General features: G+C 51.1%; 1 long non-coding RNA gene across 1 annotated transcript; it reads left to right on the top strand.

The window, feature by feature from the left end:
* Nucleotides 1-5,374: 5,374 nt before the first annotated feature.
* Nucleotides 5,375-45,522, top strand: LOC130593127 (uncharacterized). Its single transcript, XR_008970750.1, has 3 exons — nucleotides 5,375-5,462; nucleotides 44,543-44,784; nucleotides 44,967-45,522. It is a non-coding gene; the product is annotated as an uncharacterized LOC130593127 (long non-coding RNA).
* Nucleotides 45,523-70,737: the final 25,215 nt, after the last annotated feature.

Genomic DNA, 70,737 nt, shown 5'->3' on the forward strand with positions numbered 1-70,737 from the left:
ACCTGAAATGTAAAGCATGTGGGCTGGCACCCACTGGGAAGGTTGGGCCTGGCAAGCCAGAGAAACGGTTGTGGACCATCACCCCTTGTTCACAGTCCAAAGTAGTGGAGTCTCTTGCAGGAGAACCTGTTGGTTTCAGCGCATCATCTCCTCTGCACCCCACTGCTGTCCTCCTGCAGCAAGGCTCGGCTGTGGCACGGCAGCGCTGCAGTGGGGCACCAGGAGCCCCAGGCAGGGGGTGAGGGGTGTGGGGCTGCCCCGTGAGCAGCTCTTCCTCTGAGCACTGCCAAAGCCAGAGCTGCTGCCCCACAGCACTGGCCCTTCCTTCTGCTGCAGCTGCAGCAGTGCCTCAGTTCTGCAGCGTGTCCTTGCCTATGGCTCCCTGTGCTTCTGCTCCCACATCTTCCCTGCATTCCTCCCCTCTCCCTGCTCTTGCCTGCCGCTGCCCGTCCCATCTCCCAGCATTGCTTCCACAGCGTCCCTGCCTCTTTCTGCTTTGTTTTCCTAGAGCAGAGGCTTCCTACCCATCCTGCTGCTGGGTGGCAGGGTGACTTCTATGCCTGCCAGACAGCCCTATTGTTATTTAAAGATGCTGACTCTGGGAGCCTCATCCCCATCAGGCAGAGCTGAGAGTGTCTGATTTAACAAGGCAGGGAAACAAGCCAGTCAGAGTTATCTTGATCTGAAGCATATTCTAGGAGTGATTAGCTGCCTAAACTTACACTGTAATTATCTGTGCTGAGTGGCTTCTGCAGTCATTGCCCATTTTTCTGAGTGTTTTTATTTAAGTTGATAATGGAAAATGAATAAAGCTTTGGTTCCACTCTGGTTTTGACACTTGTGCCAGAAAATATCTGAAGATGAACATTTTTGTGTTCACAATGGTTAGATTAATATTTAATTTGCTGGCATCCAACAAGCTGATTAGTTTTCCTCTGATATGGCTCAACTTTTTAATTACAGGAACTGGCTCCTCCTGGTTTGTGCCTGTGGTAAGAAGCTCAGGGACCATCCTGACATCAGTGTGACTGTGATTTTGCCAGGCTCACACACTGCAAGGCTGTCATCACCTGAAGCCTCTGCTCCTGGAAACAGGTACACACTGGGACCTGCTCTGTATCTGCTGAGGGGGGAGATCTGTCCTTGACTGAATTTAAACTAAAGGGAATGAGGGTGGAAGCAAGATACAGCCATGTCAGGTCTCAAGGAATGCATGATAAGTGCCTGCTGCTGCAAGCCAGGTGTAGGAGGGAGCCCACCACACTGTAGTTTGTCTTACACCGGGTATGGGCAGAGCTAACCCAGACACAGGAGATCCCCCCCTTGACCATGATCCTCTGCTGAGTGTGGGGAATGCTGCAGGGGTTCTGGCTGTGATAGGCCTTTGAATGACCCCCAGCACCACCATGAAGGAGGTCTGAGAGGAAGCTCAGTGTGGTGTGGGGGGCTGGCTAGCTTGGGGCTTTTTTTTTTTTTGCCACAGCCATTAGGAGATGCTTGTGAAAACCCATAGCAGACAGGGCATGGATGATGGGATTATTTGCCTGCAGTCCTCAGAGATCCTGCTCACAGTCCTTCTAGAGCAGTGGTTGTGTCTGATCGTTGCACTGAGCTGGCAGGTGAGGCTCTGCTGCAGGGGTGTCTCTGAAGCCTCTTGAAACCCATGAATACTGTGGGGCTCCACAGTGTTCTGGGCAAACAGCCACATTCGATTCTGGGATCATACTGCCCATCCTCTTGCAGCTTGAATGATCTCACTGGCACCTCGTGATTCCAGTGCACGTTCGGTGTGCTCTGGGGATCCCTCCTGGGAGGGACCGTCCTGCATCTGCAGCACAGTACAAAAAGTCTGCCTGAGCTCTGCTGGGCACTCATGGGTGGGCAGGGGCTCTGCCTGCTCTCAGGGAGGCAGAGGCAGCAGGCAGACTTGCATCCTTGCTCCCAGGACCATGCTCCCGGTGCTCCCTTCATGAATGGACTGCTGCCTGGGCTCAGTTGTCTGAGTGATTAAGCCTTCCCTATTTACTTGGAGAGTAGCTATGGCTTAGGATCAAATCCAGCCTTCAGAATTAACCCATCTGTAATGTCCATTAAGTCTGAATTCCCCTGGCCAGCCATGCAAGGTAACATCTCATCTTAGTGCCGTATTCATCTTACACTGTCAGTTTTACCCAACTCCTAAGCACTCAGTAACAGCAAGACTGTCAGGGTGTTAGTTATTCATTAGTTTTCACTCATTTGAAGAATATATCGTTGTCATAATATGGCACATTGCACTGGGAACAAACTCCCTGTGCAGACAGGGATTAGGGCCATTTTTCAGATGCTGCTGACTATTAATCTGTATATTGTTTGAAGGGAAAAGGTCTTGTTAAAACTCGATTTTGAACGCTACTTTGACAGAACATAGTGGGCAGTTTTGGCATATTCTCTGAGAGCTATGGGTGCTGGTGACAGGGATGCAGCACACCAACCCCTATGGCAGTATGTGCCCAGCGCCACACACACAGTGCTTGTTCCTGCATCCAAAGCTAACCAGGTGAACCTCAGCTGCTGGCTGCTCAGCCTCCATCCCTCATTGTTGTTCTTCAGAGCTGTCTGCCAAAACTCCATCACTGGGAAGTTCAGGTGTCTTGTTCTGGTGCAGAACAACCCTGGCTGCATGAGAAGAGCACCGGGACAGTGCCATAATGAACAGAGCACTGGGAGCAGCCGGCTCATGGGCAGCTGAGCTGCTCTGCTCAGGAGAGGCATGGCTGGTGGCAGGGATAAGTCTGATAAAACTGAGAAGGAAAAGTTGATCTTATACAGAAAATGTGAAGACAGCCACAAGTCTGCAGGCTGGTGTGGAGGGAACCTGTCTTTGGTGAGGAGGGGAGACCCTTTCATGCCGACTACACAGCTCCTGTTGTGTTCCCACCACTGAGGAGAAATAAAAAAGGAGAATTAATCTCTCAGGGGCAGCAGCCTCCACTGCAGCTCTTGGCTGCCGAGGCACAGGTCTGGCCTACAACATTTGTTGCAGCTGTTTAGTGACCCACGCTCTTCGCAGATTCATTTTATGAACTGGAAAAGCAGTTTGTGTGCTCCTGGGCCCTGAAGTACTGGCATTTGTTAAATGCACATGCTTTGAAAGCCCTGGAGTTGAACTACTGGATATGTAAAGACAAAAGCAAATAAAGCTGGCCATGATATGTCTGTTTCATCTAGATAATATTCTGATAGGGCCTGATTCATTACCTTCATGTCTTAAGGCCAGGCAAGCCACATGGGGTCTCACCTTCATTCTGGGCAGAAGGAGAGCTTGAGAAAGAAGAACCAGAAATCCCATTTGCCTGTGGAGGTCCCAGGGTGCTTCCCGTCCCAGCTTGCCCGCTCACACCGTGTCTAGTTCTTCAGGCTGCTGGCTCTTCACATGCCCCTTGTCTTGTTGCCAGTGGCTCCGGGGTGGCTGTGGCAGCGCTGGGGTCCAGCCTCACCCCTGTGCTCTGCTCTCCTGTGCAGAGCCTCACCTTCCTGCTTTGAAAAATGTCACAGTAAAAAAGCCCAGGCTGTTATCAGTGACAAGGACAACGTGAGTATTGCCTGTGGACCAGGGATAAATAAGGCAAGAGAAGCACAAGGCAGGCAGAGGGTGGTTAAACCTGAAGGTATTTCTAAATGAAAAAATGATCTTCACAGTGAAATTGCAAAAAGATGCATCTCAGTGTATTAATTCTGGCCAAATTAGCAGTGCCTGAAGACCTGCTATCATTATCTGCTAGCTTCAGAGAGACTGCTGGGTGAGCAGATCAACAGGGCTTTGGTCTCACTGCTTGGCGTGGCATGGTCTTGGGGACCATGGGTGGGGAGGTGGCACTCACTGTGTTTGTGCACCTGGTCTTGAGTGGTGGTTCACAGCCTGAGCTCCTCCGAGCTCCCTGTGTCCGGTGCTGAGCAGCAGCACAGGCTGAGCTCCTGGAGCAGGCAGGAGCAGTATTCCCCAGCAAAACACCAGCAAATCATCTTTCAGGAATTTGGTTCCTTTCTGATGACATGGGATCACAGTTTGTGTAACTCAGGTGGATTGATGCGGTATCTCTCACGTGCACCTCTTCCTGGCAGAGCGGTCGGTCAGTCGAAGCAGGCATGGGCCGGGGCGTTTTGTCACTATTCTAAATTTTCTCTCTCTGACAAAATTGAGGGCCTTGAAAAGACTGGAGCCATTGTAAAGGAGAGAGCATCAGAGAATAGGTCACACAGTATATTAAGGAATGAAAATTGATTCATTCTTTCCTCTGTTGAATAAGCAGCTGTACTTTGGTCCCTGTGATCCATGAAATAAGCTGTCAGGGAAATAGGAAATGTGCCACATTTGAACTTCACTCATTGATTCTGTCCTGAGCTGAGGTGCAATATTAACACACGTTCTGGTGGGTGCAGGATGTGCTGCGGGAGAGCGGCTGGGCCCGGTGTGCTCGTCACTTGCCTGGGTTATTTGTGCCTGCATTAATCAGTGCTGTACAAGGCTGTGACTCAGTTGCTTAGGTCAGAGCCAGCCACCAGGAGGAATTTCTCGAAGGTGCCATTTGTTAGTTTTAAATGAAATCAGAGGCTCCGGAGGAGGCTCGGGAGGAGCGGCTCTGGCACGGTTCAGTGGCCCTTTTGTCTGGAGAAACAGCGTTGACAATTCAGAGGTTCTGAAAGCAGCGTAATTCAGAGGTTCTGAAAGCAGCGTCAGAAGGGGTAGCAGAGGTTTCTAGTACATGGGGTTACCGACTGGAGCACATTAGGCCAGCAATGCCTGCAAGTCTAATGTGCTGCTTAGCTGCAAAATTTAATGCAGGACATTCGATTATTGCACAAAATCGACCCAGTTTCACCTCCTGTAACAGAACACACCTTCCTTTACACACCTTTTCCCAAGTAAAAGGTTAGCTTTGTGGTGGTGTCCATAAGTGGCACCCAGAGGACTGCCTGCAACTCTTGTTTGCTATGGCAAGCCTGTGTTATCCATACTGAAGTGTCTGTTGCTTCTTTTGTGAGTTCTTAAAAGTTTTAACTAAAACATCACTTTTGCTGCCTTTGCTTTATTTGCCTCAAAATTGTGATTCATAAAGATAGATTTTTATAATTAAGGTAGAAATGAGAAATAACCCCCTATATATAATTTAAAATGTTGAAATTATAGACACTATCTAACTTCTGCTTTAAATCACGGGAACAAACCGTTCCCCATTACCAGCCCTAATTAAATCCATTTTTCTGTGAGTCTTTGGCAAATTCCATTTTAGTAAAGCTGTATTAAGCTCTCTTTTATTTCTTCTTGCTTTGCAGAATTCTCTATTTGAGATGAATAATACATTGAATATGGTATGTGGGCTCTGTAGACTTGGAAAATACAACATGAGCAAATACATTGCTCTGGCAAGGTGGTGTAACAGCGCTACTGAGGATTTAGAAGCACCTCCTCTACCACAGAGGTAGGAGCACTACCACCATTCTGGCTTGAGGAGTTTGTATGTGGTGCAAGAATTGGCAAATGCTGTGCAGCAAAGAGGCTGTGGATGGGTAGAGAAGGCTTGAAGAAGGGGCAGAGGGAAGCAAGCAGCGTGCTGTTCCCCTCCATACGCATTTGAGTGTTGCATGCTGGAGGTCTGCCTGCTGTGCCCTGTGGTGTTGTCCTTGACCTTTTCTGAGGAATGAGCGGTTGCAGAGGGGTAGAGAGGATGAAACTTTCCAAGGATTGCTCTGCTTTCCTTCAGTATGTGCAGGCATGGAGATGTGCTTTCTGCCAGGCTGTGCTGACTTGCCTGTAGCATCTGTCTGAGTATTTGTGTCATTCCTGCCCAGCAGGGGCCATGCTCCTGCTGAACTCAGACCTGTTTCCGCACGTAGATCAAAATATGGCCTTGGTCACAGGTCCTGTGCACAGACCGCTTTGTTAGGGTGATGCTCGGTGCTCAGAACGCACCTGAATCAGCCTCTTACCTTGCAGTCCTTGTGTGTGAAGATTAACTTACTCCCAGTAACCTGCAGCAGTCCCGGAGCAGCAGGTCCCAGAGCAGCAGCTTACTCCTATCCTCAAGCGGCTCCATCAGTCGTTTACTGTAACGATTGACTTCAGCCTTCAATTTCCTCTGGGGAGCATATTGGAAAGAGAGAGGCTGAGCTGTGAACATTAATAACAATGAGTAATAACAGTACGAGTTCCACAAGCTTTTACAATCAAATGAATCAAAAATCAGGAGAGTTTCATTAATAAATACTTGCTGGGGTTAGTTGACAAGGGAGCTATTGCCAGAGGTGCGTGTATCAATTAAAGGCACTTGTGTGATCCATTCTCAGACCTTTTGCTTACTTGGTAGGTCTCATACTGTCCTTCGTCATCTGCTGCGGAGGGGGCAGGGGTCAGAAGGAGCAGATGGCTTGGGCTGTGTTGCTTGATCGGTGTCTGCATTGGGTTTATGTGGCAAGGTTTTGGTAGTGGGGGTGTGTGAGGGTGGCTTCAGTGAGAAGATGCCAGAAGCTGCGCCTGTGTTGGACAGAACCAGTTCCAGCCAGCTCTGATACGGACCTGCCCTTTACAAAGCTGAGCCCATAGGGGATGGTGGTAGTACCTCTGTGATAGCTTATTTAAGAAAGGGTAAAAACTGTGCAACAGCAGACAGGAGGGAGGAGTGAGAAAATGTGAGAGAAACGCTGCAGACACCAAGCTCAGTGAGGAAGGAGGGGAGGAGGTGCTCCAGGGGCTGCAGAAGATTCCTCCGCAGCCCATGGTGAGGCAGGCTCTGTCCCTGCAGCCCATGGAAGTCCATGGTGGAGCAGATACCCACCTGCAGTCTGGGGAGGATCCCACATGAGAACAGGGGGATGTGCCTGTGACTCCATGGAGAGCCCACACTGGAGCAGGCTTCTCATAGGACTGGGGACCCATGGAGAGGGGCCCACACTGGGATGGGTGTTTTGGCAAGACCACGCTGGAGCAGTCTGCTCCCGAGGGACCCCATGCTGGAAGAAGTGCTGCCCTATTGCAGAAGCTTGTGCAGGACTGTCTCCCATGTGAGGGGCTCCATGCAGGAGCAGGGGGTGAGTGTGAGAAAGAAGGAGCCACAGGGACAACGTGTGGTGAACTGACCGCAACCCCCATTCCCCATCCCCCTGCACCGCTCAGGGGGAGAAGGTGGAGAGGTGATGGTGAAGTGAGCCCAGGAAGGGAAGGCTGGGGAAGGTGTTTTCAGACTTTTTGTTATTTCTCATTATCCTCTGCTGGTTTGACTGCAATAGATTCAGGTAATTTCCCCAGGCCAGATCTGTTTGCCTGTGATGGTAACTGCTGAGCCATGTCCCTGTGCTCATTCCCCTGGCCCTGTCCTTATCTCCATCCAGAATCCTTTTGTTGTATTTTCTCCACCTGTACCTGTTGGGAAGGGGGAGTAATGGAGTAGCTGGGTGGGCACCTGGTGGCCAGCCAAGGCCACCCCACCATGATGTCATGCTGCTGGAAGGCACGTGTCCTTCAGAGCAGGGAGGTGGGTGCTGCTTCCTCTTGACAGAGATCTCTGCTGGGTGCAACAGCTCCATGTGCCAGCTCTGCCTCATTGCCTTCGTCTGCCTGTGGGACCAGAGGAGCTTGTTACACTGCAGAGGCCGTGGTGCAGCCTGGGGTGACTTGCACTCCCCGAAAACACAGGTGGAGTCTTGACAGATGCAGTCCCCGTGTGTTGATAATGCAATGAGAGATCACTGGGGAAGGCCAGAGCTGTTACTGCAAGAACGCAGTCATGAAGCAGCCCTGGAATGTGTATTATCAGTTAAAAGTGACCAATGCAGATATGAATTATTAAATCTATTAGCATGGGGCTGCCATAATGAACTGTCAAATTCTTCATAAAGCCAATTCCTATTCAAATGACCTAAGATTAAAAGCAGGGTAGATTCTAAAATGATGGGAACTGAGAGGAGTGAGAGAATGCAGTATTGATCATCCACACCAGTCATGTCTGTCTCGATTTAGAAATATGAAAAACAGATTAATGAATTAATGATTCAGTCTCAAAAAAAGGCCCAGCAGGAGCAGGTCTATTTAAATCATGTGAGTGTAAAGGCCTCGACACCATCGGGAGCAGAAGGAGGATGGGAATGAGCAAGGGGCTGTGTGCCAGTGGTACAAAACCCCAGCACGGGCAGAACAGGGAAGGATGGGCCAGATTTTAACTCTGTGACTCTGTGATGGGCATTGAAGGTCTGGGTTCTCGGGCACACAGCAGAGGTAGGTAGCACAGAGGTAGGAGGAAGCAGCGGTATCCATTGGGTTGAGGCTCTTGTTTTCCAGCTCAGACATTGACTCACCACAGATGCGGTGGGTTAACCCTGGCTGCTGGCAGGCACCCACCAAGCTGCTCTTGCTCCACCCTCTCAGGAAGAGTGGGGGAAAGTGAGGTGAAAAAGCTCCCATGTGAAGGTGAGGACAGGGGGATCACCCACACTTGCCATCACAGGCAAAAGAGATTCATTTACAGCGTTACAGAGTAAACTAGAACAGGATAGTGACAAACCAAACACCTTGCCCCTGCCCTCCCTTCCTCCCAGGCTCACTTCACTCCCAGCTCCTCTCCTTCCTCCCTCTGAGTGGTGCAGGAGGACAGGGAATGGGGGTTGTGCTCAGTTCTTTATGCTTTGTTCTGCTGTTCCTTCACCCTCATGCCCTTCCCTGCTCCAGCATGGGGTCCCTCCCATTCGAGACAGTCCTTTGGGAACACAGTGCTCCAGCCTGGGTCCTCTATGGCCACGGTTCCTGCTCCAGTGTGGGCTCTCCATGGGGTCACAGCTTCAGGCACATCCACCTGCTCCAGCTTTTCCTTGCTCCAGCCTGAAGCCACATCCAGGAAGTCAGAAAGTGCATTGCGGGAGACTAAAATATGAAACCAAGGTGCCACGCAGCAACTCACACCCTGAGTTTGCCTTTTGAGATGGAGGCTGGTGACAGGAACTGGTAAAAGATGTAGAAACAAGGTTAAAGAAAGCTTTGATGGAGCTTTTGTTTCCAGAAATAACCGTTACCAGCATTTGTTAGCATTCAGTATAAATTGGCATGTCTGTCAATCAGCTCTCATTTATGGTTTCATAACGGTCTCAATGAGATCACGTAACTTGTGAAGGCAGGATTTACCCAGCAGGATTCTTGTCTCCATGTGGCCGGTTGCTCGCTGCTCTCGTTGGGACTGGTGCAGTCCTGCAGCTGCGCCTCGGCGCTTCCATCGCGACTGCTGCAGCACCTCCCGGCTCGTGCCATGGCAAGGCAGAACTGAGTTAATTGTGTCAGCAAAATGGGGTTTAAACCATTCCAGAGCATTCTGTCAGCCTGACAGGTGAAGGGAATGCTACAAAATGAATTTTGTTGACAAAATAATTTCAGGGTGTTGATAAAATGCATTTTGTCTTCAGATGAGAAATGCCAGACTGGCAAATGCTATTGTCCTTAGCAGGTTTTTTTTTAGCTGTCAGTCAGTTATTCCCTTTTTAAGCCAGCCACTGATAGTTCTTCATGTCTGACAAAGCTTCTGTAAAAGATGGCATAAAGCTCTGGAGGACAAAACGATTAAACTTTGATTTGGTGCTCTCACACTGAAAGCAGCTTCGTTCCTGTGAGGAACAAGATGGGTCGCTGCGCAGTGGGAACAGATGAGGTGTGTGGTGGGGCTTGGCGGTGCCTGTGCAGGAGTGAGGGGGTTCCAGGCTGTCCGTCTGGAGATGTGCTGTCAGACGTGCTTCTGGTTTCTTACTGGGATCTTGGGTTCAACAGGCACCCCCTCCCCTTTTGTCCTGCAGCACAGAAAAGGAAGGAACACTCTTGTCTTATGTACAAACTGGACTCTACTGGGATTTTTGAGGAAGCTTGAACTAAGGAGATAGTATTGCTTATAATGTAATGATGCTTCATTGCCAGGTTGTAGTTATTTTCTTCTTTATCAATACTGGCATAACTGATTGCATTAAAGCATAAATGACCTTGTTGGAACAGCTACTCTTTGTAAGTGAGCGTGCCACTCGCACGAGTCCCTGGAATGACACTTAGCTCCTTAATATGTGGAACATCTGTTCTTTGTTTTTGAAATAGTCAGTGACTCTTCCTCACTGCCTTCACTTCCCAGGGCCAAAGGGAGCCAGCCATCCCTGGCATAACATTGAAACTTTTCCGCTTTTGGCTGGATGGACTTCTGAAACCACTGACAAGAAAACAAGCCAGCAAAACTACAAATCATCTGAAATCCCAGTTACGATAATATGTGAGAGCTAACTAATGGCAGTTAATGGCACTGGCTAATAAATTCACAAAAGCACAGTTTCTCTCTTGGAATTAGAGTAGTGGGATGCTAGCAGCACCAAGTGTGCCTTCAGTCTTGCTCTTAAGGGAGGCTGTTGCTGTAGGCACAGTAGGGTTGAAACCCCTCCAACAGAGCTGGCTGCTGTGTGGTGGCTGTGCTCACTGCAGCAGCACTCAGGCTGCTCCAGCACTGCCTCAGGAGGGCCAGGGAAGGGATGAGCTTCCTGAGGCCCTGGGTGGTGCTGAGCTCTGGCTGTTTCCCTGCTGAAGAGCAGCTCCAGCACTGTCTGCCCGGGTACTTCAGTGACTTGTGCCAGGGACCCTGCCACGGGCAGAACACGCCTCAGGTGGCAGACGAGCCATGCTTGGCTCCTCAGGCGCAAATCGACCCCTCCAGCTTGGTTTTGGGCAGCAGGGAAACCCAGAATGGCCGTTCTCCGGGGCAGCTGGGGCAGCTGAATATTATTTGCTGACTGAACTTCAACAGAGCCGTGCTTTCCCCTTCCATGCTGTCTGTCTTCAGCAGGCAGATAGCAGCAGCCTGGCTCCTCTTGCTGGGACATGGAGGACAAGGGGGATCAATGCTTACTAATCTGCCTTCAGTTCACATCTGCCTTTCAGGCTGCTTGGTCCCGTGGTGCAATCACAACAATGCTCGAATAACACCTTGGAACCAATCATTTTTATGGGAACACACATAGTATAAAAGGTCTGACTGTCTGTGCACACATATACCATCAGTGGCTATTACCCAATAAAGCTGTCAGATAGAGAAACATCACAGCAAGTCCTTGAACGGTATCTCCTCAAGTTTAAACAGAGCAAAAGCTCCTCGCAATTCATTTCTCATAAAAATAAAGAAAAGAGGATCAATATGGGCTGAATGAATGAATCAGGGTTGCTTCCTGTAGGCAAGGTGAGAAATAGGGCTTATGGCTGTAGGTGCTGGCTTTGAGAGGGCAGCCCCGGGCCATGCGAATCAACCTGACAGACGTGGCAAGAGCCACTGGCAAACACCGGTGCTGGCCGCATGAGTTGTTCTGGAGAAGAGCAGGAGCCCAGGGTCCTTCCCGAGAGCTGCCAGGCCAGGGCACAACCAGCCAGCCCTCTGCATCCTCCACAGTGAGCACAGTGTTGGCACAACGACAGCCCTGGAATGATGAGCTGCTCTGCTGCACTGGTGTCCTCGTTGTCCCATTTTTTCAGCAGTTCCTGGCCCCAGAAGGAGTGGTAGAAAGTGCTTTTATTTCTCTGTCGCGGTTAGGAACACAGTGCCTCCTTCATGACATACTGTCTCTGCTTCTGAGGCTCCTGCACACTGAGCCTTTTATGTCCTCTCTTCACAGTGAGTCCCACAATGCTCCCATTTAATGGGTGTTATTTAGGTTGAAAGGTAAGCAGCTTAAATGCTTTGCTTTCTAGCATCTGTGTCCTGTTAGAGCCATCTCTTACTTACTCTCAATTGCACATTTTGTTGCATGAACATGTTTAGATACAACAAGGGTTTTTCTCTCCTTCAAATATTTATAGTGATGACTTGTGATGTAATCAATGGGGTTTGCAGAATCTCACCCTGCACCATTGTGTCTTTAGTCTTCAGAATGGTGCTTGCTGCAATATTATAGCTCGGGCTGACAAGGTACAGCTGAGTTAAAACAAATTGCACATTATCTGCTTCCATCCTGTTGTTGAGATTGCGAAAGAGAGCAAAGGGAATTCTATCAGAGAAGCTCTTCTCTCTCCTCCAGGCAGAGGAGTGGCAGCTACTGAGGCAGACCCAGAGCAGCTCTGACAGAAGCTGTGCTGAGATGGGGCTCCTATTCCCTCATGCCAGCTCTGCACCAGGTTTCCAGGTCCTTGTGCATCTCTCCTCTGTGCTAGATCCTGAGCACATCTTTCCCAGCCCCTCTTCAATCTTTGCTCAGTCAGCTCCTGGAGGATCTCCATAATTCAGCGCATTGTTGTAGGCCATGCAGGAGGATGGTGGGAGCTCTCCTGCACTGCACCCCTGGAGGTGCAGCAATAGCTTGCACCCACTGTTGCCTGATCTCCGTGTCTCCTTCACCCAAGAACCCGTGCAAAGAGGAGCACTTTCAGGGAGTTGGGATCTCAAGACAGAATGCCTTATTGTCAACAGAGATTAAGCAGTGTTTTACAGTATATATATGGTGGGTCACCCCCCGTTCCTGTGTCGGGGAACCCAGCTAACGGCCCAGGGAGCAGGGGTCCATGGCAGTGGAACAGGGCACGCATGTCTCTCACGGCCTCTTTCAGATGCACACAGAACCTGGGGCGTCCTTGCTGATGCTGGCCGTGTCCCGCACCTGCAGCTCTGCCCCAGCCCAGTAAAGATGCTGTTATTAAGTGTAGGGCTTGACACTGCCAGGCAGGACCAAAACAGGACTGAAATTACAAGTGCAGCAGCAAGGCTGATGTGGTTCTCTGTTAGGTGACTCTGCTGTATATCCCATTCCATAGGGCTCTGAGGAGGCACTGCAGATTGCCTGCCCCATCCCATTCAAAGGAGCCCTGTCTGCTTTGAAAGCCTGTTTTTTTTTTTTTTCCCAGAATATCAAGGGTTTGGTTTCTTTGGGCCTGCCTGCAAAGCCAGGAGGTCTTTGTGTGCATTTCACAGGGCTCTGTCCCAGCAAACAGGCTCCTTTGGTTTTCAAGCTAGTCAGGCCCAGGACTTGCTCTGTGTTCTCTCCCTTTGTATCACTGTTCTGTTGCAGCAAGGTGCTGGAGGGGGGAGATGAAAGGAAGCTTGGAAGTGTGTTTCTGTGAAAGTGTGGATTTATTTTTAGATCTCTTGAATTATTTACTTTGTCTGCCTTTTTTTAATGACAGTTTATGACTTGTTCCCTTTCCCAAGGTAGTGCTTGGCATGAAGGGGATTAATTACATGAAGAGTAAATGCATCTGATGTTAATTTTCAAGTGAAGTTTCAGCTTTGCTGAAATTTCAGAAAGCAATGGTTTACAAATTAAACTGATTTGTGTGCTTGCTTTGTAAAGCAGGAGCAGAAAACAAACCAGATGAGGGAACTTGTCTTTGAGGATGTACTCCCTCAGCTCGCAGATATGGCTGTGAGAGACCGGAGTGGCAGCCCAGCAGCTGCGTGTGGAGTGACAGACTCAGCAGCTCACCAGCTCCCTGGCAGGGACTGGTTTCAGTGGCAAATTGCTGGACTGTGGCATGAGCTGCTGCTTTGAGCCGACAGGGTGATTAAACTAGCTGCTCCTCTCTGTGAGAGCGCATGGCCTGTGCACTGCCAGAACAACCTCCTTCTGCTTCAGAGCACTTGAGGAACTGATACCATCAGAGCTGAACTGAAAAGAATCCTGCTCTGTCTGTGCCGTGAGTGGCTGGAGGACAGGCGAGGCTGTGCTTCCCAGGAAAATCGAGCTACCACCAGCATCCATGGATAGACTGGTCCCCTCTGTTGTTCCATCCAAGGGCACAGTGAGCATTTCAGGTCCTCCCCTCCAGAAGGTTGGAATGATCTCACATCAGCTTGGGAGCACGGTGCTGTGAGTGTGCAGTCGGTTGGAGCACGGTGCTGGCTGGCTGGGGTGCAGGAGATGCTGCTCTCCAGCACGGGAGCAGTGGCCTGGCAGCTGCTTGCCAGCCCTCAGTAACTTGGCCCCGCAGGCAGCTAACACGAGGAGGGTCATAGTTTAACTCTCCATCCGTAAAATCCAGTTTCCGTCCCTGGAATGACAACTTGTATGTGGTGCTTTGGAAGAGAGCAGTTCCTTCCAGCCTCCAGTGCTGCTTACAGGTGGTGGTGCCCTGTGCAGCTTGACAGAGAGCAGATCTGTTTTAAATGTGGTCTTTGGTTTTCATGTGCTGTAGTATTTACTGTCCGAGTTCTTGGGTCTCAGATTTCCAGCTTCTGTGTTTAAATCTGATGGAGCTGACCCCGGGAGCAGAGCGAGAATCCCTGCTGGGGTGAAACTGCTGTCGGTGAGGCACTGAGCTGAGCTGGGCACGTTGCAGTATGATCCACTTCTCATCTGCATCATTTCATCTGCTTTTAACAAGCAGACCATAGTGTAGGGTGTCTGAGCGAATTCGTTGTTCTGGGTCTTGTTCTGAGGAGCAATGACCACTGGGTGCCCCATTATCTTTTCGCTCATGCGTGTATGAAACAAAGTTATCTCGTGTTTCCTGTAGTTTATGGCCCATATCAGATAGTGGAATGTAAAATGAGTTTATGATTTAGAAGTAGAAAAAGTTAATTCTAAATAATAATAAAAAGTTAAAATGCAGAATAGAAATGTTGCTTTAGTTTCTCTGGGTTCTACATCATTTTGGCTCCTTCCCTCAAGGCTTTAGTAGAACTCAATGAGAAAATTGCATTCAAATCCTGTGGGCTGCTCTCCCGTGGCTGAGCTGTAGCTGGGGTAGATGCACAAAGTAGTTTTATAGAAGCTGTTTGGATGGCTGCCTGCTGGGGGAAGCGCTCAGTGCCTGGGCTCTGCTGTCTCTTGAACAGGACAGAGATGGGATAATAGCAGGCTTGTGGTATGAAGGGAGGACACAGCTGTGTGCTCCTGAGGCTGCAGTGCTGCACTGATGGTCCCAGGGGACCTGAGTGCACAGTGGCCTCTGCGTGCAGTTCGTACCCCTGGGATGCTTGTTGAGAGCTGCAGGGAGGGAGCTCATCAGACGGCTTCTTGCTCAGAGTGTGATTCTTGTTTTGTATGGATTGTTGGCTTGCTGATGGCAATTTACCCTCCTGGGACTGCTCAGCATCCAGTGCAGTGGTCTGAGTCCTCACAGATGGAAGGAGTACCAGTGAGATTTTACCGGTGAGATTTTACGGGTGAGATTTTACCCCAGACTGATGGGCACTGCTCCTGCCCCACTCCTTGGCCTTGCCTGGGGGGTTTGCTGCTCTCCAAAACTTCCCTTGAGCACAAGCACAACCAGGCTGTGGCTTTGCCTGTTCCACACAGGTCAGGGCACCATGGAAGGATCCTCATGTGCACAGGCAAGATGCTCTGCCTCGCCCCGCTGTGAATGCTGTGTGGCACACGGCTGGGAAAGGGTCTCAGCTCCTGGGCTTTGGGAACAGAGAGGTTAAAATCATGAAGTAACTGTGGGTCTCTGCCCATGAAGGGCCCTTGGGAAGGGCTCTGCAGTGAGATGGACCAGCAGGGCTCTGCACAAGCACTGCACAGGGTGTCCTGCAGGGCTCAGTGCTCTGCAGCGCTTGACTGATGCACTTGGGGCTGTGAGCATGCCAAGGGCCTGGGCAGTTACTCAGTGCTGACATTCCAGACATGACTAAGCCATTTTGATGAAAGAGATGGAATCTGACAGTTTTACTATTCAGTTGTTTCTTATAGATTTCAAATAAAAATAAATTGGCTTCTTTTGAAAGAACAAACTGGAAAAGCTTTTGCAAGCAGGAGTGGTCTCTGAAGCGTGGCAGGCAGCCTTGTGCTCGCAGCCAGCTAAGAAGCTTCTCGAGGCCCAGTGTGGAGGGGACTGGACTGAAAAGCAAAGGCCTCTGCTCAGCTTTAGTGTTGCCTTGAGGCACCTGGGGAAAGAAATGCACAGGAGGAAGGGGAGGAGGTTTTGGAGTCTGAGTACCCCTAGAAAGCAGGCTCATCCCCAGCACCATCACAGCAGCAGTGCAGCCAGTGCTGCCCAGCCCAGCAGCGGGTGCTTCCTGCAGCAGCAGCAATGAGACCCTGTGTGGGGCTGGCAGTGTCTCAGTGCCTTTGTTCAAGCGGTTGGCTAGAGCCTGTGGTGGTTCTCCTCAGGCTCTTTGCACCTTTTAGCTTTGCTCCTAAGGACTGGTGTGTGCTGGGCTGTTTATCAGCTGGAGTTGGCTAATGAAGGTATAAGTATTCTGGATTCTTTGAAAGACTTTGTTTGCAAAGACCTGGGATACATGAGCAAATAGCTGTAGGCAAAATGCCTTTCATCGTTCAAGATAAAGAACATCACAAAGCCTTGGAGATATCACTTCATTCAGGAATTAAATAGCAAGAGTCATCTGGTGTCAAATAAGTTTCATTTAATAGGTCACTCACTTAAATAAAGTTTCTGTGGAAATCAATATCACTTTCTCCTGCAACTGACAGCTCCAGACATTGAAAATGGCATTTTCTACATCAGGTTTATTTAATTTTAGGAGGAAGAATCCCTCCCACACCTTCTGCTTGGTCTGGGCAGCACTGGCACAAGGTTAACAGTCTGCCAAGGTGGAAACCTGCCCTGCCCTTACCCATGGTGATGATGAGAGGTCACTGTAGCACAGGCTCGCCAGGCCCATGTTCAGTCAAGGTGCCACTGTCGCATTGGGCTGTATCCGAGGTGTGTCCACAGCTCACTGAAGGAAATGGGAGCGAGTCATTGTGTAATCTCTCACAGATGAGTCTGGCAGGGCAAGATGCCTCGTCATATGTCTTAGCATAACCAGACCTTCTGTAGAAGCAGATCTGTGGCTGTGGAGACTGGAGATTGCAACAGGGATGCTTCTGTGTCAAGGGGAGGTGAATCTTGCAGTTTCAGCCTCCCTCAAGAAAATGGGACACCTTTGTTCCATGATTTTTATTTCAGTCCACAGTTTCCCAGTGGGAAGGGAGGAGACGCTGGCAGTTTTCTGTGCCATCTCCCAAGAGAACTGTGTGTAGGAAATGAGAGCTGTTATTATTCCTACTATAGTGAAATAATTGTTTCTGAACACTTGCTGTTTCCTCCACTCGCTTTTCAGTCTTAAGCAATTTCTGAGGTTGACACACCATCTCCAGTCACATTTGTCTTGTGTGCCATGACTGATGCAATTACAGCTGACAGTCTCACTGCTTTTTGCACAAATGCCTTCAATTGCAGGCTAGCAGATGACCCCTGAAACGAGCAGCAGGAGACATCAATGCCCTAAACTCCCTCCACAGGAAAGAGTTGCTGGCCCTCAGGGTAATGTGGGGCCAGTGTGGGGGCTTTAAATCAAAGGCCTTTCTTGCCGGTGGTGTGCAGGGAGCAGTGTTATCACTCCACTCTTGCAGAGCCTGCATGTGGGCTTTCCCTGCCGGCTCTTTTGGCCATGATACCATCTGCAGCTGATGCGGGTGACTGCACTGGAGCAGCCATCAGCTGAGCACGAGGCGTGTTGCTGCCTCTGCCCTGACACAAGCGGAGGTAGCAGGGTTGGGTCTGGCCCTGTTTGACACCAGGCTCTGGGAGGGGAAGAGCAGCGGAGGTGCTGGGGCTCCCGTGCCGGCACAAGGAACCTTCACCCGGCCTGACAGGGAGAGCTGGTGTGGAAATTGCATCTCCTTGGAGCGTACCGCTCCGGAGGTGAATGTCCGTGGGCAGCAGAGGCCAGCTCTGGTGCAGGGGACAGCTGCTGGGTCCTGGGCCATCTCCTGCTGTACATGGGAGAAGCTCCTTGGTCTGCAGGAGGGACAGGAGTGTCTGTGCCCGGTCTCATTGCCCTGAGGGTGTAGGAAGGCACTTTCAGGATGTGGTTGGAGCAACTGGTAGCAGCAGCTAACCCAGAGCTGGCGGTTCCCCAATCCCCACCTGCCAGGCAGGATTAGGTGCTATGTAAAACCGGCCAGGCTTTTAACGACCTCTTTCAGACACAAACTGACCATCTAACTTTGCACGACTCACTGAGATTCCATTTTACTCAAGGAAATAAAAATAATAGTTTAAACCATTTCAAATATAGCTGTAAATCCCTAACAACATTAACCTTTTCCGAAGCATTAAACTGATCCCCGCTGGATTCTCAGAATTACTATTAGGAGGAAGCATGAGATACTCTCTCCAGAACTTCATGTTCCTAAAGTAAATAACAAGCCACACCAAGTGTGGGTTTTATCAGCTCTCTGAGTGGTGCCTTCCTGTCTCCTCGCCCTATCCTGAGTCCTCAAACATTAGCACTTGCTGCACTAGGAAGGCAAAAGTCCATGCAGAGGATGAGGGATGTGAGGAGGGGGAGCAGGTGATGTCTGGGCTCAAGGAGGGAGCAGGGAGCAGGGAGCATGGGAACGGAGGGACTCGCACAGCACGGAGGTCTCTGGAGAGACTCTGTGAGGCTCTGCTGTCAGGAGCACAGGGTTACAGCTCCAGCATCAGGCTCCTCGGTCCTGAGTAAGAGAAGAAAGCGGGATGCTCTCACTGTGTACTCGTGGCAAGCAGAGAATGGATGTTTTATAGAATTAATTCTAATAGCATGAGATGCTTTCACCAGTGTCCATGACTCATTCAAAGGGCCAGTGAAAGACTGGCACTAGCCCATATTCCAGGGAAATGCTGCCAGGTGACTCATGCTGGCTGGACAGAGCTCTGACCCTTGTCTGCAGGACCTCAGTTCTCTCCATTAGTTATGTTTCCATGGGCAAATCCCATGAGATGTAGATGAACCTGAGATACAGTTTCTATGGAGTTTGGCTCTTCCTTAGCAGAAGAAAGTGTACTGATGCAGGTTAGCAAATGTCTGACAGGTCTCGTTTGGTCATGTTTATCCATAGGTGACGCTCCGTTTTCAGTATGATTACACTGGAGGGAACAGGCAGGTTTTGCTGCAGCAAATTCCTTCAGCTGCCCAAAGCCAAGTCTAGGGCTTGATGCTTAACATGCTGCTGCAGTACAGACACATCCTTTAAGCATCAGGAAAGAGATGTGGATCAGGGCTTTTTTTCCTCAAAAAATGACATTTTGAAGTAGGTTAAATCTACCACTTTTCCACATTTTCTCAGCAAGAGATTTTGTCTGGCTGGTGTATGTGCTCTCCATGGAAAATTATTTATGAGCTCTTCTGTCCCCCATGTACTTTTGTTGACGTAACAACAGGAGATCCGGGGAATGACCAAGGCTTGGTTTATAGTCTCATTTCAGTTGCAGTGCGAAGTTACTCAGCGCTTCGTTTTGCTAGTGCCTGAACCAAAGGGCAGTTTCTCTCGGCAGTGTCCTTCAGACAGTACCTATCTACCATTTTACCAGCAGGGCGTGTGCCTGGTGCTCCAATCCCAAAAGAAATCTGTTTCAGTTCAGAGATGCTCATTCTTTGCTCTCCCTCCTTTTGCCATTCTCATGAAGACAAACTTTTTTAGGGGGCGTGGGGAGAAATAGAAGATTTCTGTTGAAAGACTGTGGAAAAACCTTGTCTGCTTCAGCTACCACATCCTGTTCAACTCTGAATAACAGGCCAGGTCACTGTAGAGCAGGGTCGTCAGGATTTGTGATCATGTATATGAATATATATGAAAGCATATTCTTTGTTGGAGTCCCGTCCAAATATTTGGCTTAAGCTTCTGCAGTCCTAGTGGGAGGTGTAAGATATGACCGTGTTGTTAACTGTCCTTGCTGGGCAGATGCAAAGCTGTAATTCAGCCTCTTGCTCACAGCCGGCCATCTCTGCTGGCACTTGTATCATTGTAATGCATGCTTTACTGCTTGTCAATTTTTTAACCTTTCTGGCACATCATCCCCTAGGGCAACCTTAATAATACAGCTGATAATTATCCTCCACATGAATAAAGTTACCGCCAGGGTCCTGTATAAATCACATAGCAAGATGGCAGATTCCACTGTCTGGTCATCACGAAGCAGGAAGAGGCACAGATTGTGACAGCTTAATGGGGAAGGTAATAAAGCCAACAGTAAAGTCATTTATAATATAAGCAATGATTCTCAGGCCCTTCTATTTGTTTTCATGCTAATAGAAGATAAATGTCAGATTAGGAACAAGATCTGAAATTTCCATTAAAAATATTTGGAAAATGTCATTAAATATCAGCAATTCACGGCTCCAGAAGTGGCAGCGTGGGCCTTACTGGGGATAGCAGGATGTGCTTTGCTGTTTCCTGGGGAGCTGTGAGGAGTAAAGTTTCTACAGTGCTGAGAGCACCAGGACCCTGTGCTGTCCCTGCAGGCAGCAACTACCCCTCAATTCTGGAAGGAGGAAGATGCTGTGTGTTGCCTCAACAAGAGAAAGCTCCTGGGCACTAGGGGGGAGTGGGACAGATCCCTGTCAGGGATCCCGAGTCGCGAACCTCCTGACTGGGTGGCAGGCTGCGGGGTTCCCAGGGAGCACAGCCTGACATTGTAAGTAAAAAGAGAAAGGCTTCAGGGCAGGTGTGGAAAAGCCCTGCAGCAGTACCAGGGTGGTGAGAAAGGGGAGTGTGCATTATAGGGTATGTGGCGGTGTAAGACACACTAGAAATACATGGAGGCCTGGTGTTTGCACCCTGCAGCTCCAGGGGGTGCTGGGGTGCCCGAGCACTGGATGGGGTGTGCTGGGGAGCTGGAGCAGGCCAGGGCTGTCATGGTGCTCCCCAACAGAGAAGCTCGGGAGCTGCCTGAGCATCCCCCCCTGTGTCCCAGCTGCCAGCCAGGCCAGCGCTGCTGCGGCTGGAAAAGCAGGAATGGCTCTTCCCAGCAAACAGCCCGGCCCGCGCTGTCCTGGCGCTGGGTGGTCCCTTCAGCACAGGGATTAACCTGAGGATGCCTCTGTGATGCGGGGCTGGGGAAGGGAGGGTGATGGAAATCGTATTTGTGTCTGTGCTTGACATTGGTGGGGCTTTCTCTCACTTGCATTGCTCCTAAACAAGCACTTTGAGGTCTGAGCCCTGGTGCCTGTAAGCTAGCGAGTGCCTTATTGATCAAGTCTTGCCGTTTGATCCCTGAGCTGCCGGAGTCGCACAGAAGGGGTAAAATTGCTCCTTATACTTTAAACAATCAGAATGGTTTTGGTGCGTGTAGACCAGTATGATAAATACAGAGGCACAGCTGGGATGAGAATAGCAAAAAGCAGAGGGATAATTAACAGCTGCAACAGCACAAGCCAGTTCCCCAGCCCAGGCCCGGGAGGAACTGATCCATTCATCATGCTGCTCTCTGGGCTGATGCTGCAGCTCTGGGGTGTGAGGCATTGAATTACGGTCTCTAGAAAATATTGTTTAGGGAATGCTGAGGAAAGCTGGTAAACAACGTGCGGGAAGGTGACAGATCTGTTTGCAGCTTCATGTGGTGCTTTCCCGATCGAGAGCGCCATGCGGGGCTCCCCCACTGCCCGGCTGCGGGGAGCAGCAGCAGGCTGGCTGCCACGGGAGGCCACAGAGCAGCCAGGGGCCTTGCTTCCTTCTGGTGACCGTTCTCTTTAAAAGATTATTTTATTACGGAGCGCAGCACTAACAATGGCTGATGAATCTCAGGCTTAATGGAGCACCATCTGTGGTTCAGCTGCTGTAGAAAACAACATGGAGAGAGCTCTGAACACTGGCACTGGACACGATCTGTCCCAGACACCCCTTCTGGGCTCTTCTGTCCTTGGGTGGTGTCAAGGAAGATGTCACAAGGGCTCTGAGCTGCTGTCACATGGACTGGGTACCACTGGCAGCCTCCCCTGGGCTTGCACCACAGCCACATGAAGCCTGGAATGGTGGAGGTGGCAGGATCTACTCTGAAAGAGGCTTTCCTTTCTATCCCCCTTCACAGGGAGTCATTGAGAAGACTTTGATGTAGAATGACACTTCACTCCTACAAACCTGCCAGCGAGTCATGGCTGTCTCCCTGAGTGAAGCGTGGGATTAAAGTTTATTCCATCCTTGCTCATGTGCCACCTCCGAGAGGGATGTTTGGTAACTGGTACAGCACTAAAACACTGCTCCAGAAACCGTGAGTGCATGGGGGTCCCTGAGCCGGAGAGCTCCGAGCCACTCCCAGCAGGCATGACAGCGTTTGTCTTTCCAGTGCCATGGTGATGAATATCTGTGGAGTCCAGGTTATGGACTCTGAGGCTGGAAGGACACAGCAATTGCCTAGTCTGGTGTCTTGCATAGGCTTGGTGATGGGTCTTCCTGCAAGAACTGGAGAGCTCTACAGCCAAAGGGAAAAAATTGCCCAGTGCTGGAATGGTCCCTGACTTCCTGGAGAAGCTCTTCCCATGACGAACTATCCCTGCTACTGAGCTGTTCCTTTCAGACTCTTGTCCTCATGCACACCAGGACTGCCCAGGCACTGCATGGGAAACGGGGTATGCTCGCACAGGCAGTCGTCGAGCTACAGGGTGGACAGGGATAAGGATGCTTGTTTCACAGTCTGTCTCATGTCAGGAGCCCCAACAGGGAGCTGTGGTTCTCAGGGAAGTAGAGTGCACCAGGGCTTCACTGCTTTGCAGTGGCTTTGCCCTACAGTGCAATCTCAGTGTAAATTTTTACCCTGTCCCTGCACCTTGAAGAACAGAAAATACAGCAGTGGAGAAGGACAGCTGAAGGAAGAGCAAATGCATTTTGCAACTCCATTCCTGGTGCACTTCCATGTGAGAGAAAGGGATGAGATGTCACAGATGTGGTGGGAAGTGAGGTGTTAGACAGGAGGGCACATTGTGGAGAAGCTGGCAAGAGCTATTTGGGTTTATTTTAAGACCTGCCACTCTCTTGCTGAATTTCTTTGTCTTCCTGGGGAAGCACCTGGGGAGGTTCTGAAAACTCAGATGAAATTTCTGGTACACATTGACTTGTGCTTCCTCAGTGCTCTGGTGAGGCCATGTAGGAGGTTGTGCCCAGGGCACACATCACCAGAGGAGTGGATCCTGCTGGTGCTGGGCTTGGGTGCCAGATGCGCATGTGATGTGTGTTGCCATGTTTGTGCCTCTGGCTTTGCCTCGGCTGGTGCCCAGGGCTGTGCTGAGCCTCCTCCCCATGTTCAGACAGGCCAGGGCTCAACAGGGAGAATGGATGCATCCCACATCCTGATGCACATGTGTAGCATGAGCAGAGGGCAGCCAGAGCCGTTTCAGAGGCGCTGCACAGGGCATCTGCTTCCCCTCCAGCATGGGGCTGGCTTTTATGGGCTGTGTTCCTGCTCCAGAGCAGTATTGTGGTTACAGGGCAAACATAAAGTCACAGAATCACTGTTAAAACCTGAAGTAAAGAGTTTGGCTCATAAAAAATGTGTCACCCAAACAAAGAGAAGAAGAGTTATGACTTTCCATTCTCCCTTCCTGGAGCCAAGGGGAGAGTATGCCACTACAGCAGACCGTGGCTAGAGCGTATGGAGCTGACAGTGGCCAAAGTGGAGCATTTCACCGCTCCTGGAGAGGTCCTTTCAGAGTTATTACTCATAAGTTTCTATTTAATATACTGATTAGGGCCAAGACTCGTAGGCAGCCACTGACTGTGCATGTGAATTGACTTAAGCATTACTATGTACAACCATTGTCAGCTCTGCTGCCCAGGAAGATTGATACACAGAATGAATCTTCTCAAGCTGTTTCTGAAAAGATTCACGACTCTGCAGTGAAAGTGGCTTCCAATGGGAACCTCTGTGTACTGATGTCAGCATATATTTTATTCCTCTTGACTACAAGGGCTGGTTAGGTTATGAGCCTCCCACTGAAATGAACTGCATACAATTGCCAGGTAATTGGTTCTTTTCCTTGTAGGCTGATGAAGTTATGATTCACCCCTGCCTCCCCCAGGAGTAGCAGTCACAGCACCATGGGTGGTTTATCTCTCATCCAGCTGCACTTGCTTGCTTCCCTTTCCTCCTGGCATGGCAGAAGGGAAGCCCCAAGAGCAGAGGGCAGGGGGCTGGAGCTGAGCATGGCTTGAACCCTGGGCTTGCTGCGTGAGTGGGCACTGGCACTGCAGGACTACACAGCTCCACAGGCTGGTCCAGGTGGGCTGGGGAGCAGTGATGCTGAACGTGGGCTGCTCTGGGCAGGGGTTCGTGGCAGCTGCGGCCCTGTTGTGCCCAGCTCTCCTGCCTGTGTCCCTGGGACCATGGAGGAGTTTTGTGCTGTGGCATGTCACAGTTTCTGCTCATGGTGGTGCTGCTCAGGGCATCGGATCCATTCTGATCTGATGCTGATTGTATCCAGCTGTGGCAAAGGCTCGGGAGGCCTTTGGAAACAGTGTGTCTCTTCGCCCCTCTCTCACATCCCTGTCTGATTTGGTCTGACACATAGAGAGCACAGGATGCCTGTCCTCCTCCTTTGGCCTTGTCCTTCCTCAGACATTGACCCTCACCCCAACACAGCTCCTCTCCTCTGCTAGACATGCTTCATTCTGCAAACATGTGGCTCTCCTCTGTGCTGGCATTTTACAGTGGGACTGAACAGTGCTGCTGCTTGGAGGCACCCTGCTTCTTGCTCTGCCACTCCTTGCAGGCTTGTAAAGCACCTTCACCCTGCACGAGTGGAGTCTGGAGTGAAGTGGGGCAGGGTGGTGGGAAGACCATGCTTGACCTCTTAGGTCGTGCTCTAGGAAAAAGCCTTTCTCTAAAACCTATTTACTTCTATTGTGTCCTGAGTGCTTTTCCTGCTGTGGGGATATCATTTGAATTGCAAGACACGTACCCTGCTTCACTGGATGTGTATCCATCTCCTGGAGTATCGGTCAGAGGTGGTGCGTGGTGAGGATCACCCCAACAAAACCAGTGCATCCAGCAATGGGTAAATATGTGCAGCAGAGACTTTAGGCAGGAGTTTGTATGCAGTTCTCCTCATAGCAGTGGCAGCTGAGAACAACGTGCGGTGGAGTGTTACCCACCACTGACAAATGTAGAGCAAGGCACACTGGAATGAGCACTCTGAATTATTCATATATCTTGCAGGTTCTGAATCAAGTGCAGCATTGTTGCAAGCAAGCCAAGGAAACTGTTCTGTGTGTGCCAGGAGTCAAAATACAAACCATTACCTAAGAATTCACAGGAAATGTGATAAGAAACAATACTGGGTGCATCACATCTTCATGCAAATGGCTGGCTCCTCGGCTCTTGCTTTGCATATTGGGTAGTTGATCATTTCCCTTTCCAAAAGGCACTGCAGGTAGAGTGAAGAGGGAGAGATGCACATCAAATCTGTGCAAGATAAATGCATTTTGGCTGACTTGGGCAGGGACAAGTATGAAAGGGAACATGAGAGAAGAAACAAGCATCTCTGTTCAGAGAATATGATGTCCTAGCAGCACAATACCACCCAATACAGATGGTCTATTTAGCAGGTTTTCCCTAGATATGCTGTCCAAAGAGAAATTGGCCTCTGAAAGGCATGAGTTAGTTCTAAGCAATGAAATCTGCTCTAGGAACATAAAGCTTTTGCTAACTGCTGTCCAAACATTGTCTCATCATGACGTTTAGCCAGTTTATCTGTTTCTCTTCATTCTTCTCTGCTATCAAATTGAAAACTCCTCATAGCAAGGCAAGATACACCAGCACCTTCTCTGCATGGAGGCCACAGTTCCTTCAAGAAAATCAGAGCAAATTGTAATACACCATTCAAGACAAAACGTGTAGAAAGCTGTTGCCATTTACTTTGTCACAGCAAGATGCCTTATTTCCAGAAATATCAATCATTTTTATGACATCACCAGCAAAACATTGCACTCATTTTTCACCATCTTGCATGATGAACACAAGAAATCCCTTCCAGGAGGGCTGACGGAGCCCTGATCTCGGTCTGCTTCCCAGTGAGTATACCAAGCCCATCTTGATTGAAGAGGGGAACCTCACTATTTTCCTTTCCATCTGAGGACGCAGTTCGATAGTAGATGTTGTCATTGCAATGCTCTGTTGGTTTGCATATTCAGAGACTGTGTGCTTTCCACAGGTACCGGAAGACGTAAAGATGGCTCTATTGCAGTGCAAGGTATGTCTCACTGAAAGCAAATGTGTACGTGGAGCCTGTTCAGGATAACTCTGCAGAAGATTTGGAGGTCATTTGTACCACGTGCCCTTTTTTATAGAGAAACAAGTATTTTTTTTTCTGGAGAAGTTACATTGTTTAATATGTGCCTGTGTGCCAGTGCCATAAAGAGGCAGTGTGAAACACCTAGTTCTGGGGTTGCTCAGGGGGTCCCCTCCCAGCACGCGGAGTGGCACTGTCGGTATGAGGAGGTTTAAATGGGGGCTCTGTGTTGCTGTGTTCTCTTGCACCCAAGGACTAACCCTGCACGACCGGGGAGCACTGAGCAGGAAGGATGAATTTCCAGGAGCGTGCACCCTGCGGTGTCCGACGTCCAGAGGCAGGACTTGGGCTGGTCCGGTGTGCTGAGGTCTGGCAGGCCTTGTCCATTTACAGATGGATGCAGGAGAGCAGTGGGAGGCTGCTCAGTGCCCAGCTAGCCAGGAGCGAAGAGGAGGGAGCTCCTGTCTCCTTTGACTGTGGCAGGTTTCCAGACCTCCTGTAATGGTCTCTAACAAGAAGGGGAGAGAAGGAAGCAGGGAGAGATATTCCTCTGTGGACATTTGGAAAGCTTCCAGCTCTCGGTCGTTGGCATTTAATTAAGTCTGTAATCCTTCAACAGAGAGGTGCCTCCCCTGCAATCTTGTCAAAATAGACTCTTTTAAATAAATCAAGAATTAATAATGTTCCTTAATATTAAAGGTCACCAAGAAAGTACAAACTGAATGCTCTGGGCAGCAAATCCTGCCAGGGAAGCTTGGAGCGAGGGATTGCGAAAGACCTGGAAGAACAGAAACACAGCGCTAAGTGGGGTGAGATTGATCTTTGGTTCACTGTGGGGCTGCTGGAAGTGTGGGAATGGGGGTGCAAGCCCCAATTCCAGTGGATGTCTGTTCCCATGGATGTGCCTCCCCAGGGCTTGCGTCCCTCTGCCAGCTCACGGTCCTGGTGCAGGATGGTTTGTCCCTGCCTTCCTCTTCCCACTGGCAGGGTGTGAGGGCCGGGTGGGCAGCCAGGACCCTGCAGTGTGCTCCGGGGCTCCCCATGGGCAGGAGCTCCTGGGCAGGATGCGTGTGGTGCCGGTGTGGGCCCAAGGAAGCATGCTCCGTGGAGCCCTGCCTGCTCCTGTGGAGCGCTGCCTTTCTTGGGGGAGACAGGAAACCAGCAGTAAGAGTTCTCTATGGATCGTGGTAACAGGTTAAGTTCTGTTCTTGAATTACATCTAGCTGAGGATTTTCTGGGAGAGCGAAGGTGAGGAGGAGGTTGGGTCTCTGCAAGGGTTGGTTGTCTTGTTCATCTGTTCCTAATCCCATTAATACTTAGTGCATATTTCCTGCGCTGCATTTGACAGAAAGTACCAAAAATGTTCTCAACTTGCTTTGCTGGAGAATCTACCATTTATCCACCTAGAAACACCAGTAAGTGGTGCACATCATCCCCACAATCCCCTTCCCAGTCATCATACGAAGAATCGCTTGACCCCTGCCATCCTGTAACTCGGCAGTGATTACAGTGCAGTCACCTGTATTTTGCCAGCTGGAGATATCTGTTGTCATGAACTCAGGGTTCAGCAAGTGCTCCCAAGAGGGGATCACTGGAAAACAGATTTACTTGTGTGGCAATAATTGAGAAGCTCATTTTATTCCAGTAAGGATCTTTCAACCACAATCAATTTCACATGCCATCATAAATAATGGAGGTCAGCAGAGCACTGCGAGTGCTTCAGCAAGCTCTGTTGACAATGTTAAAATACAATAAGCAGCAGAGGGATGCAGCTCTGCCTGAGTGGGTGTACATTAATGCTTGTTTAGAGAGTGTTTGATTGGCAGAGTTAGCTCCTTTAGGCTCTTTCTTATGGGAAGTGCTCCCTATTTCTGTAGTTTGGCTATTGGGGTGGCTTGTCTAATTTCCTGGTTGCTTGGGGAGCTCATGGCAGCAGGACCATGAGCTCCCCACCAGTGCAGGGGGAGGCAGTGGCTGGGGATCGGCCTCACCTCCCTCGGGGACTGATGCTTCATACCTGTGTACAGCTGTGCTTAGCCTGGGTCAGTGTGCATTCTGTAAGTGATTAGCCCTGAGCCATCAGTAAAGCCCACAAAGACATGAGAGCAGGTCACTGAGTCACGATTCCCACATTCATTCCAGCTGCCCTCAGCATGGGCTGTCCAGGCATCACTCACAGTCGCTTTTAGGAAAGCAAGATTTTGTTTCCAGTTTCCTGCCTTTCTCTTCCATGTGTCAAATCTAATTAGACATCGTCTGAATACGGGCTGTGATCGAGTCACCTCAGAAATTTCCCTTTGATGTGCTGAATCTGCAGAGTAACCTCAGCCTCTGGCTGTGCACCAGGTCTGCAGATGTGAAACCACCCTTGCTGTGCACTGAACCCCTTCCAGTCTTTGGAGGAGGCTCTGCCCCTGCTCCCATCCAGAGCTCTGTACAGCTGTGAGCACTGCAGATGCACTAGTTACTGTGTGCACAGGACCTGGCACATCCAGAGCTCTGTTCAGCTGTGAGCACTGCAGATGCACTAGTTACTGTGTGCACAGGACCTGGCCCATCCAGAGCTCTGTTCAGCTGTGAGCACTGCAGATGCACTAGTTACTGTGTGCACAGGACCTGGCACATCCAGAGCTCTGTTCAGCTGTGAGCACTGCAGATGCACTAGTTACTGTGTGCACAGGACCTGGCACATCCAGAGCTCTGTTCAGCTGTGAGCACTGCAGATGCACTAGTTACTGTGTGCACAGCGCGGTGTCGGTGCGCAGGCAGCGCGGCAGTGCGCACTGTTGTTATTAATGAAGTTTTCACTCTCTCTAAGACTCATCATGGGCAGCACCAACCCCGAGCGTTCAGTTTGGCAGTTTTGCCAAGCGAATGCTCTGTGGGTCCAGGAGCAGGGTGTCCGTGCCTGGCTCCGGGAATGCAGCGTCACTGGCGCTGAGCAGGCACTTGGCTGCTGGCACGTGGAACACTCACGGTTAGACCCTGACGCAGGCAGCTCGGTATAAATGTGGGCACACGTGCTGTCAGAGGCCCCGCACAGAAGCAGCAGTTGCTGGCTCACTTGTCTCCTTTAGCTGCCTGGGGCAGGCGTTGAGGAGGGTGCATGTGGATTCTGCATGCAGGTGTCATTCAGATGCAGTAGTTCCTGTGCAGATCTGCAGTATTCTCATTTTCTTTACCCTGCCTCATCTGTGGAGCTCAAAACCAGCCCAACACTTCCTGTGCTACGCTCAGAGCAACTTCTCCAGATTCTCTTTTTTTTTGTTTTTTGAGCAGCAAAGGAGAAGCTGTCCAGTCACGCAAGAGCTGGTGCTTCACTGTTCCCTGCCTTCTGCGGGGGCCTGGCATTTCCTGCAGATCCACGGTGGATTCATAAAGCCTGGTAGCCACTTCCAACAGGGACGTTGCAACCTCAGTGTACTCTGTGAAAGAGCAGGGGGATACGAAACTAACTCTTTGTCAGCAGATAGAAACCTCTCTGGTCTGTACATTTACTGGGGTAAATAACGAGAGCAGGATTTCCCATGCTTGTTCAACAAGTTAATTCAATTTGAATTCTGTCTCCCAGACATATGCTCCTGCGCTGCTCATAAAGCTCTAGGTCAGTAAGCAGAAGGCAGTTTTCTTCCCAGGCTATGAAGTCGTGGGGAGGTGGTGACAGGGTATTTGTCACTGCTGGAGACCTCACAAACACCGCAGACCTCTCGCTGTGGGGCAGCAGTAGCTGGAAGTGTGTGTTCATCACACCCAGCCTGTCGGGCTGAATGCTGGGCAAGCCAGGAGGTGTGGGGAGGGCGCGGGTTGGTGTGTCACCCCGTGGCCATGGAAGCGACCAGCTCTAGAGGAAGGACAGCAGGGCTGTGTCCTGCCACCACTGACTGTGTGTGAGTGCAAGGGCACAAAACCAAGGAAGAAGAATCTGACCCTAAATGGAAGAAATCTGGGGCCTCCCAAGGTTCACTGCCTGCCCAGCTCCTTTCCCAGTTTACTCTGATCATCTCCATTTCTTGCTGTTGTGCCAGTTCTGATGTGTAGGACCCCAGGTCTCTGCAGAGCAGGGCATACAGAGACCCTGGATGCCCTGCTCCAGCTCTGGAGGTGAGACCTTGGTTTTCTGTCCAAATGGAAGCTGTGCACTGCCACTGCTCCCAGCACTGCCTTCCCAGGCATCTCTCTGTGTATGGAGGTATGCCAAAGCCCTTCTTGGCTTCTAGTCATTGCTGTTCTGGGTGGTTACTGCGCGAGCATGTGAGGAACATGTAAAGTTCAGGCAATGCTGAGCAAATCTGTGCTGCAGGGACATCGTCTGACCCCACACTGGTGCATCCTTCCCAAGGAGCTGGGGAGCTGCCCTTGCAGGCTCTGCCTGTGCCAATGCCTGTGTCTGTACATGCAGCTCTGTGGGAGAAGGTGCAAGGACGTGCCACGTCCCCAGGAGATCCAAACCTGACAGGGGCTGGCAGCTCCGGGAGCAAAGGCAGGCTGCTGAGAATGACATTGCCTTTGACACCTCCATGTCTGATTTCTTCATCTGTCATAGAGCAGCGCCTCTACCATCTGCTGTCACTTAACACTTGGAGATGGGCTTCCCAGTGCCTTTCCCCACTTCTGTTCATCTCTCGTTTTGCATTTTAGTCTTTGCAGAGAGTAGAAATGTGTGAAGAGCTGGATGCTCATGGGAAGGGAACAGGAAGGGAATGCGCTCCTTCCCTGCTGGCATCTCACAGCTGCCATCAAAGGTGCCATCCTGTCTACAGCCTATGCCCTGCCCTGCACCAGGGAGCTATGCTGATGTGCCCACGGGCTCATCACTGACAGGGTGCAGGAGCAGAGATCTGAGAGGAGCTTACGCTGTGTACTGAGAAAATAGGTCTTTTTTCCGCTGCTCTTTTAGATGGTTGGAGGGCTGCAGCTCGTTCCAGGTGTGGGCAGATGTTCTTGCCACATGGTGGTCTGTGCTTGTTTAGTGACTCTGTGCTTGCAGGACCATGATGTCTTCTGCCCATCAACACCTTTGTGAAATGAGGCTTTGTGAAATAGCCAGGGGGTGAAAGCACAGAATTTGCCTATTAACTATATCCTGGGTTTATGCCAACAGTCTCTTCCCTAGGTTCAGCGCAGAGGTGTACAGGAGGTCTGAAGCAGCCGCATTCAGCAGGGAGGGAAGAAGAGCGTCAAGCGCAGGGAGGCATGAAGCAGGCAGGCAGTCCTGTTGTAGCAGGGATGCTCTGTAACACCTGATTGCCAGGCAAGAGGGAATGGCTTTAAAGAACATCTTTATTAGGGTACACTACTTAGCATCAAAGAAATGTCAGGGCTGCTCTATTGTGAGTCCCTGCCTAAGGCACCGGACTAGCCTGTCATTCAGCAGTCTGAGTACAAACCCAAAGAACCACTGCCAGAGTCTGGAAAGATTTATTTTTCCACATTTAATTGCCCTTTTTGCTTTGTAAACATAAAGGTTGAAGCTTAAACTCTGACAGCTCCAGTAGCCTTTTTCTTATCTCCTTAAAAAAAAAAGAGAAGACATTCAGCTTGTTAGATTTTCCTTTTACTGCAGCCCAAAATCTCTCAAAATCTGCACAACTCTTTTTTAAAGATCATTGAAGCATTTCAGTGCTCACCTTGGGAAAAACCCTTCAGCTTGCAAAAAGACAAAAGCTGGCACCTGAAGAGTCAAGACCTTTCCCCAAAGCAATGCAGCATAAAAATGTGTGGCCAAAGAGGCAGAGAAGCAATCAGCGTTCCACCTTTTCACCAGGAGCAGTTTAAAGCCTGGCTTATCTGCTCCTGTTACTGTTCCAGAAAGGAATGACAGACCAAGAGCAGGAGGAAAAAGAGAATGCTAAAAGCAAAACCAGATGTACCATAGCCCAAAACATCCCGAGCTCATCCCTTCTCTGAAATACGCTCCCTGCTCCTGGAGGAAAGTCTTCCCTGGAGTGGAGGAGCTGCAGGCTGTACAGCACGGTGACCATGGGAGCACTTGGCTGGGTCTGGGCTTTGAGCTGCTCCCTGTCTGCAGCTTTTCATGCTCAAAGCTGCATGACTTGCATTGTTTCAACAACAGAAAAGGGGTTTTAGAGCTACAGCTCTAGAAGGAACTGCCTCAGTGGCTGCAGGTTCCCTCCATCTGACCTGGGAACAGGGATGTCACCCTGCCACCGCCTCCCTTCCCTGTGCAAGTGCCAGGGTGGTTGATGCTGTATTTCAGGCCCAGGCACACATGCAGCCTGGAGGAGCAGCAGCTCTAACAGGTCATGGGGCTGGGCCAGACAAAGAGGGATTTTTCCTGCCTGTCCACTCTTCCCTATTTGCTGTGGGTTCATGGGCTGCGATCCTGGAGTTAGCCCTTCCGCTTAATCAAATGCAACATGCTTTCTGTTTCTAGGACAGGCTATGTCAGGCTGTGCCTGAGAAGTCTTAATCAAGACCAGTGCAGAGGATTCAGAAGTTTGCTGGTGGGATGCTGTAGGTGGGATCCAGACCAATTATTTTCTGGTGTCTGCATTGCTGCACTTTGCTGTGTGCTGAAGGCAACTGCAACGAGGCCATTTCAGAAACAATCCAATCTCCTCACAGAACAGAAATGGAGAAGAATCCTTGAAACACATTTTGAGCAAATCCTTTGACTCAAACTGCAAGCTTGAAATGACAAATGGGAGAGAGAAGCTTCAGGAGAGTCTATGTCTATCACAGATCTTTCACGTCCCCATTGTCGTCAATAAGGAAGCAACAATGATTGGCAAACTCTAATTACCAGTTACTCTGCAGAGCTGAGTGCAGGCAGGGCTGTGCTTTGTGCTGCTTGAGGAGCAACAGTCACAGCTGTTACAGTGAATATGTCTCTGTTAAGTTTTTGCCTTCTTTATCTTCCAGTTTGCCCAAATATCTGCGTTATTCAGGTGGGGCTTTCAGCAAGGCGTTGAAAGAGAACAGCTCTGCAGCAGGTCAATTTTTCATCCTCCTTTCCACAACATTCCTATTCATGTGTACTACGGTCACAAGGCCCCGTGTTTCTTGTAATGATCACGTATTTCTGTCTCTTCCTTCGACATCCGTGTTGATGGGCTGGACACATTCCAGGAGTCCTGCCTGGTCCCTCCTCTCAGCGGCTCACAGGCCTAGCAGGAGGGGTGTTGCTGTCTGTACTGTCAGATGTACTGTCTGCCCCTGGGTGTGCTTTGTGGAAGGATGAGCTTCGTGTTCTTTGCTTCCATTTGTTTTCAGGCTGCTGAATGGTTTGTCCATACAGAGTCCATTGGTGTTTCTTTATATGTATAGCTATGGACTGCTGGTTTGGGAGCAGGGTGTGGACGGGTGCATGCTCCCTTCTGACTGTCAGTTGGCTGGAAATTCAGACCAGTTGGTGAGGACGAGACTATTTCTCACTGCTGGTTAATTTAAAATCTGACATCTCCTTGGGTTCAAATGCATTTGCTGTGTTTATCTCCTCCCAGAGCCTTGTTATCCCAGGAATGTCTAGTCACCCATCAGCTATTAGTGATTAGATACTCCAGACATACTGGGGAGCAGACCCCAGAACAGTTTTTGGGGCAAAGATTTAACTCCATAATGAATTTGTCACTTCCTTACTGGGCTAAATAGTGAATAGCAACCAGTAATGCATTACCACAAGTGGCTGTGACATCCCTGTTGGAGGCTTTAGTTTCATTCATGCAGATACATTTGACTGCTTCCCGGACTACACGTTTTAGCTACTGTTTAATAGCAGAAATGAATTTAACCAGAGGTGTACTGGAGCAAGTAGAGGAACCTTGTGTAGATGCTCCTTGGTTTTCACTGGACTCCTTACTGCGCGTTGCTTTAGCTGCCTGCTCTTGGTGTATTGCTCCCTCAGCCCATCAGACACTTCCTTTCTCTCTCACAAGATGCTCAGCTGATAAGCACCTCAGCTCCTCGCCAGACAGCGGGTGCGCTTGCTAGCTGCCAGCCAGCTGATATGATTACACTGTAGTTTTGATAGTTGTTTCCTGTCTTTCAAGCCTGAACAGATGGCATGCTACTCCCAGTGCAAGCTTTGACATTCATAGTGCTTCATGGCTTGGCCAAGTGGCAGTTGTGTAGCCTGCACATGTGAAGCTTCCCAAGGAGATCCTTGCAAAGGGAGAGGTGCAACTGTGTCCTTTAAGGACCCTGTGAAGTTAGTATCCACTTCAGGAGAAGGAAGCACTTTCAGGATCAACTCACTGTGGAAGCATCCCAACTGCTGTGCAAAGATCTTTGAAATGAATGATCATCAACCATGGCCACTGTCTGCAAACAGTCACATCTCACCAGCACCAAGTCCTGTGAGAAAACAGCTCCTTCTTATGAAATAATCAGCTTTCATCTCTTCATTTATTGCATTGCATGAGAACAACTGGCAGCCTGCTCACATGAGCCCATTTATGAACTAATTCACTAGCTGGGAACAAATTCTTTTTACTTATAGCTGCTGAATACGAATGAGCTTGGGCTTCAGAGCTGCTCAGGTGCCAGGTAGCTTCCTTGTACCATTTGTCCTTGTGTCAATGGCAGTGTCACTCTGCCGATAATAAACCCCTCTTCTGATGGGCCCTGCTAGACATGAGCAGGTTGCTGAGCCCAACCTAATGAAAGCTTACACAGAGGAAGACCAGACTCCCTGGGAGCCTGATTGCAGTGGGCTGAGTGGGAAGCAGCCTGCTCCAGCTCAGAGGAGCACTTCACAGCACTGGCAATGGTTTCTTCCCAAGTAGCGGGAGAGAAGGGACAGCTTTGGGGCAGGCAGCTTCCTAAGGGCAGCCATCGGCCATGCCCTGCGCCCGATCTGAAGGCAGATCTGTAATGACGCAGCAAAGGGAAGGAGCAGTGCTCGCTGAGCTGTGTGCCGGGCACAGCAAGGATTGCCCCAGTTGCACACAATTCCTGATGGTGGGTAAAGCAATGTTTCTCAAACAGACCAGCATTCCCGCTCAGGAGAACGTCCCTGTGCTGGCACTTGCTCTCTGCCAAGAGACAGGCACTGTGGAGAACATGGTGGTGCCTGTCGCAAAGGCTTTGTCAGGAGGCAGACAGGCATGGTTAGTTTGAGGTCTCCAGGCAGGGCCGGTCTGCTGACAGTGTTTGCTTCCTCTTCATACCTGCCTCCAGGTTTGATGGTTTCTCCCAGGCAGAAAAAATAACAATAAAGATAATTCTTTTAAAACTGATTATCTTAGAGGACAGATTGTCAAGCTTTATACTCTTGGATAAATCAAACTAACTGCTGAGAGTTGATTTGTCTGACCATAAAGTGGATTCAATAAGTGTAAAACAAAACTAATTGGTTCTTTTCCATAGAAATTTAATCATACTATAAAATGTGATCAATGCAAATAAAAAGCATTGAGTAGGTTAAGCGTCAAGAATCTATAAAGGAAAAGATGGCTTACGTGCTTTCCTGCAGGCACTGAAAACTGGGTGGGTTTCCATCTCTGCATGAGTCCTCTCCCAGTGTGGCTCCATTCCCAACATCCCAAGAGCCGGCGCTGCGCAGCATGTTGAGTGTGTTACAAATAGCTTGTCCCTTACGTGCTGTGTGTGGCACAAGCAACTTGTCCCTTGGTCTTTGTAGTTTCTGTTTTCTCATGGGTTGAAGCTGTTGGCGGATAATCCATGGCTCTTGTGGGTGCTGTGCTTAGGCACACAAGCCAGGTACAACACACGGATTTACTTGATAAATACTTAATATAGCTTAAATAATTATGTAATGCAGACAAATGGAGAAAGAGAGCATCCATATGCTGTGCTACAGCAAATTACAGTTCGCAACTTGCTGGGCAATAGCAGCAGCAGCTCGAGCAAAGGGCTCCACTAAGGCCTGGGAAGGAGGGCTCAGGCTGAGGGTTTACTATGGAAAGGGCCTGCCAGGTACTAATGCAATGATGAGAACCCTCCCCAGTGCAGTTAGTGCAGTGCTGATGACCTTGGTGGAGCACGTGGGTGCTCTGTGCTGCTGCCCTGCCCCATGCCGGCCGTGGGGCTGAGGGCTGGTTACCATCACTGTGTGTGAGCCTATGCAGGGAGCATCCATGCAGAGCTGGGGCTGCTGCTGTGGCCTGGAGGGAAGTGGAGAAGGGAGTGAGGAGGCAAATGGCTCCCGGTTAAGCTGAACAAGCTCCTGGTGCCAAGGGCATGCTCCTCCCGGAGCGGCTCCTGTGCTCCATTCCCAGGCTAAGCTTGTGGTTTTCACGAGCGTAGCTCTCGGTCTTTACCTCTGTTCTGCTCTGTGGTCAGTGATCACTTACGGGCTTTGGCTTTGCTTTATAGGCTCAGTGGTATTTCAGGGGATGTGCAGGTCTCTTCCGTGAGCTCTGGCAGAGAGCAAGGGCTGCACTTGGCTGAGCTCCCGGTGTTGTGCTGTGTCAGCCTTGCAGCAGCAGAGCTGTGGACGTGTGCTTTTGCATAGCCCAGGATAAACACACGCAGAGATGGAAGATAAGTGGCAATAAAAAGTAAAATGTGCAGCACCTGCCCTTTAAAACATATCAGGCAGTTTAAAAATGAGGCTCTGTATTTTAGGATATATGTGGAATCGTTCAGGCTGTAGCCTTTAAGGAATCTGACCTTGAGGGGTTGGAACTAGACAATCCCGAGGTCCTTTCCAACGCAAACTGTTCTATGGTTCTATGAAATACAGCTGAGAGCAGCTTTTGACATGTCCTGGGAATGGACAGACAGGACAGTCGTGTGTGCCCATCACTTTGGCAGTGGGTGAGTGTCCTCAGGATGCTGTGGTCTGGGGAAGTGACTCAAGCTCCAGCGCTCCTCTTGCTGCCTGATAGCCTCAGTAGGCAGTCAGAGGCAGAGCACTTGGTAAAAATGCCAAGTTCCTGGTGAGATTTCCTAAGTTTCCTTGTCTCCTGGCAGCAGGGCAGTCTCAGCCGGGTTCAATGGCACCCTCTCAGCCTCCATTTTCTGGACAATGTGGAAAGTAGTAGCCCTGCAGATTCCTTTAAGGGCACTGAGTGAGCGGAGACAGCTTGAGCCGAGCCGAGGGATCCGAGCGTGGCCCGCTCATCTCAGATTTGTTCTTAGACAAAACACGGGTGATTGTCTATGTGGAGGAATTAACTGTGAATTGACCCCTGCACATGCTGGTGCAGGGAGCCGGAACCTCCATGTGCTCTGTGTTCTGGTAGAGAGATGTAAACAAACTCCAGTTTTCTGTCTGACCGAGGAGATGTAAATCAAACGTGTGTGTTGAAGCCTTTTAAATGTTTTGACATTCTCCAATCCATCAAGGCCTTTAACTGTATTTTGAGTGAGTTGTTCTATATGTAAATACCAGTTAATGTTGAAATTGTTTATAGCCAAATTGTCTGTGTATGCAGATTGTGTTCCAAGATCACAGAGCTTCTATTGCAGAGCAGAGCCTTCTCTTTAATTTACCGCTAGAACCGTTCCCTTTGGCAGTGCCAGCGGCGCGGGAGGGCTGCGGCTCCGGCTGCTCCTGCTGCACTCACCCAGCAGCCGGTGCCCTGCGGTTGTGCCGGGGCTCGTTTGTGCCGGCCCTGCCATGGGCTCCAGCACCCCTGCACCCTGGGGAGCTGATGGCTCTGCTGAGCCCCACCAGGCTCCCCTCTGCATTAAACCCCACTTCTGCTGAGCAGAAATCAACACCTGCGTGGTGCCTAAGCAGGACTCAAGATCATCACCTGGAGATAAATCTCTTCCTGCCCTCCCACGGAAGAGGAGGAGCAGTTACCACGGGCTTTGCCTCCAGGTTTTTAATCATGGGGGAACACATGCAAAATAATGGCTCACCCATGATAAGAATCAGTAGTGCTGGAGTGTTTGCAGGCTGCCGCTCGGGTATGTGATGGGTCTGATACACAGCCAGGGAGCAGAGTTCACGAGGGATTCTCATGTGGCTGTTTGGCTGCATGTAGAACCTCTTGCTGCATCCAGCGTGCCTGGAGCAGGGCTGGGATGTGGCCTCCCTGTCCAGGGTGTGCTCACTTTCTCCTGGATTCTTCAGTCAAACAACACTGTTGATCTGGCCTTTGTGTTTGCTTAATGTCAGCATTCCTCAGGGAATACTGCAGAGTAATAGTAAGCTGTACTGCCTGAAGTTGGGCTCTGTATTATTTCTTCATTAATATTTGTTGTTCATAAATATATATTCTCTCCTATTTATCACAAGAACACCAATTACCAACCATAAATTCTAACTGTGGGGAATGTTTCAGACCAGTTTTATTAAGAAGTGATTTTTAAAAATGTTGCTGAGGCTTTTAGCCAGTTATGTGCTACTAAATATTTAAATCTGTATCTCTTGCTGCATGCTGAATTACAGCAGGGGATATTTAATGCTCCCATTTCTCCAGCATAAATCTGTGAAAGACTGACTGGAAGAAAAATGGACTCATGAGCAGCCCCACACACGCTGAGTGCTCGCCCGTGCCCTGCACCCGGTACAGGCAGCGATCCAGCCCGAGGGCAGTGAATGCACCTGCCGTCAGCACAGGATCACCCTGCTGCAGCGGGCGGCAGGGCCGGGACGTAGCATTGACAGAATGTGGCATTGACAGAATGTGGCATTGACGGGCCGTGGCACTGCTGGGCCGTGGCACTGCTGGGCCGTGGCACTGCTGGACCGTGGCACTGCTGGGACGTGGCACTGCTGGGACGTGGCATTGCTGGGACGTGGCATTGCTGGGACGTGGCATTGCTGGGACGTGGCACTGCTGGGACGTGGCATTGCTGGGACGTGGCACTGCTGGGACGTGGCATTGCTGGGACGTGGCATTGCTGGGACGTGGCACTGCTGGGACGTGGCATTGCTGGGACGTGGCACTGCTGGGACGTGGCACCGCTGCTCTTGGGCTGCATGGAGCAGGCGGCTGTCCCGGTGTGCCCATGGCGTGGCTGCTGTCAGCCATCAGGAGCTATGAGTGCCTGGAGGCCTGTTACCCACCAATTAAACTGTGAGTTTTACTGTTCGACCGTGAGCCTGGTTTACGATATGAAAAGCTTTCGACAGTTAAATAGCACTAATATTAACCACTCCTGCATGGGCTCTAACAGTCTCCCCATTAAAAGTGTGATTAAGAAATTAATTCATCTGAAAGGGATTGGCATGTGGTGCTAAACAATGGAATAATGATTTTTTAATGAAGGCTGAACCCCTGGCTGCATGGAGAGAGGAAGCTCCATAGCTCTTGCATGATGACTATGGCAGCAGCTAAATGTGGTGGGAGGACCCGGCCCTGGTAGGGAGCCGGTCGTGGGTTCCCAGGGTGGGCAGGAGGCTCCTTGTGTCTCAGATTGGATGCTGGCAGGAGCTGTGTGCTGCTTGCGTACAGACACTGAGAATATTCATATCTTGATTTATCCCCTTCTTTTTCTCCATTGATTTTAATTAAGTTCAGTCTCTCCTGCCAAGCCTGGAGAACACAAGCAAGAATTGAAAATACTGAAGGTGAGCTTGCTTTGTGCTTGAGTCCTCCCAGCCTTCCAGAGAACAGAGGGAAAGGATCCCACAGCACCACACAAGCATTGCCTGTGCTTTGCCAGTCCCCAAATAATAAACATAAAATTAAAATCTTGTTAGGAGCATCACAGGAGCTATTACAGCTCAGCAGCTGATACTGACGGCGCTCAGATCCGTGATGTGATTTCACAGCACTCTGCGGGCTCACCGTGCACACCCTGATCAGGTTAGCTGTGCCTTGGCTTTTTTTTTCTCACCCCACTGAAATGAAACAACGAGAATGGCAAGAAAAACCGATCTAATCTTGTGATCTAGGTTTGTGTCACACTTGTCAAATGAGCAGCAGAGCAGCTGGTGCTGCTGTGTCACCTCTGCAAACAGGGTCCTCCTGGGATGGATGCTCACCCCTGCACTGAACATTGGACTCATCCTGCACCCCACACATGCTGCTGGTTGGGAAGCCCCCGTAGGGACACTGCTCAAGGAGAATTTTATTTCCTGCATTGTGCCCATCGCTCAGAGCACATCAGGGGTGCTGCTGCTATGCAAAGGGGCAGCAGGGATGCTCTGCAGTGGCCCCTCATGAAGTAATGCATGATGTTGCACTGGTGCGACCTGCACCTTTTAAACAGCTTGGCTCTTCTGCTGGTGCCGGTTCTGCCAGAGGCTAGGCAGGACGGGCCCATCAATGGGGCACTGGGGCAGGTACAGTGGGGTGGATGCTGGCTCCTTTCTGCAGCTCCTTTCCTTAAAATCATCTCATCATTTGCATTGCTTTTATTCTTACAACAAACACTGTGATAGACACTAAGTACCAGAAATGAGGTGAAGTATCCCAGACCCGTGTGTGTGTATAGCCACAGCTTGTGCAGCTGGGGACAGAGAAAGCAAAACCGTGGAAACTTTCTGCACGTCTCTTTCAAATACCACAGGCAAGCAGAAGTAGTAACGTGCCTTAAGTCAGAACCAGGTTTAAAGAACCTCCATTATATAGCTATCTATCTTTGTGCTATTTTTCATCAGCTAGATTCATTCTTCATATCAGATAGGGTGATAAGAGCATAAAGGTGCCTCTTACTCAGCTCTAATTTTAATTAATATGGTCATCAAATTGGATCTGAAGAATTAGGAAACCTCAGCAAAAATTCCGAAGGGATATAAACCAGGACAATTTATTGTTTGTGGGTCTGTGCTCTGCTCTAGTCACAGGCAGTCATGGTGACTTAGTTTTTGATAGATGTCTGGAAATACCTGCAGCGATCTCTTTACAAAGCTTAATGACCTTGGGTCATTTAGTTTTTGAAATATTTCAGCTACCAGGGAATAAAAATGGCACGACTGTCACAGTTACACTGCAGAAGGTCACATGGCTAAAGGTCTGAATTCCCTCAAAGCTACCACCATGCAGCAGACAATGCACCCAGCTTGTTTAACTGCTGCACGCCTTGTCCAGATGGGTAACTGAGGGAATACCAGGGAGGATGTTGTGTTTCATGGTACTGGCCCTTGGCTGTGGGGTATCAGCTTGCCCTGAGGGGACAGGAGTCGACCACAAACCATTTCCTCAGGTCTGAACTCACTGGTTATTGCAACAGAGCAGGAATTTTATGGCTCCCAAGGACAGGGTTAAATACACAGGGACAGCGGGAGAGGGGAAGCTCACGTCGCCCCACAGCCAGGACCATTCACTTCCCAAGGCTCCTGCACACTGTCCCCACCTCCTCCCTGCAGCACCAGGGCCATTGCCCAGCTCTGTGCCCCACGTCGTTGTGTCCTGCCCCAAGCTCCTGCTCAGGATGCTGCTCACAGCCCAGCTGACCTTCCTGGGACCTTCTGTTGGAGTCAGAAGGTGATTTTTCTCCACCTCTCCTTCTCCTTTAGCAATATCCTTGTCTTGCTGGTTCTTACAGGATGCAGCTGGAAAACCAGGTATACAAACCTGGTAGGGAAGTAGGAGAAAAGTTGTGGGTGCTGCAGACAGCCCTGTCTGTCCTCGGCAGGCTCAGGAGTCTGCAGACGTCCTGGGATGGAGCAGATGCAAGCAAAGAGCAGAGGGCTGGATGACAGCCATATCCTTTCCATGTGCCAGCTTGGCAGTGGCAGGAGCGAAGTGTGGGTTTGAGGCTGCTCGCATTTCCTCCTGGATGTGACTTCTCAAAGTTCCTGCCATGTGGCTTGGCACAGAGAGCTGGGATGAGACGGGAGAAGCGAGGGCCTGGCAGAGCCAGCAGGAACAGGCTGGGCTGGGTGGTGCTGCACGGCTGAGCCTGCAGGAGGTACAGGGGCTGGTGCTGATGGTCCTGGGGAGCAGATTCGGTGTGTTCAGTGGGGACATACTGGTGAGCCAGGGCCGGTGCTGTGCTCCTTGCTCACCTGAGCATGTGTGTCTTCAACAGCTCCCTCCTATTACTTAAAAAATTGACTTTGCCATAAATGACAGCAGATTCTGAGCTGGTGTCACCAAACAGCCTCTGAGGGACAGAAAGAGTCTTCATTAAGCTCATCTCTGGAGTCCTCTGGCTGGGTCTTGCACAACGTCCACAATGACCATTGCAGACAGACAATCTGGGGGCAGCCTTTGGATTCACCCATGAAAATCAATTAATCCTTACTCCATCTCAGCCTTTGTATCATGTATGGCATTCAAAAGGGGTATGAGGAGATAGTTTCAAGTCAGGCACTGAGGGAAGGAGAGAGGTTCTTACTGGCCAGGGGAAACGTCCTCAGAGAGCCCCTGTCCCTCATCCCTGCGGATCCACTCCGCTCTCCAGCCAGTCCCCCTCTGGATGGAGCTGGTGGGTGCTCCTCCCGAGGAGGGGGCTTGGTCTGCCCCCCTCCAACTGCAGCTTCTGCGCCGGGAAGCACTGACCGGGGCCGGGCAGGAGGAATCCTCTTCTAGGGAGCCCGGCGTGCCGGGAGGCAGCAGTGTGAGTGCTGAGCCGCAGGGACCAGGCAGGGGGATTTGTGCGGGAGCTGCTACAAAGAGCCAACAAGGGTTCAGAGTCTTTCAGATGAGTGTTTGCTAAATGCAAATGCATGTGTGAAATGCAGATAAGTGTGTGTTAAACCCATCCCAGCCCTCTCAGCAGTGTGGAGTGCCTGGAGCCTGTTTGCTTTGCTGCGGCTCCTTTATTTGCTAACAGTTGAGCTCTGCTAATCTCAGAGGAAGCTGTTGTGGGGACAGCCCCTCGAACCGAGGGCGACTGGGATAATGGGAAGCTCTCAGAGCTGCCAGGAAAGGGAAGACTGCAAAGTCTGATCCTTTTCTCTCTGTGGTGGTGGTTTGCTGGAGGAGGATCCCTCGTGGGCTTTGCACCGGCTGCTCTCCTGCTGCCCTTCCTGTTTGCGCTGCCTGCAAGACAATGCCTCAAACCCAGGGCAAAGCCCACCCAGTCCCGCTCCTCAGTGTGCTGGTGGCTCCATCCTGCTGCCACTGGTGAACGTGGCCCAAGAAGCAGGGTGTCCCTGTACGGTGACAGCCCAGCCAAACCCGGAGTGCTGCTGGGGGAGAAGGGGCTGCTGTTGCTCAGGGCCCAGCGATGGTACCCGGGGCATGGTGGCCACATCTGCCGCTGCCCTCACCCTGCCGCAGATCCTGCAAGCTCACAGATAATTCATGTCAGCAAGATGCCATGGTGCCATTGCTAATAGCTCAGCAAAGGGGGACACACTGGTCAGTTAGCAACTGCTTGATGTGACAGTGCCAGCAAAAGGCAGACCCAGCTGCCAGCCCCCCCTAATACCATTAAGATGAGAGATCTGCCAAGGCTGGGGTGGGAGGTGGTGGGACCATGGGAGGGGGGAAGGACCTGCAGGTAGAGCCTCTGCCCTGTGCTCCCTGGGGGTGGGCCAGGCGAGGGTGCGTGGGGCTCCCGGCATCACCCTGCATCCTGGTGTGGGAGTGTGGACTAGCCCAGAACTGCTGCAGTGACAGGCTGCCCTTTGCTGGGAGATCAGCTGGGTCCTCTGGAGAAACCCGTGTTATGAGTTTTGCAATATTGGGCACGTATTAAATTAGAAAGAGACTTCTGAGCAACGGAGAAGTTAATATCTGCATATGTGAAGGCCTCCAACTGCAGGCACAGCAATATTAGAGGATTTGTGAAGTTTAACGCTGTTCATTCATCCTGGGGCTGATGCCATAAATTGCAACACCACGATCTGCTTCGAAATAAAACCGCGCGGAGGATGTGGGTAGATCTGTTGTATCCCTCCCCAGGGGGATCTCCAGCCCCCTGAACTGCTGTTTGTTGCTGCAGCTCTGATCCTGGGATCCCTCCCCAGCGCAGTGTCTGGTAGCTCAGGGTACAGCGGGCCCCGGGAGGTGCCTGGTGTGCTTCCAGCAGCCCGTGCTGCTTCTACGTGTCAGCTCTCGGGGTGATGTGGCACCCCAGCCAAAGGGGGGAGTGCAGTGGGGCGGGGGGGGGGGAAGGGGGGGAGCTGTGGGCACTGTGCTTAGTGCCAGCAGAATGGAACAGCAAACATCAGCTGTCGTGGGGAAGGCTGTGGGAGAGCTTGGGATGCCCGTGTGGGTGCAGAGAGCAGACAGATCAGGGCGAGGATGCACGTGCTTCATGTCTGGGTACAGGCACCCGCCTGTGGACACAGCCAGGCTGGGGCTGCCGGGGCTGCAGGGGAGGGACCGGTCCCCCCTTGTCTGCACTGAGCAGGCAGAGATTTCCCGTGCCCACGGGGAGTCTCAGAAGTGCCCAAAATGTACAATGGCCTGGAAAGCAGTTCCGTGTGTGTCCTGTGTGTGTGTGCCCGTGGGACCTGCTCTGTCCCTTGCAGAGTGTGCGCTCCCACGGCCACCGTGCTGCTTTGTGCCATTGTCTGAAGGATGTCGGTGCCAGTCCCTGGGGTTATTTTTGCTTTCCCATGGCAGGAGACGCTGCTTACAGGCAGTCTCCTTCAGGAAATTGGTGCTTTAATATTCAGTCTCATCCAATGAGGGTGAAATTTTATTCCTAGAATAACATTTAATTAAGTCTCGGGCTCTCAGTGATGCACCAGTGGTCTGCAGAGCTGCACTTACCTACATCAGCTCTTGTAAAACCAGCTGAACTGCAGCTAGAGTAAACTGTAAAATTTATGGGCTGTTCCCTCCCTTTTTAATTAGCACCGTACGTGTGTGACAAGAGGCCTCAGGCCAGGGGAAGGAGCAGTTTACTTGTTTACTGGTACCTGTCTTGCTCTGCAGCCTTGTCCAGCAGCATCCCCCCTAGATGGAGCTCTGCAAAAACATTTGAAGGCAGGAAAGCAGAAGCCTCCTGTTGCCCTGCAGCCCTGCACCGGTCATCAGAGCAGTGCTGGGTTTGGCCTCTGTGATGGGGTGGATGGAGCTGATGCCGTGGTCAGGAGGTGGGAGCGGGATGGGGCACCCAGGGCCCATGTGGGGTGGGTGCTGGTGCTGGATGCGGCACATGAGACTCTTCCTGGCATTGGGGGCTGTGCTGCAGGGATGATGGGATGATGGGTCAGAACAGCGGATGTTTGCTGCACACTGGTGTGGCCTGCCATTACTGCCTCTCCTGCCCTCACAGCTCTGCTGGCCCCTTGCCGTCCCCCTGGGCCCTGTGCAGACCGCTCAGCCTGGATCGTTAGTGAACGGATGGTTGATCACTAGATGGAAACTGAGCTTGGATGCAAAATCTGGCATTCCACAGGCTCCTGACCAGAGGGGACAGCTCTGCTTGTCAACTCTGACCTCCTGCCAAAGCTCTGCCAGAGCAGGGCAAGCAGCTGCCCAGGAGGATCTGCAGCAGGAAGAGGAGGAAGAGGAGTGGGTGGTCCTCTGAGTGCACCCTAGATATTCAAAAGCCCTATAGATGCAATGAGCAATGCGATGGGGATGTCCCACCTGATGATCCTTTTGCTATCAGCCAGCAGATCTTAGACTGTAAGTAGGAAAAAAGTGTAAATGATTGGAAAAAAAATCTGCCTGTGTCACTGCATGAAAGGGAGATGAAGAGAGATGAAGACAGCGTCAGCGCAGCTGATAAGGCAGGGGAAGAATGCAGGAGAGAAGCTGAGTAAAGCAAGAGGGATGGGGCCCCGGCGCCGAGGCAGCACATGTTCATGCAGCAGAGGAAAGTACACGTGGCAACTACGTGGTCATTGCTGGCTGCACAGGCAGACATTGCAGAAGGCTGGGCAGTTTTGCAGGCAGGTTGGCAGTGATGTGTACAGGGTGGAGGCTGAGGGCAGAGCTGGAAGCTGGGAGCGATGCTGTGGGAAAGGTGGCTGCCTGAGGAGTTTGCCAGGGCTCTCCAGTGCTGGACCCCCCTGGCAATGAGGAGCAGTGGGAGGACAGAGACCACTGCAGGGAAGTGCTCTGTGGTGCAGGAGGAGCAGCTCAGCTCTTCTGATGCCCAGCTTGGAGGGAAATCAAACCAGTTACTCCTTTGGGACATTTTGGGTCACCACTCTGGAGATGACCGGTGTGAATCTCTGGCAGGCAGAGCTGCATGGAGCTTCGCTGGTACCACTTGTGCCACTTAAGGACTGGCACAAGCAGCTTCTGCTTTCATGACTATTGTGCTGAGACTGGTGGAGATTTTCCTGCTGAGGAAGTGAGCACTGGAGTCCCAGGGAATGACTGGTACCTGATCTGGAGAGCTGGAAGAGGTGGGCGGCTGCTTCCCTGAGTGCAGCACAAGCAGTATCACACATAGTGCTGTGCTGCCTCAACACCACTAGATACTGGCCTGTATTTCCACCTTACCCTGGCTCTTGCCAGTGCTATTACTCCTTTGGTTTCATAAGCACTAAATTCACTCACAAATTTTATATATATATATAAAAAAGACATACTGTCATAAAATCAGCTAGCTGAGCATTCCCCAATGAAAATGAAATGCTGCTGCTCCTCAGAAGAAGTGCTGGTTCTGGATCATTTGTCTATTCAATATTTGGCAAAGTCTGACTGCAGCCCTGGTGTCCTCTCACTGCTCAGCCTTTTCCCATCCCTGGATGCAGCCTTTTTCCTGCACCTATGAAGGCAAAGCATCCGTGCTAGAGGTCGTGTGCTGTGCTGCCAGTTATTGATTGATTTTTCTTGCTGCTAGAGCTGGGCAATTTGAATTTGTGCTGCTGGACGTGTCTGGCTTTGCAGGGCAGAGGTGTGTGGTGCTTCATCAAAGTGGGGAGTCTGCAGAGCCAGCTCAGCATGGGGGAGTGCAGCAGCATTCTGCTTGTCCATTGGGATGTGGGTTGCCCAGCAGGATCCCACCATCAGCTCTGTCATCTCAGCTGCAGTCCACATGTAATGGTGCTACTCCTAAGGAGCATGGATCTCCTGTGCCTGGGCCTGGGGGCTCTGGGGCCTTTATAAACCCAGGGGACCATGGTGAAATCTCTGCCTTGACAGCCGGGGGACGTTCAGCTGCTGACCCCTGGGAAGGCGCAGAGGTGGGTGCAGTGCCCAGAGCCCCCCTGGAGAGCTGGGGTTAGTGCCTTTGAGTCGCTGCAGGTCTCAAAGCAGTGCTGGGGGAGCAGGGACCAGCGTGTGGTGCCTGACCTATTCAGCAGCGTGGAGCAGGAACGTGGCTGTCCCTGCAGGCAGCGGGTCCTGCTGTGGCTGTGCTCCCACAGAGGCTGCTCCTGCTCTTCCTGCCAGTGCTTATCCCAGCATAGCAGCAGAGGCTCTCCTCAGGGAAGCTGGAAGCTGTGAGTGCTGCTGGACCCCATCGCTGGGGCGCAGTGGCGCAATGCATGGTGTGCGTGACCGGTACCATCACCCTCCTTGCGGTCTGACTTTCATGCTGGTGTGTCTTCAGAGACAAAACGCTTTGATTCTACCTAAACTTATGACAGGTTCCTGTATACAGCTGGGAAGGGCAGCTCAGAGAAGCTTTCTTTGGCCCATTCTCCATTGTTCCCTCACTCCTGATGCAGGGCTGATGGTAGGGAAGTGGGACTCTGCCAGCAGTCCCGGCTCACACAGCTGTCTGGTCATCTGACAGTGCAGCCTGAAGGGAAACTAGGAGCCAAATGGCAGCTCAAGGACAAGGTGGGTGCATCCTGGAAGTGCCTGATGGAAGCTCCTGCTGCCTGAGCGGGCGGTGAACCTGGGCTGGCTGTGAACAGGAGCTGGCGTGCAGCCCACATGCCTGCCACAGCTCTCCCAGCGCTCCCTCATGGACTGTGCTGATTTTGATGGGCAAGAAACACAGCTCAAGGCTTATTATATTCCTAGAAAGAATGAAGCTTTGAAAGATCCCCCCTGAACCAAATCCAAACTGCAGAATGGTCACCTCTTGTCAGTGTTAATGCCACTGAGTGGCTGCTGGCAAGGACAAAAGGGACGGGCTTTGCAAGTTCAGCTCTTGGCCTTTTTGAGGCACCTTGGCTGATGTGCTAGCAGGAGGAGGAATGTTAAAGCTGAGCCTGGAACATTTTGCAGAGGCATTTCTGTTGGCAGGTTTATGATCTTTTCTGCCTCAGCTGGAAGCCAGCAGAACTGAATAAATCTCCAGGCCAACAAAAGCTCAGGATGTTTTCACAATTGCCAGGATTGTATTAATTTACAAGTGCATTAATGAATTTACTCCTTCCTAAGAACAGCTTTCATTTAGATGGGGAGTCCTACAGTGTGTTTGCGTGTGCACGGTAGGCAAGGCTACTAACACACTGCAAGGAAGTCACCTACCAAATAGCTGTGCCATTGATGCCAGTGAAGTGCAGATGTGAGAGGACAGATTTGGTGCTCTCATCTGCCAGGTCCTGCAGCTCTGCAGAAGGGATCTGCCTGCCCCGTGTCTGGGAGGACCCCCTCACTGGGGGCTGCTCCACACCACGCAGCTCGTGGGGCTCGGGGCTTGCACAGTCTGCAAGTTCCACCAACACTTAGTGCAAAAAGAGGCTCTAACTTCATCCCATAGGTGCACATGGTGTCTCCTGTGGATGGGAGACTGTTCAACCCCTCCAGGTAACAGTAATGGGAAATAGCTTCAAGTGATTAGAAACTTCAAACAGCTTAATTATTGCCAAAAAGAGAAAAGAAGAATTAAAATGGTTTCCGTGGGTACATTTTGAATACAATCAATAATTTATCAGACAATTTTCATTCAACAATGAGGAATTACGATGCTTCAGACCCTCCAAAATGTTATCGGCAAGGGAAATCGTTTCAGTTCTCTCTTTGTCTTCCCGTGGGTTGTGCCGGGGCAGGAGCCCCTGTGCAGCCCCGTCCCTGTGCCCCTGCTCTTGCTCTCTGGCGCCAGGAGCGTGGTGGCTGCTGCTGCAGCACCTTCAGCCCACCCATGTGCTGCTGGGCACCTCCTGGCCTGGGAAGGGGTCTGGAGGGGGTTGAGGGGTTCCCTCTGCCCACCCAGCCCCAGTCTCTAATCAACCCTTGGGGAATGCAGCAAAGCTGGACATGAAAGAGCATCCAGCTGGAGCTCATCGTCCACCCCATGAAAAAGCCTGCCTACCGTAAATAACAGAAGGGGCACGGGAGCTGCTGTGAGAAATCCTTCATCATCTGTGGAAACATGCTTGGTTTTACAGGAAAAACAAATACAGTGAGTCGAAAATAAATGGCATTATTAGCAGAAAGGGAGGCTCTAATTAACCAGATATAGTCCATTACTGTAGCCTTCAATTCATTAAATTGTATAATTACATAAAACCACTGTTGATGTGCTATTCAGTGTATCTGGTATTGTCTTCCTAATAATTAGCTCCATAATTGTCAGTTTGACAGGGTAATTAAAAATGTTTAAAGATGTTGTGTCAGCCTTTTCTCCTTTGCTGAGCTCAGTTGGATGTCTCTGGAAGATGATTTTCCACCTGACTCCACCGTGGTTTTGTTTTTGATTTATACCAGTGTGCTAGAGGAATGACCAGACTCATGGATTACTTTGATGTTCCTGCTAGGCTGATGTTTAAAAGTAGGAGAAAAATTACTCCTGATGTCATTTTCATTTACTTCCAGGAAATCTGTGGTCCCATCCCCTGGTCCATGCTGCTGGTGCTGTGACTTTCTTCTCAGCAGTTTTATGGACAGTGCGTTGTGAGATCTGACATTTGTAGCCCTTAAACTTGGTTCTGTTTGCTGTGTAAAACCTTTCACCCCACATGCATTTTTTATGGATGGATGGCAGCAGCAGGAATAGAGCCCATAGCTCCAAGGGGCCCCGTGCAGGACACAGGGTGATGGTGGTGAGGTGGATCTGTGTGCAATGGAGGGGTGCAGGCAGCCTGGGGAGCAGGACCTGAGCCTGGGTGTGCTGGGGAGCCCGGGAGCAATCGCCTATGAGCTGGAGACAGCCGGAGAGCGGCGCACCCGGTCCCTGTGCTGGGAACGTGCTGTAAAGGAGGCGGTTTATGGAGCCCTTCATGGCAATCACTCTTGGTTCTGTTGCTTGAGGGCACTGATTGCCACTTTGGATGGTCCAAACCCTGACTTGTTTCCCTTTTCAACAAAATAAACCCCGAATATTCATTGCCGAGAAGTGATAAATAAATCTGTCCTCACACCCAGGAGCTTCGCCAGCTGGGTTTTGGCTGGATGGGAGTCTGTTTGTGGAAGCTTTCAAGGGTTTTTGAAACTAATCTGTTTTGAATCATTAAACAAACAAAGTGATCTGGTCTTCTGGAATAAACAGTAATCACTTGGAAGTGAGATCTGAACTTCTTTCTTGGCAAAAGGATTTCCAGCACTTCTCCCTTTCTCCGTTTTCCATTTGTTTGTGTTTGTGTTTGTTCTTGGGCACTGTTTCTCACGCCACAGCTTTTCTCCCACAGCATGTCCGTGAAACTCACACACTTAGCCAAGTACTTACTGCATTCAGCTGAATGGGTCCCCTCCCCGCACTCCTTCCCCTTGTAGTCGGGAGCATGTCTTCGAGTCCAGATGGCCCCGTTCCACCACTCTGTAGCCATTAGTTTGCATTCAGTATTCATAATTGCTTTGCTAACTGAGAAACTTTACAATCTGTTGCAGGCCATTATATGCAAAACCATGCCCAAGTAATTGATCCCCTGCCATCCAAATTGCAGAAGTGCTCGAGCGTTTTGTAATCTTACAGAAAAGGTTTGTATTCTGAGTATTCCAAACCTGTGTTGGAATAAAACTGACAATGGGATAACAGGGCATGGTCTCCGCACGGCCATCACCCAGCGAGCAGGCACCGTACCTGCAGGTGGGCTCCTGCTGTGCACCTTCTCTTGCTGGTCCAGTTGACTCCTCTGATGTTCCCTGTTTGCCAGCCCCATCCCTCTGCTGCTGTGGATGCTCGCTGCTCGCTGCTTGCTGGCAGAGGGGCTAATGCTGGGGTGGGAGCAGGAGCTCTTCAGGCTGCTCGAGGGTGGTGGATGGTGAGGCGCGGTGGCAGCTCTACTGTCCTCAGCGCGCAGTGGGACAAGGCAGGGGCTGTGTGACCCTTCCCATGGCCAGCACCCCAGCACCACTGCCAGCGCTTTCTTGCAGCAAGCAGTGAGATCTTCTCTGCTTCTGGACTTTGTTCTAGGCGAGTCTCTGGGGGTGTCATGCATGAGTCCTGCACGGCAGGGCCTGGAAGCGCAGAGCTGTGCTTCTGTGGGACATCCACGCTGTGCTGCCCGGATGGATGGCTGCCCTGGAGCACTGCCCAGGGCTTTTCTCAACTCTCAGCTGCTCCAAGTGCAGTGGCTGTGAGCACAGGGACGCAGCCTTGGTGGGCACACGGGTCATGGCAGGAGCAGGGTCGGCACGGCTGACACTGGCAGGGCAGGCGGGTGCGGGTTCCAAACCCCCTTGTTTATAACCAGTGATTCACGTGGAATAAACCCTTGGGACATGCAGGCAGGGAGTGCAACATAAAGCCTTATGCAGGTTTCCAAACAGGGAACCAGCAAGGTCTCCTGTAGGATGGTAGATCTCTCCTTAAGTCATAGGAGGAAAGGCTCCTACAGAGTAATAAATTCATAAATTCCTCTAGTCAACAGGGTTATTTCCCACAAAAGGATTTATTGCATGGCACACTTTGCTCTTCTCACAATAATGAGGTCTCCAGCACGTGACATTTATGGCTGGAATTATTGTAAAAAAAAGAAGACATACAGTCTTTGAGGAATATATGTGGGACAAATCTCCAGTTCATGTACAGAGGGTATCCATGGGCGGCCTGGGCTGAGTTTCAACCAGGGAACCTGGAATACTTCTGTGAATGTTTTCCTGGGGAAATGAGCCGTGGTGGCAGTGCTGGTCCTGGACAGTCTCCAGTCTGCTGTAATCTCGGCCACCTCTTGAGGGCTCAGCCGTGCCACCAGCCACGTGCAGGTTGTACGTGTGGATGCTCAGTCCCTGTGCTGGACGTGGGGCTTGCATCCTGCCCACAGAGAGATGCAGACACCACCGAGCTCTGTGTGGGACCAGAGGCAGAGGCGATGGTTGCCTCCTTGCTCCAGCATTACCACATTGATCCCTGCAGCCTGGCGTTCTCCCGGGCACAGACTCCCAGAGCCCTTGCAGAAGGCCAGGGCAGGCCAGAGGCTCAGTGCGGGAATCACGGAGCATCCCTGGCCTCTTCCATGCCAGCAGCAGGGCTGAGCTGGTGAGGAGAGCTTTAAATCTCTGACGTGCTGAGACCATGGCCCAGTGAACCTCTGGTGCTGCAGGAGAAGCCCCTGGAGCTTTGCACTCCAGAGCTCTCCATGCATCTCCCTGACATCACATGGAAGGACACTTGGAGCTGCTCTTTGCCTAATGGGGTAGTTTGGATGTTACAGCCTAAAATTAAAGAGCTCATTAATTACCATGCTGAAAGCCAGGCTCTCTTTAAGCCTGTTCTTTATCATGATTAATGAGGCAGCACCATCTCCTTCCCCCTTTATGCAATCTGCTGTCCTGCCAGAGTGGGATCCACAGTCCTATCTCCTGCTGCTCATCCTCCCTGCCTGGCAGTAACAGCAGGAGCAGAGGTAGGACTGTGGATCCCACAGTGCTGGCATGGTTTGGAAGCATGGGGTATGACTGCAATCTGCCATGGAACTGCAATCCCCCACCTGCCATCATGTTGCCTATGTCTGAGGCTTCCCAGTTTTGCAGAAAAGGCGGAGGCAGAAGATGGGCATTCCTGTCTGCAGGATGGTCACTTACTACCTGGGAGTTTCCAGTTAGATGCGTCTGCAGAAAGCAAGCAAAGACATTACTGCGCAGCAGGGCTTGTTACGCAGCTTAAACCTGGGGTAGTGGTTATTCAATAAAATAGATGAAAACAATACTGGTGGCAGCAGCATGCACAGCGCAGTGCAGCTGCAGGAGCCCAGCCTGGATTATGCAGATGTGCCTGCTGGAGGAAGGAGCCAGCCTACCTTTGTGCTTTGTAATAAAACTTTACACGTGCTCAGTGCATTTTAATGGACTCTTTCTGCCCCCCCTGCCTGTGGGAGGCTTTGAACCCTCTGCATGGTGCTGGCAGCTCCTGGCTTTCTGCAGCTGCATCAGGTGCTCTTGGAGCTGCCCATGAAAACAGTGTGGCTGAGCCCCGCTGTGCCGGAGCTGCCAGCGGTACCAAACACACCGGCAGCAGCATCCCTGTGTGGGGACATGGTGGCAGACACGTTGTGAGCAGGATGCGCAGGAAAGGTCATGAAGGGAAAACCCAGTTTATGGGAGAAGACCAAAGTTTGGCCCCTGCTCTGCTCAGATGGAGACTGCAACTACCCCTTTTGGGGCTGGGGAAGGGAGACACGAGGCTGGCAGAGCATGGGGTTACCCTAATGTGTGATACGGGCTGCCCCTCTCAACTCCCACTGTGTAGAAGGTGTGACCCTTGAGAGGAGGTGTGTGTGCAGAGAGGCAGGTCCCATGGGATCCAGAAATTGTCTGTGTGTGTAATCGTCAGGTGTCTCTGTGTTAGTCTCTGAAGTTTCTGTACCTTGGTTCTATGGACCTCAGTGAAGTCAGGAGAAAAGCCCTAGGAATCATACTGCAAGGTGGTTATGGGATAAATGAATCCAATAGTACAGGGTTTGTAAATCGCAGTGACAGTATTTGGTGTGATGAAGCCTCTCCAGGAGCACTTTGAGGAGCGGAGGTAACACCTCCCAGCGGAGCACTGCATGCTCCACTTGTGTTCCGAAGCGATACGTCCTTGGGTGTTAATCCTCTGGTGGCAAGGCTGTCAATACCTGGTACTTCATGTGCAGCTTTTATACAAAGCTAGAGGTCTTCTGGAAGCCTTGAGATTAGCAGAATGATTGAATAATTGATATTACATGATTTATGTGATTTTGAAAAATTCAGTGTGTGTTGTCTGGGGAGGAGCCCAATTAAGGTTGCAATTCAGGCAACCCACCTCTCTCCTTGTTCTCCACCTCCTAAATCTGGGAGGCAGGCAGGGACAGAGGGAGCACACACATCATTTGCATTGCAGTATGAGTGAACTTAATGACAGCACTTCATTTGAATTTTTACTGAGCACAACTGAGGCAGGGAGAGAAACAAGGAAAAAAGATCCCTCCGAAGCCTAAGGATACCGTGTGTACTTTCACATGTGTGCCATAGCATTCTGTGCTGTCCTGCTCTGGGGCGGGAGATTCCTGGACCACATCTCCCTCACGCTGCCAGGGGGACATGGTCCTGCTGTGCAAGGACCAGGCTGTGTGCAAGCAGTGCTTTGAGAATGGGATCACCGTCCAAACCAGCCTTGTAATGGACAGGAGTTGCTCTGAGAGCTGTGTCTCTGCACCCACTCTGCAGAGAGGTCTGTGCATGTCAGACGGGAGCCAGGGGTCAGCTGGCAGTGACGGGAGTGTCTGATACTGGCAGAGTACATCCCTGCTCCTTCCTCATGTGCTTCTGATCGGGATATCAATTGCTTGATCCTTTAATTCAGCTCAGCAAACAAGATCAGTGCGGTTTACTCTTCACTCTTACCTTGTGACACACACGGTCTTCCTGGGAGCACCTGCACTGGCAGCACTGCTTGGGTGGCTGTGGCACTCACACAGCACCCGCCTGCCATTGGGACACACGGGCTCTGCTGGTGCTGGTTATATTACTGCCAAAAGCCACGTATGCCAGAGGAAATCTGCTCTGCAGGCCCCTTGTTTGGGTAGAGCCCTGCAAGAGCCCCTGGGTGGGCAGCACAGCCCCTTCCAGGGGTTCCCTATTCCCAAGGCAGTGGGGTGGAATGCTGGCACGGAGGGAAGGCTTCCTCTGTAGTCAGAGAGGGTGCAGCTGCCTGCAACTGTCCTGGTGCAGCTGCCTGCAGCCTGCCAGCAGAGTCCTGGTGCTAGGGCCCAGAGCTGGCACCCGGCAGCCCAGGATGGTGCTGCTGGGCAGGGATGGTGGGATGCTTCGGGTGACCTGCAGTGCATCCCCGGGCAGAGCCCAGGAGGAATCGGCCCCCAAGCCTGCTGCAGCTGCGGTGCAGTTGAGGAGGGGAGCCGGGAGCACTGTTACTATAGTTACTGCAGGGTACAGGCGGAGAGAGAGTTAAAAATTGATTGCTCTAGCAACAGCTCTTCTGTGTTTGGCAACATCAGGCGCATGATGTCAGGTTGCTGAGCCGGGGCCGCAGCCTCTGACAGCCTCGTGTCCATCAGCGCTGGTGCGCAGGGAGCGCCTGGCTCCATAGGGATGTGCAGGAGCCTGCCAGCTGTGAGCAGGGGGATGCCGGAGGGGTTAGGGCTGGCCCTGTGCTGCAGCGTGGAGCCTGTGCAGGTGCCAGCTGCTGGTACACGAGGAGGGGCTTTTTTGATCCTCTCTTAGGTGTCACTGGTGCTGAGTCCCAACAGAGGCTCCAGCGCCCTCAGGGCTTCTTCGCAAGGCAGCTCCTGCAGATGCAGCCTCAAGTTCCCGTCGGACCCTGCGGGGCCCTGCCTGGAGGAGGAGAGCAGGGGCCAGAGGGTTGGGCTGGGGCTGGAGCTCCCTGGAGCTGCCTCCACAGGCAGGACCCTCCTGAGGGACCCTGACCAGGAGGAACGTGCGGCTGGCAGCAGCCTCCGGACGGCTCCTCTCCGCGGAGGGAAGGTGACGGGCTGCCCCAGTGCACCCCAGGAGCCAGCAGCCCCCGTGTGCTCCTGGTCATGGAGCCAGCAGTGCCTGTGTGCTCCCGGTCATGGAGCTTCAAAGCCCCAGTGGAGGGGATGCTTCGGCAGCCACAACTAATTCGGTAGCACAGGGGATGCTTAAGAGGACTTCAGAACCGTGTCTCGGGCAGGAAAAGCCTGGCTGAAAGAACAACAATGTTGGATTCGTTTTGTGTAGAGCAAACGGCTGCCGGGGAGTCAGGACATTGTGTAGAAGGTGCTTTCATTCCTTGTAAATTAGCCCAAGGGCTCGTCCTGCTCCTGCACGTCCTGCGGAGCTGGGGCTGGTTCTGCTGGCAGCCTGAGCGCTGTTGCTAGGTGCCACGGAACGCACCGAGTGCTTTGTGTGGTTTATTTTCCAGACACCAGAAGTGAAAGCTGCCCATGAGGCTGACCTCTGGGTAGGTGTCACCTGCAGGCAAATAGCTTTCACTGGGCACATTCAGCTTTCTCTGCGGAATGTTGGTGTTGGTGCCTTGGTCTGGGACCAAAGAAGGAAATCATATTCCTCTCTCTTTCTTCCTTGGTGGTTTTCTCTAGGGCTAAGGACAGCATTCCCAGAGGAAAGCAAAGCAGCATCAGCCAGCAAAACACTTTTGGGATACCTGGATAAGCAGGTCTCAGAGCAACCTCAGCACAAAGGGGAGCTTTACAGAACATGCAGAGACAAAAGGGTGTGTGTGTGTGTGTGTGTGTGTGTGTGTGTAAGCGTTGCCCAGGTGAGGTGTGAGCAGCACCCATCACAGTGTGCACCTCCATCCATCACAGCATCCGAGGCACATGGGTCTCTCCCATAGCAGGTCCTGGGCTCCCCCAGCCTTGTGCCCATGCTGCAGCTTCACTGGGGACAGGTGATGCTGCTGTTGTCCTCAGTATTGGCTCTCCCCACCCCTCTGGAGACCAGTGACCAATGGTTTGTGAGGGGCTCTCCTCTAAGGAGAGATAAAAGGGAGGGCAGGTGAGGTGGGGCTTGGGTGGTGATGGGGTAGTGCATGTGGGGAGGAGGTGAATGTAAGAAGTCCTGCTAGAGTCATGAGAAGACACCAAAGTGAAGGACTGCTCCTTTCATGTGTGTAAGTCATACAGAGCCCTGGAGAAGGGAAATGTTTTGATCATTTGTGTTTTATTTGTGTGGAGGTTAATTGCAGTGATGGTGAAGGTGGTCACTGGCATGGCAATTTGATTAGAAGGGATCTTTGGTTCTCAAAGCTGGGGCCAATGTCTCTCTGAAGCAGTTGTTTTTAATCCTAAGGGCTGCAGTAGCCTGTTGTGGGGGACTGGGGACAGCTTTGGTATGATTTCATGCACCAGTTGGAGTATCTTTATCTGAGTCACTGCCTGTGCTTATAAATCCCTGCCTGTGAGCAGGGGTGATAAGATCTCAAGACATCCCTCTCTGTGCAGTGAGGAATAGGAAAGATATGTTAACAGAGTTATTTAATTGCTGTGCACTGGTTTATTTGGGTAATAAACAAGAAGATTCAGAATTGAGACCCAATTTCAACTATTTATTGTTGCTGGGACCTGCTGAATGAGTGAACTGGAATCCCAAAGCCAGAGGCTGTAGATCTGTGACTTCTGGGAGTGACTGGGGGCCAGGCAGGTGGTCAGTCCCTGTCCTATGTGGCACTTCTGCCCCTGCCAATTGGTCAGGGAGCGATCCCAGCTGCGTGGTGATGGATGTCCTGGTGGGCAGGGCAGCAGGGGGATGGTGGCAGGAGTTTGCTGTAAAAGAGGGCAGGAGGATCAGCTCCATGTGCGTCTGAAGGAAGAGGGAGAAAAGACCAGGTTTGCGCTGGATGTTGTGCTTGCAGTGATGGGTGCTGGAAGTCCTGTGCTACCAGAGCTAAAACGGCCCTGGTGCTTCCAAAACCCATACGTGATAATTCCCTGACTCAGGAGCTTCATCCAGGAGCTCTGCATTGCCCCTTGCTTAGATGGAGAAGGACTGGTCACTGAACTTAACCCTTGAGCTACCTTGATGCAGGTGGTTGTGACTCAGTGATGTTTCTTATGTAGGAACACAGCCGATGTGCATCCATATGTGGATGTACACGTGGTGCTTTAAAAGGGCTAGCTTCAGAGCTGACAATAATTATGAAGCTGTTGTTTGGGAGCCAGGATGTTGGGAGAAAGATGTAAATGAGTGAAAGAAAATGAGAATGTAAATGTAAATAGAATGTAAATGAGAAGCCAAGTCTCACAGGATGTTGATAAAGGGAGGAGAGAGCTTTGCTGGGAAGCATTGACCCTGTGAGGGAGGAAGGGGTGCTTCCCATGTGGGTATGGGGGCTGAAGCCTTTCATGGACGCAGGGAATAGGTGGAAGTCAGAGGTTATCTCCTGCCGGTGTGGCTGCAGGGGTGGGCCCAGCTCTGCTGTGCTGAGGTGGGAGCTGACCTCTAAGAGAAGACTTAGGAAGAGCTGCAAGATGAATGATTAGAGAGAATGAGATCGCATCGCATGGTGAGAGCCTGCAGGAGAGATCTGTCCTCTATTGGAGGTGGCTGCGGAAGCAACTTCTGCCCATGAGTACTTCTGTAGGGAAGGGAGCTCTGGCAGCAGACAGCTCTGTTGTCTGGCAGACAAAAGTCTGTCTAACTAGATGCAGCTGAAGACAGACAAGTTCAGATTAGAAGGGAGCTACACGATGGAAACTGAGTGTAATTAAGCACTGGAGCAATGCACCCAGAACCTCTCCCTCACTAGAAATGCTGCAGTGAGGATCAAATGGTTTTAGTCTAAGAAGACTTGTGGCTGTTCAGACTGTTCAGGCTGTTCAGGGCAGTCTGATGGCCTGTGCTTAGGCCAGGCTGGTGATCCTTAGGTCCCGCCTGGCCTTATTACCCACAAATGTGTATGCAGATAGGACACAGATGGCTCTCGTAACCATCAGCTTGGCCAGGCTTGAGCTCAGGGGAAGCTCTGGAGGGGCAGCTGGTGTTGGGCTGTGTTGGGATGAACTCGCTGAGGGCTGCAGCACAGAGCAGCTCCGATGCAGGGCTGTGCTTAGCAGGGATGCAGGGCTCTGGGGGGCGGGGCAGAGAACAGTGCAGGTCAAAGCTGGGTGCTTGCGTCTTTAAGCAGCAGCTCTGTGTGGGGTGATGTGATGTGGTGTGTGCTCTGGTTGTGCACGGGGGCAGTTTGTCTGGCTGGGGGTGCTGCTGGCAGGGCAGCTCTGGGGGCAAGTGTGCCTTCAAAGAGCTGCTCCCTGAGAAGGCTGACTCTGTTTGGATGGCTTCCCTTGTCAGGTTTGTTTTGCCTCTGGTGACCTCGTAAGGGGAGAAACCAAACTGCCAACAGTGCCCTGCTCCCTGAGCCCTCGACCTGTGCAGGTGGATCCCACTTCCTCTACTTTGGAGTGCCCTGGAGGACTCTCCCCATATGTTTCTGGGGCTGACTGTTGGTGCATTACACTTTGCATTTAAACATTGTTATCTGTGTTTGTCATGCCCATGGCAGTCTCCCCCAGTTTTTAGTAGCTGTCAGTTTAAGTTATAGATGCCTAGAATGGATTAGATAGAGTCTTATTTTAATGGAAGAAATATTTGAATACATCAACATGCCTTGAATGCTTAAGATTTAAACCATGCAAGCATGTGGGCTCTGTGTGTGGGAATGAAGAGGAATGTGAGCAGTGTGATTGCCATGCAGCTCTGCCTGATGTGTTCAGGAGCCAAGCCCCAGGGCCCCTGAGCATTGCTGGAGCTCTGGGTGACCTGTCCCAGCTCCCACCTTGGCAGGTCCTGGCAGAGGGAACATGGGGTTTAATGCAGCAGGAAGCAGAGCCCAGGCTCTGGAGGGGAGGATGCTGCAGCAGGAGCTGTGCAGTTGTGCCTCCCTGGTGGCTTGTCACTGTCCTGTGTGTGCCTCACTCCCTGACAGCCTTGCAGGCTCTTGATCTCTGTCCTGGCAGTCCCTTGGTGCACCTGGAAGGTGACTGTTCCAGCGCTGGTTTAACCTCTGCGAAGCGGCTCTGTCCTGCTCCTGTGACCCTTCTGCTTGCTGTTATTGTGTGCTAGATAAGTGGCAGCCTGGCCTTGTGCTCTGGGTCAGGACTTGCCTTGACCCAGGCTTCCCCTGTCTCGGCACCACGAGGCTGAGCTCTCCGGAGCAGCCTGTGGGAGCTGGGCTGGCACTTGGTGGGTGTCTGCAGAGCCAGTGCTTCCCAGGGACCCGTCCAGCACCTTCCCCTTGTCTCTGCCGGGGCCAGCTGCTGGCAGGCTCTTCTCATAGCCTCCTTGTGCGTCTCTGTTGCTATTGGCACGTTCTGCCTGAAACTTGCCTTGGTTTGGAAAAGCCTTTTGGGCAGAGGCTCAGCACCAGCCTGTGCTGGGCACTGTCTGAACCTGACCATGCTGCTCCTCTTGCTCTGGCAGGAGCAGAGCTGTGGGGCTGAAAGGGCCATTAACAAAACGCCACTGCTCTAGAGCCTTGTTTAGTTCTTTGTGCGCTCTCCTTCCCTGTCCGTAAATGCGCAGACATCTGGGTCAGTCGGTGCCTCTTTCTGTTCCAGCGACTGCAAGCATCTGCTTTATTTCTGAACTCCTTAATGAAAACTTCCCCTCCTTTTATCTCCCACATGCAGCAATTCACCCTGAAGCAGCTCATGGGCTTGCTCTGGAAATCCTTGGTACCTGCTCCAGGCTCTGTCTCTGCCCAGGTTTCTCAGGGGTTACACCTATGATATGTTAAACTTTTGAACCCTACAAGTACAGTTGCTCTGGAGGATGAATGACCCCTCTAGCAATGCCAAGGATTGGAGGTTTTTTGACTCCTCCTCTCGCTGTAATGTAGCAGTTAATTCTGAGCTCAGCACCACTGTGCCTGGATGCTTCAGTCACAGCCTGGTGCATGGGGTAGAATGGGAGCATGAACCCAACCCTTGCCCTGAGGGCTGATGGGGCACATTCCTCCTCCACTTGTGCTGCTGACCTTTAGCATGGGCCTGTCTAGAGACCTCTGATAGACCAGCAAGGATCTCTTTACACTGACAAATACAGAAGGTACCATATTATGTAAGTGGCTTTTCTCCTTTTGTTGGGTTTTCCTGCTGTATAATTCCTCCCTCCCCCCCTGAATCCCTTCTCTTTTTGGCTGACCCATATAATTCAGGCCCCATTTGAATTCTGTCATTGTGCAAATCAGGTGGCCAGATACTCTCCTCTACTGATTCGTGGCTGGTGCCACACTACCCTCTGATGTGTGGAGTGCTCCTCTCTGTATAAGCCAGGATCTCACCGACCTTCTAAGGGTTGGTGAGACCCTCTTTGTGGGTCAGAATACAGAGGTGCTGATTCTCACACAAACAGCTACTGCTCCTACACTGTGCTACCTTCTGCAGTGGCATTTAAGCTGTTCTTAGATTCAATATTATTCCTACCCACATGTACTACTTAATGCTGATAAATTGCAATGCATTCACAGCTCTTTACCTTTTCCTGGAACTTTCTGAGGCTGGAGAAGTGGATCCAGACAGCAATTTTCATCCAGAAAGCCTGCTAGTAATGGGGCTGGAGCAAGCACACAGCTAAGGATGCCTTGACAATGGTTCCTCTTAGTCTGTGGGCAATCTGTCCTCCAAACCCATGTGGTGAGGCTGATCTTCCTCCTGCTGTCCTGGAGAGGGGCTGTTACTGCCCACCCTGACCCCCCCACCCCACAAGTGCTGAAGATGCTTTAAATGTGAATAAGCCATTTGAGTGCTATAAGCTGAGGAGCTGGATGGAGACCTGGGACATAAAGGGCACTGTATGGACCTGCCTGGGTAGCCCCTACCCAGAGGACCTGGAGAGCTCTGCCCATGGTGAGAGCCCTGGCAGGGACCAGGCAGAGCCCAGGCTCTGTGGGAAGGAGGCACCTGGGGAGCAGGAGCGGGGCTGTGCAGTGAACTCTGCTCACCGGCTCCCTGCAAGGGCTTGGGCTGGATCCTCCAGAAGGGCTTCCCTGCACCTCGCTGCTCCGCTGGGAGCTGAGGTGAGGAGCCCTTGGAGAAGCGGCTGCTTCTGCAGGCTCTGCGGAGCGATGTCTGGAGGGTTTTCAGTTTGTTGTCATTAGGACTTACAGGAAAAATCCTGTGACTGTAACTGGGGGTGAAAGCTAACAGCTTGTCTCGGCTATTATTATACATGCCAGAAGCAGTAATGATTAAAAGGACTGCACTGTGAGGTAAAGAGATGCCATCCTGGAACCAGATGACTGGATGATACAATTAAGATAAAGAAATCGCATATTGTTGGCAATAGGGAAGCAGAAGTGATGAAACGTGTGATTGGGGAGTGTGGGAACAAGATGAAATTAAAGAAAACTCACAATAAGGAGTAGAAAATGAGCAGGACTTGGAACAAGAGATGCAGTTGTTGAGGAGATAAGAAGAGCAGAAATAAATTGAGAGCAAACATCCTTGGAGTGGAAGTGAAGATACACAAAAAGTCTTCCCAAACTCGATTAGAAATAAGTTGCTGTGCTAAAATAACAGCGACACAGTCTCAAAGAACTGCCAATATTACACACTGGCCCCTACAGTCAGTGTTCAGCCCTCACAGGCTGAGCTATCCCAGTGCGAGGCTTTCTGCAGGGACCCAAACTTGTGTGAGGATCGCATCTCTTGGGAGCGGAGCCCTGGGATTTCAGTGAACACAAATAAACCGAAGCCAAAAACACTCTATAGAAACGGGTGAGGAGGTGACAGGAGCTGGGGGGCACTGGGAGGTGAGGGGAGTCCCTGTGTGGAGGCACTTGCACGGGAATGGGTTTGAGGAAGAGCCTGAGGCGAGGTGGGATGTGGCGCTCGGGCTGTGCTGCTGATGGACGATGCCCCCCCATGTGCGCACTGTGAGCGTGGGCTGCTGTGTCCCTGCAGAACATGGAGAGGGTCTGACCCAGCTCTGCAACGGTGCCAGCAGAGTTACTGCCTTTGGTGAGTGGTGCAGCAGCGTGGTTCTGTGCTGCCAGGAAAGGCCTGCACAGAGACAGGGAGTGTCCAAGAGCAGACTGAAAGCCTCAAAGGGTGCGGTGGCATCTGAGGTGAAATGTCTGTCCCGTGTGGTAGAGCTGCTCCTCCGGGGCTCCCCTCTGCTGCTCCCAGGCAGCAGTGGCAGTGGTCCCAGCTCACCAACAGCTCACCAGCTACATCCCCGGAGCAGCAGCACCAGTGCAGCCACTGGGACTCTGCCACGTGCAGGGATCAGAGCTGTCACTGGGCTCGAGTCAGAGCTGTAATCAAAGTAGATGCAAAACATCACTGGCACAACCCTCCCCTTCCTCCCCAGAATGATATTGTGTGTGTGTGTGTGTGTGCGCCCAGCCTCAGGAAGCTCTGTGCAAGAGGAAAGAAAAGTACAAGGCCTCATGATTTCCATTTCTAAATCCTGGGGAGGCTCTGGGACGTGCTGGTGACAGGGCTGCGTAAGCAGGTAGCACTGAAATGCATGAAAGGGATTCTGTCCTTGTGCTGAGCACAAGATGTCTGTGCTGAGCTGCTCCGGAGCCTCTCACAGACGATGAGGAATTGGCTGCGGGAGGCCGATGGGAGCTGCTGCTGGGAACAGCTTCCAGCGGGTGCCTGAGCACGAATGCACTCCAGGAGCCTGCATGGCCCTGGGCCAGCACCAGGGCGATGGGACTGTGAGGAGTCCAGGACCTCTGAGGAGATGCAGCACCTGATGCATGCAAGCACCATTAGCATGGTCCTCCCCAGCATCTCTCATTTGAACCCCAATGATGGCATCACCTTTCTGAGGCTCAGGATGCCACTGTTTAATCCTCAGGACACACTAACCCTGTGGCCTCAGTGACGTGCTCTCCCCTTGTACAGACTCCACATGCCCAAAGGGTGTGTGGAATGGAGCTTTGTCCATGATGTTAAAGAGCAGGTTTAAAGCTGTGTTTTCAGCTTGGCACTAGTGCTGTGCTGCCTGCTCCCATCCTGGCAGGCTGTGCCTGCTGCTCGCATCCTGTGCCGCCGATGCAGGCGCTGAGCTCTGCTCCTCTCCCTTCACTGTCTGCAGTCACATGCTTTGGAAATGAATCTTCTTAAACCTCCAGTTGGTGATTCCAAGATACATTTTTCCACCTGTCATTTTCTCCTTGACCTCTGTGAAGAGTTATGGGATAGAAGTGAAATTCAAATCAGGCAACTGTTCTGTCTGCTCACCCTGCATTTCTTCCTCTCCAAACGGAGGCACTGCTCTGACACCTGCACAGATGGATTGAGTCAGGGTGAAGATTTTAAACTTTATTCAATGAAGTGTTGGAGCTAACCAGGAAAATATTATTTTATCTCTCTAACACATGTGCTCCGAGCTGCTCAGGGCCTCCAAGTGACAGATCTTCCCTGAGACCTGCAGGCACTTGCACCTCGCAGAAGGAGCAGTGCTTGCATCTCCTCTGTGCTGGTTGGAGCTGGCACAGCGATGCTGTTGGCGCAGGTGCATGGATCAGCTTGGTGCATGGGCTTTTGCCTCTGAACCTTTTGCTTCTCATCAGCAGAAATGTGTAAGAATGGAAGCGTCCCAGGCAGGATGGCTGCTGTTTTTCTCTCTTCTAATGATCTCTGACTACAGCATCTCCTACCAGTTTTGCTTGGTGCACAAAACCAAAACTGTAGTTCCATATAACTACGTTAATTTCAATTCATCAACAAGAACAGCCTCTTGCGTGTTAGGATCTAAAGCTTTGCTGTGGTCAAGAAGCTGCTTTCTGTGATGGGCCCAGGGTGAGGGCAGTTATGTCCCTGTGGGCTGTGGGAATCCTGGGTCATTATCCCTGTGTGTCTGTCCCTGTGGAAGCTCCCGGGCAGATGACTGTGCTGTGCACAGCACAAGTGGAAGCGCACAGAGCCTCTGTAACTCTCTTGCTTTCTTAATTAGCTGTGGATTACCACGTGTTCTGGCACTGATTTTTGGGAATCCCCCTCATCTCCCATATGACCCCATGGAATTAGTACGCGTTATCTGGAGCTTGGAAGCCGTTAAGGACAGCAGCAGAGTTTGTCAAGTAGTGGAGAGTGGAAATCCAGTGACCCTCATTTAAGGATGATGTGCTCAAACTGGGAAATGTGCAGCAATCCTGAATGAGGGAATGCAGGCACCAGAGCAGGGACTGCCACTTCTTTGGGGGTTTTATCAGGGGGGAAAGCCACCAGTATAGCACAGTCTAGTGGAGTTGTGTGCCCACAACAAGCTGTGACTGAGCCCACTTCTTATGACTCTGTCCTGCCAGTGCCTCGGGTTCAAATCATTGCCGTTAGTGTGCTGCTGTGGTGTCTGAGTGGCTCTTTCCTTTTCTGTCCTTCCTGAGCCGTTCTGCAGGTTTTGTGGCTGCTGATCTCTGAAGTCAGCCCTGAGTTTCCCTTCTCAGAATAATGGAATTTAATGGAATTGAATTCCTGCTGGGCTAATTTCTGTGCAGTAAAAATAGCTGCAGCGGTGATGCATGTAATGTGCATCCACTGCCACCTTCACAAGGGGAAATGTGGCTTAGTAGTGGCAGAAACAAGGGGCATGGTGACAGTTCGGATCATCTTAGCCCTTCAGCTCTGCAGAAGGGCTTGAGTCTGACGCCTGCTGGGGCAAAAGCCTCACTGTGATGCATGGAGCATCCTTGAGGGCTGTGGGCTGTAGCATCCCCAGTGTGTCCTGGCCAGGTATATGTTTTCAAATTGATCAGTGATTTGTTTGGTCCATTGTGCTCCAATTTTGGGTTGGAGATGTCCAACATGCACCTGGAGAAGACTTTCTGGTTTAGTGTTCTTCAAAATAAACCTTTTCTCTGGTACTAAAGCCCTGAAAAGAAAACCAATGCATAGGATTGGGCAAATTGCTTCAAAACCTTTCTGTGCTGAAATGCTGAAGGCAACTGCGGGCAGAGGGAGCTCTGCTTGGCCCAGGAGCAGCACAATCGGCAGCCACAGTGAGAATGTGTGCTGCTGGCTATCAGGGAGGAGCGAAGGGATGTAAGGAAACACAGAGGCCCCTGCCTCCAGCCCTGCGGGTGGCCCCGAGGGGGAGCAGAGGTGTCCTTGTGGAAACCCCATTCTCCAGGGAAGCTGTGCCCGAGTGGTTGCAGTGCAGGAGTCCAGGAGCAGACACAGGACAGGGGATGGTAGATGCTGGTGCGGTGGCCTCAATAGCCAAAGCTGGAGCGAAGGTCTCCTGGAGCAGTTTTTGCTCAGGATGATGTTAAGGCTCTTTATGCAATATCCTCATGCTTTTTGTAGGTACAGGTATAATTATTTCATTATGCTTTCCTGTGAAGTGTGAAAACTATCTTTACCAATCCTCTTATATTAGTCAAATATAATATTCAGTGAGACAGGAGATAGAGAAATGTTAATTGAAACTGGAGAGGTGTTTATAGGGTGATACAGTGTGGCCAGCTGTGACTAAAATTAATGCTCAGGGTCCTTGGTAGTGATTCATATTCCTGGGTTTATGAAATATTTTCAGCAGCAGTCAGGCCACATGGAGCAGCCCACTACATTTGTGAAATCATCTGCAGATACGTGGCGCTCACCAGGAGCAGGCCAGCCCAAATAGTTTCTAATTGGATCAGGTTCTCCCCAGGCTGCTCCAAGGACGCTTTCAAGTGCGCTCTGTATTAGCAGGCTCACAGGCCTGTCACATCCCATACGCCTCCTGGAGCCAGACCAAGTCCTCCCCAGACCGTCCTCTCCAAATGGAGGCAGGGTTCTGCTTCAGAAAATGAGCCCCATGTTGGTGCTGCAGGGCAGTAGGGACCCGGATCCCCCTTGGCCTCGCTGCAAGAGCTCGGCTGTCCTGCCTTCAGCAGAAACCCCGTTTAGAATGTGCCATCTCGGATCCCATCCACCCATCCCTGCTCTGCTGCTGACCTCCTTGAGAAGGAGGATCTGGGGACACCTTGGCCCCTGGCTTTAGGCATTGCTGGAGATGCTGCCTGGGACAGGAGATAGTGTCCCCTGGACAGGAGATAGTGTCCCCTGGACAGGAGATAGTGTCCCCTGGACAGGAGATGCTTCTTCCCAGCCCAGTGCCCCTGAAGCCCTGGAAGCTGCTGCCCTTACCTGAGGTGCCACAAAACTGCTCAAGGGGCTGCTGAGCTTGGCAAGTCAAGGTATAGAGCTGCAATCTGTGACTCGTTAGCAGCTGCTCATTGGTAATGGAAGACCCAAGCCTTCACCTCTGTTTTCCCATGCAGCTGCAGAGCAAGGGGCCTCTTGGCATCCCACTGCCTGGAGACATGTGTCTTCATGGGGAGCAGGGACCCTCTCGTCCTCTGTCAGATCACATTGCATCACTTCTGAAGAGGTCTGATTCTCTTATAATAATTGGAGACTCTTTAATTGAAGCATGTCCCTTTATTTGCACCAGGTCTTTGTTGCTTTCCCCCATCTGTCTGAACAGCAGAAATGGGACTGTCCTGACACTCAGTCACCAGGCAGCCCATGCTAGCCTAGAGATATCATCTCTCTAATTCACTGCTGCTGCCATTCAGAGTTACACACACTGCAGGGGAAGGAAGAGGAAATGCAACCTACCTGCTGCTGAGTGACAATGATACATCACGGGCGACGGGCTCAGCACTTCTGCAAATCTTCTGCTTGCCTAAGGCACCAGAAAACATTTGAAACTATTGAATACTGCAGCCAATAAGAGGCTGCAGTAATTTATTGATGTTCCCAGCTTGCCTTATTCCTTTCATCTATCTTTGTGCTTGCCCTGGAAGGCTGAAAAAAACGAATGTTGCTGTTTTTTTAATGAAGTTACGTGAGCGGTTCACCTTTCACTAGGAGGGCCTGAGCTCTTGTTTTAGGCTCCTGACAGAGCTAGATGTCAAGAAGGACCTTCCTGTGCTGTTCCTGGGAGCGTGGCGAGCTACAGACAGGTCTTTGTGAGAGGAGGCAGTGGGTGATGCAGTTGGGCTGACCAGCCTGTGGGAGCTGCTGCTGCAGTGGTTGCTCCTCGGTGTGTTGCCATTAGTTCCTGTTCTGCATGCTGCTGAGATCCCTCCCTGCCCTAGAAAGCTCACATGCTCCAGGGATGCCACCTTCTGCGGGAGCCGGGCCTTCCCACGCTGAAATATTGATGATGTTCAGGCTCTGTGTGTCTTTCCTCTTTAGCATAACGCTCTGGGGCTCAGATCTCATTGCCTTTTCAGTTAGGTCCACACAGACTTGCATTTCTGGCAAGTGCCATCTCACACAGCTACTGAAAACCGATGAGATGATTCTGTGTAATCCCATCGGCAGCTTGTTAAACTGATCAGCACATCCCATCACCATGGAGAGAGACAGCTTCCATTGGAGGAGAATGTACTAAAGAAGAAATCAATTTCCCATATAGCACCATCACAGCTGACACTGAACAAACTCATCTTAGATCGATGCCCTTCTATGAACTTGTAACTGACGGGAGCTGCCAGGGCATGAATACTCTGCTGTTTGTGTTGGTTTTCCACCTTTGAAACAGAATGCCATTGTGCCACCTGCACTGCTCCAGCTGTCTGCTCTTTGTCACTGCTCTGATGTTAGTTTCTCGGATTTTGGGCTCTCTGGTTTGTGGAATTCTAGCTTCTTTGGTTAGAAACAGTGAAATGAAATATCCTTTTGTCACTCCAGTAACTCAGGAGATCCACAGGAGAAAGAGGCAGCATGAGCTTGGTGTGCCAGGGATTCCTGTCCTTCCAGATTCACAGGCACAGAGTAAGTGTCTGTCTCCCTGGGGAATGTTGGTACCCCTGCACCTTTGACAATGGGATCGCTTTTTCTTTCATGAAGCATTTAAGTTATCTAAATTCGAATTATTTTTGCTATTAATATTATGTCAGCAATCACTGACAAAAGGAGCCATCCTCAGATTGCAAAGCACTTGTCACTTGCAAATTAGTTAATGATAGTCCTTCAGAAATCACAAATTACTTTCAGTGTTTCTGTGAGTTTGTAAATACTGATGGAAGTTGCTGCCTTGTCCCAGGAGTGTCAGGAAGAACAGAAACGTCGCCACTGCTCTTAAAGTGGATAGGGAGTGTTCTCCGTTTATTGTAAAACCCCAAACCACCCAACAGCAGCAGCTGTAGTCCTCCAGCACACAGAGCCTTCTCACCAGGTGAATTTTCACGCTTTCATGGCAGAACAAACAGCAGCTCTGGCTTTTCAACTGTGCTGCTTTTCTCTTAGGAAAACCAGAGGTTGGGAGTTGGATGAATCTCGTTTGCCTGGAAAAGCATTCCAGCGTGGGAAGGAAATGTTGGTTCCCCACTGAAGATAAATGAGCAGAGCAGCTGGGTTGTCACTTTGACCGTTGTGTTGCTGCCCTCCCATTTCTTGACTGGTGGCTCCTGCTGAGGCAGCTCCTGCTTCCCCTCCAGTCCCACCCCCATCCCGTGGTGTCAAATGTGGGGCGACGGGTGCGACCTCCTCTGGCAGCTCAGCCTTGCTCTGCCTTTGCCAGGACCTTCCCCGGGCACACGTGGGACAGAGGTTGGAGAGGCAGGCTGCAGGGGGGAAGGACGGCTGAACCAGGGGCAAGAAGGGGGATGCTCCCAGTCCCTGGCTCTGGGTGTTCCAGCCAGGTACCACAGTGAAGATGCAGAGGGATGGGCACGTTTGAGCTACTCGCAGCTGCCCAGTGAGCCTGGGCCCAACAGGAATTCCAGTCAGTCTTTACAATTCTTAACTCTTGCTGCCTGTGGCACTCAGCGCTTTATAGACATGCAATTTTACACGTAAAGCGTTGAGGCTTTGCTTTTGCTACAAAAGACTACTGAAAATGCAGCTTTGCAAATGAGGTCTACTGATTATTTCATGGCAGAGAATGGGAGACATTTAAACTACTTTCAGGAGAAGTCTTGGTTTGAATGCGCGTGCTGCCTTATGAATCAAGGTCAGGTGGCATAAGCCGTGCAAATATTCCAAGCCTCTGGAGCTTAGGAAGGAATTTAGGAGGCTTTGAAGTGCTCTTGATCTTCAGAAGGACATCTGCAGCTAATGGTCTGTACTAGCACGCCAAGAGCTGTAAGGTTACGTTGCCACTGTCTTGAGCCTGCTCAGTCCCAGGAGGTTTCCAGGGCCCTTTAATGCAAGTTCAGAGAAAAGCAAGTTGTAAAAAATGCGCTCTGAGGCCAACAACTGATAATCTGGTGCTGGTTAAGTCGGGTGTAAAATGTCATCCTGGGGTTTTAACTGTGGTGTTTAAACGGCTGATAAAGTACAGCACACAGTGTTATAAGGATTTCAATGGAAAGTTAAGTAAGCAGGGACTCCAGGCTCCACTACACAACTAAAGGTCCATTTTTTAACTGTATGTGAATAGACAAATATCTCTTTATTGGATATGCAAAGCAGCACAGTAGTTGGCCAGATTGTCTTGGTTCCAGCCCTAATAAGCACACACACAAAAAAGGCTTGATGTGAATTCAGGATTGATACAGGTTTTCAGGAATAGCCTTTTCATCTGGCTCCCTTCTCTCATTAGCTGGTAGTGCCAGGAAGTTCTTTGCTAATGAATGGCTGCAGAGTTCTACAAGGGCTTCAGATGAAAACACCCGCAGCAGCACAGCACAAGGTACAGTCACCCCTCAAAGCATGCTGCGTGGAATGAGCCAAGACATAAAGGCTTTGCTCTGTTGGGTTCAGCTCAGATCTGGAGCTGTGATCATCTCCTGGGGGTGAGACAAGGTTCTGCTTTCCACTCCTGGAAGTTACGGGTTTAGCAGCTGCTGAAGTTACACTGAGGTCTTGGACATGGTATCTGGGACACAGATGTGTCAATGTGACACAAACCTTCACCCTTTATTACAGGGTCAGGACAGGAGGAGAAGCCTCTGATCAGACATAATGCACCCTCCGAGACCCGTTTGCCTCTTCTCCTGCCAAAGCTGTCACTGGAGCTGCTCCGTGTCCCCATTGCCTCCCTCTATCCATGCAGCCAATGCTCGGCTGCACTTGTGTTCCTCATGCAGGACTCCCATACAGATCCCCTTCTCTTTGCAGCTCTGAGGTGATGCAAAAGGTACAAAAGCCAAGCTGGGCTCTGTCTAGCTCTGAACCTTCTCTGCTCTGAAGGTGGTGGAGACCATGCCCAGTTCTGGCTGAGGCAGAGGGAGGTGCCTTTGTGTCTGCTCAGCAGGTCTCTTGAGCAGGCTGGAAGGTGCTTACTGCATGGCAGCCCCATCAAGGCTGTGGCCACTGTGTTCCAGTCCCATGGAGTAGCACTGGCGAGGTGCCGCAGCACGGTGGGACCCACTGGGTGCTGAGGAGGACGATGTGCTGAGACAGACACGATGGCTCAGCTGCTCAGATTCCGAAGTGGTG

The sequence above is a fragment of the Pezoporus wallicus genome, unplaced genomic scaffold, assembly GCF_028554395.1.
Source record: "Pezoporus wallicus isolate ANWC-B61680 ecotype Strahan unplaced genomic scaffold, APGP_CSIRO_Pwel_v1 contig_6274, whole genome shotgun sequence".
Lineage (NCBI taxonomy): Eukaryota > Metazoa > Chordata > Aves > Psittaciformes > Psittacidae > Pezoporus > Pezoporus wallicus.